The sequence below is a fragment of the Chiloscyllium punctatum genome, chromosome 19, assembly GCF_047496795.1.
Source record: "Chiloscyllium punctatum isolate Juve2018m chromosome 19, sChiPun1.3, whole genome shotgun sequence".
Lineage (NCBI taxonomy): Eukaryota > Metazoa > Chordata > Chondrichthyes > Orectolobiformes > Hemiscylliidae > Chiloscyllium > Chiloscyllium punctatum.
The window spans coordinates 36,582,649-36,654,737 of NC_092757.1; the positions used below are offsets into that span (position 1 = coordinate 36,582,649).

The window sequence follows — 72,089 nt, forward strand, 5'->3', positions numbered from 1 at the left end:
CAACACTGCCATCACCCCCTCCCTGACTGACCCCAACCCAACACTGCACTCTCCCCCTCCCTGACTGATCCCTATCCAACACTGCACTCTCCCCCCCCTGACTGATCCCTACACAACACTGCAATCTCCCTCTCCCGACTGATCCCTACCCCAACACTGCACTAACCACCTTCCTCACTGATCCCTATCCCGAAACCCGGAACTCACCCCCTCCTTCACTGATCCCTACCCCAACACTGCACTCACCCCCTCCCTGACTGAACCCTAAACAACAATGCAATCACCCCCTCCCTGACTGATCCCTTCCGAACACTGCACTCACCCCCTCCCTGACTGATACCCTACCCAACACTGGAATCTCCCCCTCTCTGACAGATCCCTACCAACACTGCAATCTCCCCCTCCCAGACTAATCCCTACCCCCCAACACTGCAATCTTCCCCTCCCAGACTGATCCCTACCCCCCAACACTGCACTCACCCCCTCCCTGACGGATCCCCACCAAACACTGCAATCTCCCCCTTCCCTGACTGATCCCAACACCACACAGCAATCCCCCCTCCCTGACAGATCCCTCCCCAACACTGCAATCACCCGCTCCCTCACTGATCCCTACCCAACACTGCACTCACCCCCTCCCTGACTGATCCCTAAACAACAATGTAATCACCCATATCACTGAACGATCCCTACCCCCCAACACTGTACACAACCCCTCCCTGTCTGATCCCCTACCCAACACTGCAATCTCCCCCTCCCTGACCGATCCCCTACCCAACACAGCAATCTCCCCCTCCCTGACTGATCCCCAACCCAACACTGGAATCTCCCCCACCCTGACTGATCCCTACCCAACACTGCAATCTCCGCATTCCTGAAGGACCCCTACCCAACACAGCACGCACCCCCTCCCTGACTGATCCCTTCCCAACACTGCACTCATGCCCTCCCTGACTGATCCCTACCCAACACTGCACTCACCCCCTCCCTGACTGATCCCTACCCAACACTGCAATCTCCCCCTCCCAACTGATCCCTACCCCAACACTGCACTCACCCCCTCACTGACTGATCCCTACCCCCCAATACTGCACTCACCCCGTCCCTGACTGATCCCTAAACAGCAATGCAAACACCCCCATCCCTGATTGATCCCCTACCCAACACTGCAATCTCCCCCACCCTGACTGATCCCTACACAACACTGCACTCACCACCACCCTGACTGATCCCTAGCCAATACTGCAATCTCCCCCTCCCTGACTGATCCCTCTCAACACTGCAATGTCACGCCCTCTCTGACAGAGCCCTACCCAACACTGCAATCATCCCCTCCCTGACTGAGCACTTCCTAACACTGCACTCACGCCCTCCCTGACAGATCCCAACACCACACAGCAACCTCCCCCTCCAGACTGATCCCTACCCCAACACAGCACTCACCCCCTCCCTGACTGATCCCTAACCAACACTGTAATCTCCCCATCCTTGACTGATCCCTACCCAACACTGTAATCTCCCCATCCTTGACTGATCCCTACCCAACACTGCAATCTCCCCCTCCCTGACTGATCCCTACCCAAAACTGCAATCTCCCCCTCCCTGACTGATCCCAACCCAACACTGCAATCTCCCCCTCCCTGACTGATCACTACCCAACACTGCACTCATCCCCTCCCTGACTTTCCCTACCCAACACTGCAATCTCCCCCTCACTGACTGATCACTACCCAACACTGCACTCATCCCCTCCCTGACTTTCCCTACCCAACACTGCAATCTCCCCCTCACTGACTGATCTCTACCCGAACACTGCACTCACCCCCTCCCTGACTGATCCCTACCCAACACTGCAATGTTCCCCCTTCTTTAGTGATACCTACACAACTCTGCACTCACCACTCCCCCCCGGAAGGTTACATCGCATAGAATCCAGGGGGCGTTGGTAAACTGGATTCACAATTGGCTTGATGGTAGGAAGCAGTGGATAATAGTCAGACTGGAGTCCTGTGACTGGTGGTGTGCCTCAGCGATCATAGAATCCCTCCTCTGTGGAAACAGACCCTTCAGCCCAACACCACTGGCCCTCTGAAGATTATTCCACCCAAACCCATTCCCGTACCCGGTTACTCTACGTTTACCCCTGTCTAACACAACCTACTTACACATCCATGAACACTATAGGCAATTGAGCCTGGCCAATTTACCTGATATGCACATCTTTGGATTGTGGGAGGAAACCCACACAGACGTGGGGAGAACATACAAACTCAGTTGGTGTGGCATGGTGGCTCAGTGGTTGGCACTGCTGCATCACAGCGCCAGGGACCCGGGTTCGATCCCAGTCTCAGTCTGTGTGGAGTTTACACATTCTCCCTGTGTCTGCGTGGGTTTCCTCTGGGTGCTTCGGTTTCCTCCCACAATCCAAAAATGTGCAGGTCAGATGAATTGGCCACGCTAAATTGTCCATAGTGCTAGGTGCATTCATCCAAGGTAAGTATTGGGTAGGGAGAATGGCTCTGGGTGGGTTACTCTTCGGCAGGTCGGTGTGGACTTGTTGGGCCAAATGGCCTGTTTCCATACTGTAGGAAATCTAACCCTAACAGGATCTAACCCACACAGACCATCCTGAGAGGTTGGAATTGAACCCAGATCCACGGTGCTGTGAGGCAGGAGTGCTAACCACTGAGCTGGTCAGTGCTAGGCTCATCACTGTTTGTTATCTAGATCAATGATTTGGACGAGGATGTTTAAGGCATGTTTAGAAAGTTTGCAGATTACACTAAAATAAGTGAGGAAGGTTCTCAGCAATTGCAACAGGGCCTTGATCAGCTGGGGAATTGGGCTGAGAAATGGCAAGTGGAGTTTAATATAGACAAGGGCGAGATCTTGCATTTTGGAAAGTCAAATCAAGACAGGGGTTTCATGGTGAATGGTAGGGCCTGAAGGAGTGTAGTGGAACAGAGGGACCTTGGATTCCAGGTGCACGGTTCTGAGAGTGGAGTCACAGGGAGACAGGGCAGTGAAGGCGGCTTTTGGCACAATAAGCCCTTCATCAGTCAGGGCATGGAATATCAAAGTTGGGAAGTTCTGTTGAGGATGTGCAGGATGTTGGTGAGGCCGCACTTGGAATATTATATTCAGTTTTGCCCACCTTGCTATACAAAGGATGTTATTAAACTGGAAAGAGTGCAGAAGGAATTTAAAAGGATATTGCCAGAACTCAACTAGATGGTTATAGAGAGAGGTTGGACAAGCTAGGACATTTTATTTAGTGTGTAGGAGACTGAGGGGTGTCCTTATAGAGGTGTATAAGATCATGGGAGGCATGGATAGGGTGAATGCACTCAGTCTTTATCCAAGGCTTGGGAAATCGAGGACGAAAGGGCATCAGTTTAAAGTGAAAGGGGAAAGATTAAAAGGGAACCTGGGGGACAACGCTTTTACCCAGAGTATATAGACATACACATACAGAATGAACTAACAGCGCAAGTGGTCAAGGAGTATACATTTAATAACATGGGCACTTGGACAAATACATGGAGAGGAACTTATTGGAAGGATATGGGTCAAGTGCAGGGAAATGGGGTTAGTGTGGACCAGTTTGGGCCAAAGAGCCTGTCTCCATGCTGTAGAACTCTATGACTCTATGAATGTACCCAGTTGTCCCATAATACAGAAGAAGCCAAAGCAACACAAACATGAGCCGGTACAAATGTGAAACAGTCCTGCAGAATTTCACAGGAAGCCAGCCTGGCCTTGCAGTGAAGGATTCCTTGTACAGGAGCTGTGGTGCGATGCCCAAAGAGAACTGGAGAAGGAAGCTGGAAAGCTAACTCCACTGCTGATAGACTGGAGCACCCCAGGCTGGGATAAGGCAGCTGGGATCCGGTCACCCCAGGGAAACCTACAGGCTGTGACAGACCGAGGTCTCCTACACAATGAGCAAGACAGAAGGTTACAGGAAAATCTCACCCCCATGGGACTACTCCAGTTACAATTGGGAAGAGCCCAATCCAGTGAAAGAAGGGTCTCTGGGGATGGGGAGGCAGCCTCAGGTTACGTTGACAATCTGGAAGGACAGTGTAGGGAGCTCCAAGCAGCTGCATGGGTCCTGTACACCTACAACATGGAGCAACACACATCAGGCCCTAGTAGGAGGTGCCAGGAGCAAATACAATCCCTAGGGAACCAGGGCTCCTCCCAGATGGGATAGTGTGTGGCTCTGGGGTTCTACTTCCCCAGGGAGATAATGACAGGCTCCACACCGACGCATCCACACCTGCCCATGGATGGGGACTCCCACTGCCTGTCTCCCAGGTAACTGCACATTTTTCCCACAGACGCACCCAGATTTCAGGAATCCTCTGGTTACACAGTGTCAGACAGCTGATGGTCTTACTCCATACACAACAGCCATTCCAGCCACCCAGCTGGTGGGCAGCACCAAAAAGGCCACTCTGTTTGATCCTGTCTCAAACCCAGACTGACAGTCTGTCATACACGGAGTGGATGCTGACAAACAAATTAAATTAATCACCATGTGACTTTGTCCACCAGGCCGTTCAGCCCTCCGAGGGACAACAGTGAGGGAGGGGCATCCATGATGAAATGAAGGCAGCGGTCCTCACTGCTCGAGAAAAGTCCCATTCCGGATTAGTGACAAACAGCGGAAATATTTGTTCCAGGAGAACACCCACACTAACATGTCTCACTGTCAGTTACAGCAGCTCATCAAGGGCTGGGTTAATGACAGCTGCAAGGACATTTTCGGTGGGGCACTGGGCTTGGTGCGAGGGATTCCAATCATCTCAAGTTAGGATGGGGATCTTTGAAGTCGAAAGTATTGGAATTATATTAAAAAAAGGTATTTGGATGGGTTATCATGATTCCCTCCCACATGCTGTGGAGATAGAGGGAACATTGACAGGGACCACACTTACGTCAATGTGAAGGAACACGTCATTCCCACTGCCTGTCATTAACGAAGTCGGCTCCTCTCACATCGGCTGTGGTCCTAACTGCACTCACCTTGATATATCTCGGGATACCGGTGGTTAGGATTGTAGGCTGCAACAGATGGGTACGATCATGGTGAATAATGCCTGGACACATCCCCAGGGGCTGGAAGGTAGATGGAACTCCCCGGGTGATCACCTTAGTTTCATTCATTTGCAGTGTTTGAGTGTTCCTGGCTGGGCCCAGTATTGATTGCCTGTCCGTAGCTGCTCGGGAGCTGGTTTTGGTGGTGAGCTGCCTCCTTGAACTGTTGCAGGTGGTGGACCCACAATGTCCTTAGGAAGGGAATTCCTGGAGTTTGAGCCAGCAGGTCTCATTCACTTGCATTTATTCTGCTCACCTGATGTTGGCTCTGCATCACAATTGTGGGATATAGGTAAATTAATGTTACTTCTGCAATTCCATTTTACAAAGTAAAATGAGCTCACGCCAGTGTGTAATTGTTTTAGCCAAGAGCGGAGTCAACAAGAATAGAAACGATGTGGAGGAAATATATAATTGTTTTTGTATTAGCTAAAATTGTATGTCAGAATGAGATGTGCCAGTAAAACAATGGTAGACATTACGGGCAAATAGATAAGATGTTGTGAGGGGATGAAGTTAAGCTAGATACGCCTGTACAAACAGTAGGTATAAACATCTGCTTCCCACTTTTACAAAAAACACAGGAACAAACCCCAATTAAAAGGGTCATAGGGATCAGAACGGCCTCGGGAAAGGCACAGATGAAGGGGGTAGATAATGATGAAGAAAGAATATGCCTAACAATGACCTACAGCAGGATGAGGTCAAACAGCCTTGTGAGGCCAGAAATAAGCATTTTGTCACAGACAAGGCCGGATAAGGCAAGAGATAAACAGGGGTAATGGGGACTGGTCTTAGGGAAGTGGAAGATGTAAACAGGGGAGGAGCAATGTAAAACAAAAGACATCAAATCATATAAATATTATGTATGAATTGAACTTGGTGAGTGTATGTCCTCTACCTTATAGGCACTGGACATCTCACCCACTTGCAAGTGTAAAATAAAGGACACTGCTGATTCAGATTTTGTCTCGGACTGCAATTATTGAGGTGTGTGAGCTTTGTTTCTCACACAATTCTGTATGGATTCTCAGAACGGAATGCGTTTTGTTGAAACAGTTAGGAGAGCCACAGTCCCTCAGTGGTTAGCACTGTTACCTCACAGTGTCAGAGACCTGGGTTTGATTCCACTCTTGAGCGACTGTCTGCGTGGAGTTCGTACATTCTCCCTACATCTGCATGGGTTTTCTCCCAGTGTTCAATGGTGGGCATTTTTGACAGATTGCCCGTAGTGTCGAGGGATATTCAGGTGAGCTGGAACAGCCATGGGAAATGTGGGGTTTCAGGGATATCATCAGAGGATGGATCTGAGTTGGATTCTCTTCAGAGGGTCATTGTGGACTCGATGGGCTGAAGGGCCTGTTTCTGCTCTGTAGGGATTCTATGATATCACTTATCAGCCATATGACAATCGGTTTGACCAATGTATAAAATGGCTTTCACTCAAACAGCAGGCTACTCTGACAACAAACATAACCAGCTTTTAAAATTAGGTTTGTAATTCATTGTATAAGCTTCTTTCTATTCAAAAGACTGGGTGGGGGAGGGGGAATGGGTGAAATGTTGCGGCCTCCTTGCTAAAACACAGATAGACAGCCGAGAGATGCTGGGTATATTGGACAAGTTATACTCCCAAATCACAAAAGCCAGACAGCAGCCAGATGGTTATCCCATCAGCATAATGTAAAAGGCAACAGTTCTCCTGGTGAAGGGCTTTTGCCCGAAACGTTGATTTCGCTGCTCGTTGGATGCTGCCTGAACTGCTGTGCTCTTCCAGCACCACTAATCCAGTATTTGATTTTCAGCATCTGCAGTCATTGTTTTTACCTTGTTCTCCTGGGCAGACTTGTCCCTAACAACGACTCCACCAAACAAAAAAGGCTCAGACAGGAAGGCACCGGGTCCTGCTACACAAAGAAACTAACAGGAACAAGCCATCCAAATGATTAGCCACGCTTCAAACTATCAACTGATTCTCCGAATTGGCCAGAGGTATAGAAAGTTCAGGGAAACCATCCAGAAATGAACAAAACCAGGGATTACCTGCAGGCTGATCTCTTGAAATTTCTGGAGGCTTTCTGAGGTGACCAACATGGCAACGGACAGAGACCAGCTCACCATTCAGAGAGAGGGAGAGAGACAAGCTGAAGCAAACCCCAGGAGCATGGGAGAGAGGGAGTGTGAAAAACCATTGAGAGAGAGAGAGAGCTGGAACCAACTAGAATACTGAGTGTCACCCTTCAGTCTGTCCATGCTTTAATGCCTTTGTCTCAGTCTGACTTCCCCTTCTCTCTCCCTGTCTGTCTCTGTCTCTTTCTCTCAATCTGCCTCTCACACCCTCCCTCTCACTGTCGGTCTCTGCCCCATCTTTCTCTCATCCCCCTTCTCCATCCCCACTCTCTCTACCTCTCTTTTTCTCACCCTCCCTTTCTTTTTTTCTTTATTTCAGACCAGAAAGTGCTCACCCAATTTTGAACCCCCTAAAAATATCTTGCTCCTCGTTTTCACTCTCCTCCCAAATTTATCCCCTTCCTCAAATATTTTTCCTCCTGTGAGAAACAAAGCCCACTCACTTCAATAATTTCAGTCCGAGACAAGATCTGAATCAATAGTGTCATTTATTTTACACTTGCAAGTGGGTGTGTTGTCCCGTGTCTAAGAGGCAAAAGACATACACACACTAAATTCAATTCATACATAACATTTATATGATTTGATGTCTATTGTTTTACACTGCTCCCTCCCCTGCTTACATCGTCCACTTCCCTAAGACCGGCCCCCATTACCCCTGTTTACCTCTTGCCTTATCCGGCCTTGTCTGTGATAAAATGCTTATTTCTGGTCTCACAAGGCTGTTTGACCTTACCCTGTTATAGGTCATTGTTAGGCATATCCCTTCTTCATCATTATCTACCCCCTTCATCTGTGTCTTTCCCGAGGCCGTTCTGATCCCTATGACCCTTTTAATTGGGGTTTGTTCCTGTGTTTTTGTAAAAGTGGGAAGCACATGTTTATATCTACTGTTTGTACAGGCGTATCTAGCTTAACTTCATCCCCTCACAACATCTTATCTACTTGCCCATAATGTCTACCTTCTGACATAGAGTTTTAGCTAATATAAAAACAATTATATATTTCCTCCACATCGTTTCCATTCTTGTTGACTCAGCTCTTGGCTAAAACAATTACCCACTGGTGTGAGTTCACCTCCTTTGTAAAATGGAATTGCAGAAGTAACACTAATCCTACTGATATCCCACAATTCCCCCTCTTTCTTTTAATTACCATTTGTTATCTTCTGCAAATATTTTATTTTTAAGCATCGCTCCCGAAATTCGCAAGCATCATCCCAGAGATTTCATCCATCTTGGTCTCACTCATCTGCTCATTATTTAGTCGATAAAGTCCTTCAGCCTGATTCCCTTTTAGGGGCATCTGTTTCATTAAGGCTGTTTCAATCAACCTTTGGGTGAGTCCTCGTATACAGGGTATGATCATTTTTATTAATTGTTACCCACCAAAAGAGAGCTGACTCAAAGCCTGCTGCAATCTGGTTACGAGCCTTAAATTCATCCGGTACTCCCCTAGGGACTCCTACCGAATCAAGATAAATCCTGTCATCGAAAGAAGTGTCTAACAGTAATCTCTTACCCCTTCCCTTTTTCCCTCCTTTGTTTTCCTTCTCAAATGCCAGGGTAAATGGAATTGCCAATTGTACAATTGCACATATCCCTCTCCAATCCGGAGGTAGGGTGGGTCTCAATATTTTGCCTCCACAGTACCACCACAGATCCGCTCGGGGAACCTTTAATGCTGAGTAGTTCCCTCCCTTCTCCGTTTCGGAGACATTCTTAATCTCTGTACATAGTTTCAGCTCCCCCAAATCTTTCGACTAACTTGTACCTCGTCTACACACACGATGTGTGATTTCCAACTGCGGCAGAAAACAGGGGGGGAACTTTTACATCTTTCTTCTCCAAGGGAGGGAACATCAGAGATAGGGAGGTACAATTCCTATCATTCCACGCAGTCTCATCCTGATACAGGGCTATCATACATATCATGCCCTTCCTGTCTCGCTTCCACCCGAGCGGAAAGGGAACCACCTGGGCCACTGGTCGACCGGAGGCACATGCATAGCAATTGCTTTTGTTCAGACTTTTTACAGTATACTTTACCCATTCAACCCAGGCATTTGCATCCCCGTACCCAGTTTCTATTTCAATGGTCTGTTTCAAGTCCTTTACCTCTATAAATTTTACTACTTTAGGATCAGCGGGAGGGATGAAAGATTGTATCTTATTACCCAGTAGTTCTACCCGTTTTCCCTGTCCTACGCTAATTCAAAAACAATAGCCCAAGAAATCCTTCCCATTTGCTTTCATTTCTATCCCAAACATTTCATTTCATTGTATCTCATGGGTGCCCCCCCCCCACCCAGGATTGTTTCGTGCCATGTGGTTTTCCTTATTGTTAGGTATATTGGGTTACACTTTTTATCAGGGCAATCGTGAGCTGGTCGGAAGGGGGTCTGGTGTACTGTGACGAGACCATTATACCAAGTACCATCCCCAAGGCCATCCCCATAGGACTTAAGATGTATCTCAGAGCTGCGATACTGTCTCTGATTATCTACGTCCCCACAATTTACTAAGCTACATACATCAGCGTCTATTACTTGTGGGTTATCAGATTCAGGAACCGTTAATAATACATATGAAAATGATATTTGATGAAATGCCAATACTAAGAGAGCTAGCATCATAACTCTAAGCATTCCCAGTATTCTAAACATCATGCTGAAGCACAAAAAGACTTAATATACAATCTTACAGAAATAATCCCGCGCTCGCGTCGCCACTGTATAATCAGTTACTCAAAGTCTCTTTAGCCTGAGTTTCAGCGAATCTTGCGTTGATTCGGCTGTCCAGACTTCTTCCTCAACTGGAGATTCCACTGACCCTTTGATCCGAGTGTAATGAGTCCAGCCTTTCTCCGCCGTCCTTATTGCCGTTTTGGTAGTCAAAAGAGCCTGGTACGGCCCTTCCCAGTCCGGCTGCAATTTAGTCTCTGTCCATGATTTTACTAAGATCCAATCGCCCGGCCGGATGGGATGAACGGTGAATTCAAGGGGTGGAGTCTGTGCCAATAAACCCTGTTTCCTTAGGAAAGACAAAGAGGAGGACAAACCCAGTATATACTTCTTTAAAAACAAATCTTTAGTTTCGGGAATTGGCAATTCTCCATTCGTTCCCAAGTAAGGTAATCCAAATAAGATTTCATAGGGGGATAGTCCCAAATCTTTCCCTGGGGCTGTTCGTACTCGCAAGAGAGCTATAGGTAAACATTTGATCCAAGGGAGTCTGGTTCCTATTATCAGTTTAGAGAGCTGTCGTTTGAGTGTTTGGTTCATTCTCTCAACCCTTCCCGATAATGGCGGGTGCCATTGAGTATGGAACTCCCAGGAAATTCCCAACCCTTTCATTACCCCCTGTAACACTTTAGAAGTAAAGTGTGTTCCTTGATCGGAATCAATATGGTTCACGAGCCCATATCGGGGAATTATGTGCTCCAATATTGTTTTAGACACCCCACTCGCAGTGGCGGTAGCTAGGGGGTATGCCTCAACCCAACCAGATAAATGATCTACTATGACCAGCATATATTTTAGTCTGCCTACCCTGGGGAGTTCAGTACAATCTACTTGTATACTCTGGAAAGGTCTCAATCCTGGGTCTCTTCCTCCCGGGGTCTGTTTTCTCAAGACTTTCTTATTTACCTTTTTGCATATGATACATCCCTCACATATTTGTTTAGCAATTGTATATATTCCTTTACATCCATATTCCCTAAGAACTAAATCACACATTGCTTGTACTCCCCAATGGCTTGGTGTAGGACAGCCATAATCTCTTGCATCATCATTTTGTTTAACATTTCCCTTCCATCAGGTAACCTCCAAGGCCCGTCTGCTGTTTTTACAGCCCCTAAATCTCTCAATTCTTTTTCTCCACTTTCAGTAAATATAGGAGCTTCCCGAGGACCTGGAACAGTAGGTATTAGGGAATGAATCACCAATTCTTGTGGGTTCAGGGCTGCTTCCTTAGCCACCTCATCGGCTAATCTATTTCCCCTAACCTCTAGTTCATTTCCTTTCTGATGACCATTTACATGCACTACTGCTATTTCTCGGGGAAGTAATAGGGACTCCAAGACCCGTTTAATCAATTCTTCATGTACTAATCCCTTCCCCCACCTCTGGGTTAATACTCCCAAAACCACTCCCTTATCCACGGTAGCAAAGAGGGAAGGTAAGGCTAACACGGGGGCATGGATCAGATCTCTTTTGCCTCATCATCCCAACTTAGACATTTTGGTTCCCCCTCTAATAGTTTGAGATATAATTTCTTAGTCTTCAGTGCATAGGAATCAATCCACAATCTGCAATAACCCGTTAGACCCAAACATTTGCGTAACTCCCTTTTAGTGCTGGGCAGCGGCATTCCCACTATTCCCTCTATCCGTTCCAGGCTTATCTTTCGCTTTCCCTCACTAACTAAATGTCCCAAGTATTTCACTTCTCCCTCCACATATTGTAGTTTGTTTTTAGATACCCGCAGTCCCTGCTGGCCCAGGAAATTCAATAATTTGTTAGTGGCTTCTACTACTCTTTCTCTTCTTTTTCCTGTTACTAAGAGGTCGTCTACATACTGCAACAGGGTAGTCCCCTTGGGGCTGCTAAATTTCTCCGATACTTGTTCTAACATCTGTCCAAATAAATTTGGGGATTCCGTAAACCCCTGGGGAAGCACAGTACACTGGTATTGCTGTTGCTGTCCTGTCTTAGGGTCTTCCCACTCAAAGGCAAACAAATTCCTACCTTCCTCTGCCAAGGGACAAGCCCAAAAGGCATCCTTTAAATCTATCACACTAAACCATTTGTGGTCATGAGGGATCTCACTTAATAACGTAGAGGGGTTTGGCACCACTGGGTGCCTGATCTGTACTGTTCGATTTAATGTTCTCAAATCCTGCATCAATCGATAATTTCCATCGGATTTCCGCACTGGTAGAATTGGGGTATTATAAGGAGACATACATGGCTCCAACAATCCATCTCTAATCAATCCTTCAATTACTGGCTGCAGTCGTCGATTACCTTCAATGGAAATGGGATATTGTCGCTCACAGACAACATCCCCTTTCCTTTTTAAATTTATTTCAAGGGGGGGGGATCTGTAGTTTTCCACAATTCCCTTCCCTAGCCCATACAATAGGGTCTATCTCTCTCTCCACATCCTCTGCCAACATTGCCTTTTGTACAACTAATTCTTTTTCCTGAATTCCAATCCCCAGTCCTAAGAGGATAATTAAATCTCTCCTTAATAAGTTACTTCCTATATCAGGGATATACAACAGTTCCCCTGTGACCCTATCCTTAGGACCTTCTATCATCATAGGTTCAAATACTGGAACAGTAAATCCTTCCCCTTTTTAACCCCGAAACAGTAATTGACCGTGTTGACATTCCTACTTTCTTTGGTTTAAAATTCAGTGATGACCGTGCTGCCCCCGTATCTACTAGGAAGACTACCTCTTCCTTATAGGGTCCCACCTTCAGGTTTATCAAGGGTTCCTGGTGGGCCCCCGAGGGCAGGAACCCCTGACACCCCTATTCTTCATCAAAATTCATAAGCGGAATTGCCCTCTCTTCCCTTTTCAGAGCCGGACATTCCCGCTTAAAATGCCCTATCTTTCCGCAATAATAGCATCCTGCCTGTGGAGACCTCCAGCTCTGCCCCTGTCGCTCGAACCCTCTATCAAATACTCCCCCTTGTCCTCTCTCTCTCTCTCTCCCTTTCCCCCTTCCTCTCTGTCCTACATGCTGCCACCCACCGCTCCAGTTGCTCAATATTGGTTCCACTCTTTTCTTTAACTACCTCATCAACCGCAGCTACCATCATTTTCACCTTCTGTTTCTGTCTCTCATCCTCTCTCTTTACAAACACTTTCTGTGCCTCTCTTAACAATTCATCGAATGGCTTTTCACTCCACCCTTCTATTTGCTGTATCTTTCTCTGTATGTCTGGCCATTCCTTTGTCACAAAAATGTACTTTCAAAAGACCCTGTGCCACTGGGTTCTCAGGGTTCATTCCAGAATATTTCCACATTGAGTCTCTTAATCTCTGCAAAAAAAAGCTGAAGGAGTCTCATCTTTCTCCTGTCTAACTTCAAAGACTTTAGTCAAATTCTGTGACTTCGGAACTGCCTCTTTTATTCCTTTTAGAATCAGGTCTTTCAATTCCCTCATTTCTTCTCTATGCTCTGGATTTTGATTTTCCCACTGGGGGTCTCTGAGGGGAAACTTCACCTCTCCCTCTCCAGCATCCCCATCTCCAATCGGATGTTCCCTGTCCCATATTTTAATGGCTGCTCCCCATATAAGTCCCCTTTCTTCCCCAGTAAATAGTATATTCAAAATAGACATTAACTCAGCCCAGGTATACAGACTGGGCCCCAAAAATTGATCAGTTTGTTCAGACAACCCTACCAGATCCTCAACCAGGACCTTCATTTCTTTTTTAAATATTCTGACCTCCCCACTGCTGAGGGGGGCACTTACAAACCCAATCTTTGTCCCCTATTGTTACCTCCCGAAGGGGATAAGTCATTACGTTCTTCCCCTCTTTCTTTTTTTTTTAATGAAATATTGCAATATTTCTAGCTCCCCATAACTTCAAACACCAATTCATCAATTCATGCTTGACTAACTTTAAAGCCTGTTCCAAATTTGTAAATATATTTATATATTTACGTTCATTTATTCAGTATTTAATATTCAAAATGTAAAATGCATACAGTTCTCAATTTTGAAATCCACTGTAATCACCCAGTTTTAGTCCCTTAATTTAAATCCAAAATTAGTTTTCTTAAGTAGTGCTGACCAATCATTGCTCAATTACAATACTATAGGTCGTGAAATAATCAGAGCTGCCTTAAAATTATTTGTCTCTTCAAGTTTAAAGAAAAAACTTCTAATGCATGAACAATGGGCGAATCCAAGGTCACAAATATTAACCATAGGATCTTGTTTTTACTACAATCTAATGTTGAACTGAAACTTCAACTGTCCTCCATAAATCGCTTTTATGTAAAGATAAAAGAGATTAGTTAGATACTGATCGTAAGGCAGTCATGACCTGTAAGAAGAACAGGAGGTATCATTCTTTTTTTTCATAATCTCTATAGAATCCTTAACCTTAAAAGAAATCATGTTAAGTTTCCACAATAAAAATCAGATTCAAAACAGTCCCGGAACTCAAGCTCCAGGGAATAAAACGCAAACATTCAATCACCAACAAACAAATGTGCATTCAAACCAAATCACAAAGGGTTAAACTTTCTACCAGCTGTACAGCTCTTTTCATTCTCTCTCTCTCTCTCTCTCTCACTCATTGACAAATAAATTCAGATATTTACAAACCCAGTCTTTGTCCGACCTGTACTTTGGCCAAAAGAGGCGGGACGAAGAATGGATTCCTTAGTCCATATGAAGCAACAATATTTAATCATCTTTTTCCCCTGTACAAGTATTATTTTGCCAATTCCACAACATCCTCCCCAAAGGATTTTCTGGAGGTATGTTGTAAGGGACCCCGCCTCCAATTCCATTGCTTTTTCCTTCTTTTGTTTTTCCCGGAGGTTTTTCCTTACCCACGGCACAACCCATACTGAGTTCCTTCGTTAGTCCCTTATTAACTACTAAAACTCAATCCCGGCCACCAAGGCAATACTTAAAAGTCAGGTTTCTTACCTTGGTCTGTGCACAGAGTTGCCTGGCCCCTTTGTGCCGTATTGTCTATCGAGCTCCTATCACTGTCTGATTCAGATGTCTCTCTTGTGGGATTCGTACCAGTCGCCCAAGGGAGCAGACCAAACCAGGACACGAGACCGCTCCTCAATGGGGAACGGGACGCGTCTTCCCAGTGTCCAAGGCCAGCCACTCCCCCCGGTGATGGAAGAAAATCCCGGACGAGCCCCCAATTGTGAGAAACAAAGCCCACTCACTTCAATAATTTCAGTCCGAGACAAGATCTGAATCAATAGTGTCATTTATTTTACACTTGCAAGTGGGTGTGTTGTCCCGTGTCTAAGAGGCAAAAGACATACACACACTAAATTCAATTCATACATAACATTTATATGATTTGATGTCTATTGTTTTACACTGCTCCCTCCCCTGCTTACATCGTCCACTTCCCTAAGACCAGCCCCCATTACCCCTGTTTACCTCTTGCCTTATCCGGCCTTGTCTGTGATAAAATGCTTATTTCTGGTCTCACAAGGCTGTTTGACCTTACCCTGTTATAGGTCATTGTTAGGCATATCCCTTCTTCATCATTATCTACCCCCTTCATCTGTGTCTTTCCCGAGGCCGTTCTGATCCCTATGACCCTTTTAATTGGGGTTTGTTCCTGTGTTTTTGTAAAAGTGGGAAGCACATGTTTATATCTACTGTTTGTACAGGCGTATCTAGCTTAACTTCATCCCCTCACAACATCTTATCTACTTGCCCATAATGTCTACCTTCTGACATAGAGTTTTAGCTAATATAAAAACAATTATATATTTCCTCCACATCGTTTCCATTCTTGTTGACTCAGCTCTTGGCTAAAACAATTACCCACTGGTGTGAGTTCACCTCCTTTGTAAAATGGAATTGCAGAAGTAACACTAATCCTACTGATATCCCACACTCCCAAATACCTACCTCACGAATATGCCCCTCCCTCAATAATCTTGCTGCCCCCAACATTGCTGTGAGTCCCACTCCCTGGGGCAGAGGGTGTTGAGTGGAAAAGTGTGGAGCTGGAAAAGCCCAGCAGGTCAGGCCTGAACCATCGACTCTCCTGCCTGACCTGCTGTGCTTCTCCAGCTCCTCACTTTGTAACTCTGACTCTCCAGCATCTGCAGTCCTCACTTTCTCACACCGGTAAATGAGTCTGGGTTGACTGACTGGCCTGGGACTATGTTATTGTACAGCAAGATCCCAGTCCCAGAATTACAGAAGGTTTGTATCACAGATGGAAGTCCTTTCTGCCCCTCATCCCCCCCTGCCTATTAAATGATCCTGGTCCGGTTCAGGATCCTCAGGATTGGCCCCTGAATGGCCTCATTGACCAACCTTCGTGTGGAGACCTCTTCTCCACCCTGTCTCAGATTTTGCATCACATGCTATCCCTCCCTCCAACTCTCTCTCTGACATCAGCCCCTCCTTTTTCCACCAACCCCAAAACCCCGCCCCAAAACCCATCAAACCCTCCCCCTGTCTCTGGCTGTCCCACTCCCTCCATGTCTCCCACTGTCCCCCTTCCCATGCAGACTCACAGCCCCTGGGCGGGAGGACATAGTCAAAAGGCGAGTTAGTCTCTGCACTGACTGCTGTAATGCACAGCAAGATCCCACTCTAAAACCATCGCCAAGTACACACACTGTCCTTCTCCTTCCATATATGTCCTTCTCACTCTCTCTCTCTCTCTCCCCCTGTCCTTTTCTCACTCCACCTCCTTGACTCTTACTGCCCATTTCTCTCTCTCCACTTTCTCCATCTCCACTCTCTCCATGCTTCTTTCTCTTTTTGTCACTCTCCCTTTCTCTTTCTCTCTATTTCAGACTGACTCAGAAACGTACTTCATGTTCCTTCCACTCACCCCCTCCCCACAGTGGGGGTAAATCCTGGGAGAGACCAGCCACTGAGGCAAGCTCTTCCCAATGCCCCTTCCCCCAGTCACTGGGACAGAGCAGAGGGGTCCAGGGAGAAAGAGGGAGAGAAACTATAGGAGAGAAAGAGAGATAGATGGACAGACAGTGAGAGGGAGGGAGAGAACAAGAGAAAGACAGACAGGCAGAGGGGGGTAGAGGAAGTGAGAAGAACTGAGAGAGAGCAGGACAGAGACAGACAGAGAGAGAGAGTGAAACTCCAGGAAGAGAAATACAATGTCAGACAGATACAAGGTGAAAATGGGGAGAGAAAGACAGGGAGAGAAGTTCAGACAGACAGCAAGACAGAAATCCCAGGGAAAGATATAGGACAGAGAGAGAGAGAGGAGTTGCAACAGAAGAGAGATAGAGCTGAGAGAGTGGGGTGGTGGTGGGAGCTGTGATGTGGCTAGAATGATGTACAGACAGGAATAGCAAGATCCCACAGAGCTGAGAGACAGATGCAGAGAGAGATGAGCAAGGTGTTAGCAAGGTGTGAAAGACTGAATGATTAAGCATTCCTGAAAAACCTGGTGAGGTGACAAAGGGGGAAGGGAATCTACTGGGAAATGTAAACAGGACAGAGATGTGAAGGATGTTGAGAGATAGGGATTGAAGGAAAGATGTGGGAGAGAGAACTGGGAACGCAGAAATAGACATGAGAGCTGCAGAGAGAGAGGGAAGCCGTGAAATCTGTGGGATCAGATCCCTCTCTAGCATTTTGCTCCTTTGTCTCTCCCCGTTCCCAGAGACAGCCTGAATCCCACAATTCGTGTGTGTGTGTGTGTGTGTGTGTGTGCGCGCACGCGCGCTTTTGTCTGACGATTCCTCATGGCAGAATAATTTGATTCTCCGTCTCTGTATTGTCCTAGTTTCAGTTCCCAAATCAAATGTTGAATTACCCACAATCCTATTGAATGCCAGAGCAGGCTTGAGGGGCTGAATGGTCTCCTCCTGTTCCTATTTCGGATGGTCTTATGTTCTTAACGCTATCTCCCAGCTCTTGGCCCCCACACTGGAGGTTATGACTCCACAAGGCCCTGATCTGAAGAGTGCTGCACTCTTCCGTGAGTCTCGGAGGGAACGGGCCTGATTTGGATTGGAGTTGCAGCCTCTCAGTGAGAAGTGAAATCTCCTCGAGATTCTCCTCAGTCTCTCACTGTAAGGTGGAGCAGGCCAGTCTCGGGGAAGCAAACAGCAGGCCAGATGTGCTCTGTCCTCCAGCTCCATTTCCGAAGGCCACATGGGAGGGGCTTGTTTCCTTCATCAGCTTCCTGTGCTCTCCCTTCTGGGTTAGGGTGGGGGCCGAATGGCCTTGCTTCTGTCTCCTATTGAGGTGCAGGCTGGCTATGATTGGATTATACAGGACATGCCCCTGGAGTGAGGTCAGTTAGCTCAGTTGGCTGGTCAGTTAGCTTACCACACCAGCACGAGTTACTCTGAAGGAGTCTCCTTCCCAACCTCTCCCCTCAGCTGGGCCATGGTGACCCTCTGATTAAATCCCCACCAGACACCGCTCTCTAATGTGGAACTGTCCCATGCTCTGGTAAGACTACGGTTACATTACTTTGGTTTGTACCTGAAGCACTGTGTGCAGGACTATTCACTGCATTGCCAGAGGGATGTTTGTGTGTGGGGAAGGTTTACTGGATGAATTCCCACTGGAATGAACAGCACTCTCTTTACCCCAGTTAAGCCTCCCTGACAGATTTTGTCTTTGGAGACACAAGGACCAATTCACCTGAAACAGCAGCTGGGCACACAATAAGACTGGCTAGTTTACACACACTCCCTCAAACACCGACACACACAGACACACGCTCCCTCAAACACACACAGACACACTCTCTCTCTCACACACACATAAACAAAGGACCCACACATAGACACACACTCCCTCAAACACACACACACACAGATACACGCTCCCTCAAATACATACACAGACGCATTCTCTCTCACACACACATACAGACACTCTCTCTCTCACACACGCACAGACACAATCTCGCTCTCACACATACACACAGACATACTCTTCCACACACAGATACACTCTCTCATACACACACACACACAGGCACTCTCTCACACACAGACACCCACTGTCTCTCATACGCACATACACAGGCACACACTCTCTCGGACACTCTCTCTCTCTCTCACACACACAGACAACACACACACAGACACGAGCTGAAAAATGTGTTGCTGGAAAAGCGCAGCAGGTCAGGCAGCATCCAAGGAGCAGGAGAATCGACGTTTCAGGCATAAGCCCTTCTTCAGGAATCACACACAGACACACACACACACACAGACATACTCACTCTCTCTCGCACACAGACACACACACATACACATTCTCACACAGACACACACCTCCTCAAACACACACAGACACACACTCTCACATAAACACACACTTTCTCTCTCACTCACACACACACACATACAGACACACAGAGGTACACATGCATCCACTCTCTGATACACACACAAACATGGACAGTCTCTCTCTGTGTCTGTTTCTCTCTCTCACACACACACACACACACACACACACACACACACACACACACACAGGGCTGTAAACACATGGTTGAGCTAATGATGAAGAAATGATTTCTCCGAGGACTGAACCCTGATCTCACATGATGACTGCTCCAGGGAGACAGACAGCAGCTACAGATGACTTGGATCTTCCTGTGCCCCACCTCTTGCATCGACAGCGTTCATCTGTTTGGGTGCCTGCTTTTCTAAAGCATCTCCAAGCAACAAGTGATTGATGAAAGTTTTCCCCCAAACCATGTTTCAGACACATCCTGACGTTATTTTTCACTGATTGTTAAAATGATCTGAATCTTCTGAAATGGGGAGTGGCTTCCATTTCAAATTAGGACACCAGAGTGCCTCAGGGACCCTGAGGAAATGATCTGCACTCTGTACCACCACATAGTGCTCCCGCAGGACCTCAGAAAGTGCTCCCGCAGGACCTCAGAAAGTGCTCCCGCAGGACCTCAGAAAGTGCTCCCGCAGGACCTCAGAAAGTGCTCCCGCAGGACCTCAGAAAGTGCTCCCGCAGGACCTCAGAAAGTGCTCCCGCAGGACCTCAGAAAGTGCTCCCGCAGGACCTCAGAAAGTGCTCCCGCAGGACCTCAGAAAGTGCTCCCGCAGGACCTCAGAAAGTGCTCCCGCAGGACCTCAGAAAGTGCTCCCGCAGGACCTCAGAAAGTGCTCCCGCAGGACCTCAGAAAGTGCTCCCGCAGGACCTCAGAAAGTGCTCCCGCAGGACCTCAGAAAGTGCTCCCGCAGGACCTCAGAAAGTGCTCCCGCAGGACCTCAGAAAGTGCTCCCGCAGGACCTCAGAAAGTGCTCCCGCAGGACCTCAGAAAGTGCTCCCGCAGGACCTCAGAAAGTGCTCCCGCAGGACCTCAGAAAGTGCTCCCTCAATAGTACCGATAATTGTCCCTCAGTATCTCAGATAGATCTCCCTCAATACCTGAGAAAGTGTTCCCTCAATACCGCAGATAATTCTCCCTTAATACCTCAGACACTGCTCCCTTATTAGCTCAGAAAGCTCTCGCTCAGTACCTCAGTTCTTCCACAATACCTCAGACAGTTCTCCGTCAGTACCTCAGATAGTGTTGTCACATTACGTCGGAACGTGCTCCATCAATACCTTAGACAGTGCTTACTCAATACCTCAGAAAGTGCTCCCCAATACCACAGATAGTGCACCTTCAGTACCTCAAAAATGGTCCCTCAATACCTCAGATAGCACTCCCCAAATACCTCAGAATGTGCTCCCTCAGTAACTCAGAAAGTGCTCCCTCACCACCTCAGGTTGTGCTTGCCCAATACCTCAGAAAGAGCTCCTTCAGTAGCTTAGATAGTGCTCCCCCAATATCTCAAAGTGATTTCACAGTACCTCAGAAAATGCTCCCTCAATGCCTCAGATAGTGCTCTCTGAATACCTCAGAAATTGCTCTCTCAATACATCAGATAGTGCTTCCGCAGTACCTCAGATAGTGCTTCCTCAATACCTCAGAAATGTCTCCCTCAATTGCTCAGAAGGTGCTTCCTCAGTATCTCAGATAGTGCACCATCAATACTTCAGAAGGTGCTACCTTAATACCTCAGATAGTGCTCCCTCAATATCTCAGATAGTCCGTCCCTAAGTACCTCAGAAAGTGCTCCCTCTATACCTCAGACAGTGCACCTTCAATACCTCAGATGTGCTACCACAATTCCTCAGAAATAGCTCTGTCAGTACCACAGAAACTGCTCCCTCAATACCTCACATATTGCATCCTCAATACCTCAGGAAGTGCTGCCTCAATACCTCAGATAAAGTGTCCTCAGTATCTCAGATATTGCTTCCTCAAAACCGCAGATAGATCTCCCTCCATACCTCAGAAGGTGTTCCCACAATACTCAGATAGTGCACCTTCACTACCTCAGAAAATGCTCCCTCAGTAACCCAGAAAGTACTCCCTCAAGACCACAGATGGTGCATCTTTAGTACCTCAAAAAATGCTCCCTCAATATCACAGATAGTGCACCCTTAGTAGCTCAGAAAGTGCTCCCTCACTATCTCAGATAGATAAACCTCAATACCCCAGATATTGCTTCCTAAGTACCTCAGAAGGTGCTAGCTCAGTACCTCAGAAAGTGCTCCCTCAATACCTCAGATAATGAGGTATTGAGGAAGCACTGAGGTACTGAGGGAGCACTTTCTGAGGTACTGAGGGAGCACTGTCTGAGGTACTGAGGGAGCACTGTCTGAGGTACTGAGGGAGCACTGTCTGAGGTACTGAGGGAGCACTGTCTGAGGTACTGAGGGAGCACTGTCTGAGGTACTGAGGGAGCACTGTCTGAGGTACTGAGGGAGCACTGTCTGAGGTACTGAGGGAGCACTGTCTGAGGTACTGAGGGAGCACTGTCTGAGGTACTGAGGGAGCACTGTCTGAGGTACTGAGGGAGCACTTTCTGAGGTACTGAGGGAGCACTTTCTGAGGTACTGAGGGAGCACTTTCTGAGGTACTGAGGGAGCACTTTCTGAGGTACTGAGGGAGCACTTTCTGAGGTACTGAGGGAGCACTTTCTGAGGTACTGAGGGAGCACTTTCTGAGGTACTGAGGGAGCACTTTCTGAGGTACTGAGGGAGCACTTTCTGAGGTACTGAGGGAGCACTTTCTGAGGTACTGAGGGAGCACTTTCTGAGGTACTGAGGGAGCACTTTCTGAGGTACTGAGGAAGCACTTTCTGAGGTACTGAGGAAGCACTTTCTGAGGTACTGAGGAAGCACTTTCTGAGGTACTGAGGAAGCACTTTCTGAGGTACTGAGGAAGCACTTTCTGAAGTACTGAGGAAGCACTTTCTGAGGTACTGAGGAAGCACTTTCTGAGGTACTGAGGAAGCACTTTCTGAGGTACTGAGGAAGCACTTTCTGAGGTACTGAGGAAGCACTTTCTGAGGTACTGAGGAAGCACTTTCTGAGGTACTGAGGAAGCACTTTCTGAGGTACTGAGGAAGCACTTTCTGAGGTACTGAGGAAGCACTTTCTGAGGTACTGAGGAAGCACTTTCTGAGGTACTGAGGAAGCACTTTCTGAGGTACTGAGGAAGCACTTTCTGAGGTACTGAGGAAGCACTGAGGTACTGAAGCAGCACAATTAGAGGTATTGAGGCAGCACTTTCTGAGCTATTGAGGGAACACTGAGGTACTGAGGGATCACTTTATGAGGTACTTTGGAAGCACTATCTGCGGTATTGAGGGTGCACTATCTGAGGATTTGAGAGAGTCTTTTCTGAGGTATTGAGGATGCATTATCTGAGGTATTATGGGAGCACGTTCAGAGGTAGTGAGGGTGCACGTTCTGAGGTACTGATGTACTGAGGGAGCATTTTCTGAAGTATTGGGGATTGTACTATCTGATGTACTGAGGGAGCACTTTGAGGTATTGAGGGAGCACTATCAGAGGTAATGAGGGAACACTTTCTAAGGTCTGAGTGAGCAATATCAGAGATACTAAGGGAGCACTTTGAGGTTCTGAGGAAGCATTTTTGAGGTATTGAGGGAGCATGTGCTTGAGTATTGAGGGAGCAATATCTGAAGAATTGAGGGAGCTTTATCTGAGGTACTGAGCGAGCACTTTTTGAGGTACTGAGGAAGCAGTTGCTGAGGTACTGAGGGTGCACTATCTGAGGTATTGAGGGAGCATTTTCTGAGGTATTGAGGGAGCACTTTTCAGCGGTACTGAGAGAGCACTTTCTGAGGATCTGAGGAAGCACTTTCTGAGGTATTGAGGGTGCACTGTCTGAGGATTTGTGGGAGCCTTTTCTGAAGTATTGGCGGTGCATTATCTGAGGTATTGTGGGAGCGCTTTCGGAGGCAGTGAGGGAGCACGTTCTGAGGTACTGATGGTGCACTGAAGTATTGAGGGAGCATTTTCCGAAGTATTGGGGAACGGACTATTGGATGTACTGAGGGAGCACTTTCTGAGGTATTGGTGGAGCTCTTTCTGAGGTACTGAGGAAGCACTTTCTGAGGTCTGAGTGAGCAATATCAGAGGTACTAAGGGAGCACTTTCTGAGGTTCAAAAGAAGCATTTTTGAGGTATTGAGGGAGCACGTTCTGGGGCATTGAGGGAGCAATATCTGAGGTATTGAGGGAGCACTTTCTGAGGTACTGAGGAAGCATTTGCTGAGATATTGAGGGTGCACTGAGGTATTAAGGGAGAACTTTCGGAGGTAGTGAGGGAGCACATTCTGAGGTACTGAGGGAGCTCTCAGGTACTGAGGGAGCACTTTGAGGTATTGGGGACGGACTGAGGTATTGAGGGAGCCCTTTCTGAGGTACTGAGGGAGCATTATCTGAGGTATTGAGGGAACACTGTCTGAAGTACTGAGGGTGCACTGAGGTATTGAGGGAGCACTTTCTGAGGTACTGAGGGAGAATTTTCTGAGGTATTGAGGCTGCATTATCTGAGGTATTGTAGGAGCACTTTCGGAGGTAGTGAGGGAGCACGTTCTGAGGTACTGAGGCTGCACTATCTGAGGCATTGAGGGAGCACTTTATGTGGTTCTGAGGAAGCACTTTCCGAGGTACTGAGGGAGCTCCTTCTGAGGTATTGAGGGTGCACTTTCTGATGTACTGAGGAAGCACTATCTGAGGTACTGAAGAAACACTATATGAAGTAATGAAGGAGCTCTTTCTGAGGTACTGAGGGAGCATTATCTGAGGTATTGAGGGAGCACTTTCTAAGATATTGAGGGACCACTCTGAGGTACTGAGGCAGCACAAATTTGAGGTATTGATGGAGCACTATCTGAGGTACTGCGGATCACTTTCTGAGGTATTGAGCAAGCACTACCTTAGGTATTGAGGGAGCACTATCTGAGGATTTGAGGGAGCCTTTACTGAGGTATTGAGTGTGCACTATCTAAGATATTGAGGGAACACTTTATGAGGTACTCAGGGTGCACTGAGGTATGAAGGAAGCTCCTTCTGAGGTATTGAGGGAGCACTTTCTGATGTATTGAGGAAGCACTGAGGTATTGAGGGAGCACTTTCTGAGGTATTGAGGGAGAATTTTTGGAGGTATTGAGGGTGCATTTTATGTGGTTCTGAGGGAGCACTTTCTGAGGTATTGAGGGTGCACTTTCTGATGTATTGAGGAAGCACTGAGGTACTGAGGGAGCACTTTGTGAGGTATTGAGGAAGCACTATCTGAGGTACTGAGGGAGCACAATTAGAGGTGTTGAGGAAGATCTATCTGAGGTACTGAGGGAGCATTATCTGAGGTACTGAAGAAGCACTATTTGAGGTATTGAGGGTGCACTTTCTGAGGTATTGAGGGAGCACGTTCCGAAGTACTGAGGCAGCACAAATTTGAGGTATTGAGGGAGCACATTCTGAGATATTGAGGGAGCACGATCTGAGGTATTGATGGAGCTCGGAGGTACTGTTGAAGCACTTTCTAAGGTATTGCAGAGCACTATCTGAGGTATTGAGCAAGCACTGAGGTATTGACGGAGCAATTTCTGAGGTTCTGTGGGAGCACTTTATGAGGTACTTTGGAAGGACTATCTGAGGAATTGAGGGTGCACTGAGGTAGTGAGGGAGCCTTTTCTGAGGTATTGAGGGCGCAATATCTGAGGTACTGAGGGAGCACTTCCTGAGGTATTGAGGAAGCAATTTTCTGAAGTACTGAGGCAGCACTTTGAGGTATTGAGTGAGCACTTTAAGACCATAAGACCATAAGACATAGGAGTGGAAGTAAGGCCATTCGGCCCATCGGGTCCACTCCGCCATTCAATCATGGCTGATGGGTATTTCAACTCCACTTACCCGCATTCTCCCCATAGCCCTTAATTCCCCGAGACAACAAGAATCTATCAATCTCTGCCTTGAAGACATTTAGCGTCCCACTGCACTATGCGGCAATGAATCCCACAGGCCCACCACTCTCTGGCTGAAGAAATGTCTCCGCATTTCTGTCATGAATTTACCCCCTCTAATTCTAAGGCTGAGTCCACGGGTCCTAGTCTCCTCACCTAACGGAAACAATTTCCTAGCATCCACCCTTTCCAAGCCATGTATTATTTTGTACGTCTCTATTAAGTCTCCCCTAAATCTTCTAAACTCCAATGAATACAATCCCAGGATCCTCAGCTGTTCCTCATATGCTAGACCTGTCATTCCAGGGATCATCCGTGTGAATCTCTGCTGGACACTTTCCAGTGCCAGTATGTCCTTCCTGAGGTGTGGGGACCAAAACTGGACACAGTACTCCAAATGGGCCCTAACCAGAGCTTTATAAAGTCTCAGTAGCACAACGGTGCTTTTATATTCCAACCCTCTTGAGATAAATTACAACATTGCATTCGCTTTCTTAATCACAGATTCAACCTGCATGTTGACCTTTAGAGAATCCTCAACTAACACTCGCAGATCCCTTTGTACTTTGGCTTTACGAATGTTCTCACCATTTAGAAAGTAGTCTGTGCTTTTATTATTTTTGCCAAAGTGCAAGACCTCGTATTTGTTCACGTTGAATTCCATCAGCCATTTCCTGCACCACTCTCCCAAACTGTCTAGATCCTTCTGCAGCCTCCCCACTTCCTCAGTACTACCTGCCTGTCCACCTAACTTCGTATCATCGGCAAACTTTGCTAGAATTTCCCCAGTCCCTTCATCCAGATCATTAATATATAATGCGAACAGCTGTGGCCCCAACACTGAACCCTGTGGGATATCGCTCGTCACCGGCTGCCATTCTGAAAAAGAACCTTTTATCCCAACTCTCTGCCTTCTGTCAGACAGCCAATCCTCAATCCATCCCAGTAGCTCCCCTCGAACACCATGGGCCCTCACCTTGCTCAGCAGCCTCCCGTGTGGCACCTTATTAAAGGCCTTTTGGAGGTCTAGATAGACCACATCCACTGGGTTTCCCTGGTCTAACCTACTTGTCACCTCTTCAAAGAATACCAACAGGTTTGTCAGGCATGACCTCCCCTTACTAAATCCATGTTGACTTGTTCTGATCAGACTCTGTTCTTCTAAGAATTTAGAAATCTCATCCTTAATGATGGATTCTAGAATTTTACCAACAATCGAGGTTAGGCTAATTGGCCTATAATTTTCCATCTTTTGTCTTGATACTTTCTTGAACAAGGGGGTTACAACAGCGATCTTCCAATCATCCGGGACTTTCCCTGACTCCAGTGACTCTTGGAAGATCTCAACCAATGCCTCAGCCACCTCTCTCAGAACTCTAGGATGTATCCCATCGGGGCCAGGAGATTTATCAATTTTAAGACTTTTTAGCTTTTCTAGCACTATCTCTTTTGTAATGGCAATCATACTCAACTCAGCCCCCTGACTCCCTCTAATTGTTGGGATATTACTCATGGCTTCCACTGTGAAAACTGACGCAAAGTACTTGTTAAGTTCTCCTGCTATTTCCCTTATCTCCCATCACTAGGCTTCCAGCATCAGTTTGAAGTGGCCCAATGTCTACTTTTGCCTGTCGTTTGTTTCTTATGTATTGAAAGAAACTTTACTATCATTTGTAATATTACTGGCTGGCCTACCTTCATATTTGATCCACTCCTTCCTTATTACTCTCTTTGTTATCCTCTGTTTGTTTTTTGTAGCCTTCCCAATCTTCTGATTTCCCACTGCTCTTGGCCACTTTATAGGATCTCTCTTTTTCTTTAATACATTTCCTGACTTCCTTTGTCAGCCATGGCTGTCTAATCCCTCCCTTGATAATCTTTCTTTTCTTGGGGATGAACCTCTGTACAGTGTCCTCAATTATACCCACAAACGCCTGCCAATTTTGCTCTACTGTCTTCCCCGCTAGCCTCTGCTTCCAGTCTATTTTTGTCAGTTCCTCACTCATGCCCTCATAATTACCTTTATTTAACTATAACACCATTACATCCGATTTTGCCTTCTCTCTTTCAGACTCCAGACTGAACTCTACCATATTATGATCGCTGCTTCCTAAGGGTTCCCTTACTTTAAGATCTTTTATAAAGTCTGGTTCATTGCAAAGCACGAGGTCCAGAATAGCCTGCTCCCTTGTGGGCACCATGAAAAGCTGTTCCAAAAAGCCATCCTGTAAGCATTCCATGAATTCCCTTTCTTTGGATCCACTGGCAACATTATTTACCCAGTCCACTTGCATATTGAAGTCTCCCATGATCACCATGACCTTGCCTTTCTGACATGCCTTCTCTATTTCCTGGTACATGTTGCGTCCCTGGTCCTGACCACTGTTAGGAGGTCTGCACACAACTCCAATTCTGGTTTTTTTGCGTTTGTGGTTCCTCAATTCCACCCACACAGACTCCACATCATCCGACCCTATGTCATTCAGTGCCATAGATTTAATTTTGTTCTTAACTAACAAGGCAACCCCACCCCCTCTGCCGACCTCCCTGTCTTTTCAATAAGTTGAAAATCGTTGGAGGTTTAACTGACAGTCCTGACCCCCCCTGTAGCCAAGTCTCTGTGATACCTACCACATCATAATCATTCACTATGATCTGTGCCATTAGGTCATCTGCTTTGTTATGAATGCTACGAGCATTCAGGTAAAGTGCCTTAATGCTAACTTTCTTATCATTAGAGATATTGGAAGTCATATGATGTCCTCAGTTATCCTTGCTTTTTTCTGCATTCCCAGTCTGCCTAAATTTTAAATCCGCCTGGACACATGCTATCTTGCTGCTTATCTTTCTATTTAACGCCATACTCCCTGTCGCTTTCACTTTCCCTTCCCCCCAACTCAGAAGTTTAAAGTCCTACTGACCATCCTGTTTATCCTCTTCGCTAGAACATTTGTACCTGATCGGTTCAGGTGGAGACCGTCCCAACGGTACAGATCCCCCCTGTTCCAAAACTGATGCCAATGCCCCATGAAGTGGAATCCCTCTTTCCCACACCAATCCCTTAGCCACATGTTTACTTGCCTAATTTTCTTGTCCCTATGCCAATTGGCACATGGCTCGGGCAGTAATCTGGAGATTATGACCCTTGAGGACCTGTGCTTCAATTTCCTGCCTAGTGCTTCGTAATCCCCAAACAGATTAGATTAGATTACTTACAGTGTGGAAACAGGCCCTTCAGCCCAACAACTCCACACCGACCCGCCGAAGCGCAATCCACCCATACCCCTACATTTACCCCTTACCTAACACTACGAGCAATTTAGCATGGCCAATTCACCTGACCTGCACGTTTTTGGACTGTGGGAGGAAACCGGAGCACCCGGAGGAAACCCACGCAGACACGGGGAGAACGTGCAAACTCCACACAGTCAGTCGCCTGAGGCGGGAATTGAACCCGGGTCTCTGGCGCTGTGAGGCAGCAGTGCTAACCACTGTGCCACCGTGCCACCCAGATCCTCCACCCTAGCTTTGCCTATGTTGTTAGTACCAACGTGGACCACAACAACTGGATCCTCCCCCTCCCACTCCAATATCCTTTCAAGCCGGTCGGAGATGTCCCGCACCCTGGCACCGGGCAGGCAACACACCATGCAAGACTCCCGATCCGGCATGCAAAGGATACTGTCTGTCCCCCTAATTATAGAATCCCCAATAACCACTACTTGTCTATTAACTCACCCCTCTTGAATGGCCTTCTGCACCATGGTGCCTTGGTCAGTTGGCTCATCCTGTCCAGAGCCCTTTTCTTCACCCGAACAGGGAGCAAGAATCTCGTACCTGTTGGACAAGGTCAAGGGCTGAGGCTCCTCCACTCCTGAACTCAGGTTCCCCCTACCTGCCTCACTTACAGTCACAATCTGATGAGCCTGATCACTAGCTGAATGTGAATTACTTAATCTCCCAGGTGTGACTGCCTCCTGAAACAAAGCGTCCAGGTAACTCTCCTCCTCCCGGATGTGCCGCAGTGTTTGAAGCTCAGATTCCAGATCATCAACTCTGATCCTGGGTTCTTCCAGCAACCAACACTTGCTGCAGATGTGGTCACTGCCATTCACAATGGGATCAGCCAGCTTCCACATCATACAGCTACAGCACATCACCTGCCCAGCCATCTCTGCTTAATTAATTAATTACTTAGTTACTTTGCACAAGTTTGAGTTAGAATACTTTCTGATACCTCTCTGCTATAGTCTTTCCCTAAAAAAGAATTAAATATATACACACAAAAACAAAGTAAATTTTTAACCAGTCACTGGTAAAGAAATAGAAAATCCTTACCTTAAAAAAGTGTAGAATCTCGGGTTTAGCCGCCTTTCTGATTTATACACTCACTGCTTTCCTTCCCGGCTGCCCCTCTAGTAGACGTCACTTCCCCTGCTGCTCCCACTCTGTGAAGAGAGAGAAAAAAAAACTCCACTGCCCACTACAGGTAAGTAATTTTAAAACAAACTGTTTTACCTTAGCTGTAGTCTTCCAGGTTCGTTTTTACTCAGCCGCTGCTCCCACTGAGAGGGAGCATTATATAAGATATTGAGGCAGCACAAATTTGAGGTATTGAGGGAGCACTATCTGAGATTGAGGGAGCACTATCTGAGGTATTGATGGAGCACTTTCTGAGGTACTGAGGAGTACATTCTGAGGTATTGAGGGAGCACTATCTGAGGTATTGATGGAGCACTTTATGAAGTACTGTGGAAGCACTTTCTAAGGTACTGAGGAGTACATTCTGAGGTATTGAGCAAGCACGATCTGAGGTATTGAGGGAGCACTATCTGAGGATTCAAGGGAGCCTTTTCTGAGGTATTGAGGGTGCATTATCTGAGGTATTGTGGGAACACTTTCGGAGGTAGTGAGGGAGCATGTTCTGAGGTACTGAGGGAGCACTTCCTGAGGTATTGAGGGAGCTCTTTCTGAGGTATTGAGTAAACACTATCTGAGGTATTGAGGGAGCACTTTCTAACATATTGAGGGAACATTATCTTATGTACTGAGGGAGCATTATCTGAGGTGCTGAGGAAGCACTTTCTGTGGTACTGAGGAAGAAACCTTCTGAGGTATTGAGGGTGTACTATATGTAGTATTGAGAAAGCACTGAGGTATTGAGGGAGCACCTTCCGAGGTATTGAGGATGCACTGAGGAATTGAGGGAGCTCTTTCTGAGGTACTGAGGGAGAATTTTCTGAGGTATTGAGCAAACACGATCTGAGGTATTGAGGGAGCACTTTCTGAGGTACTTTGGAAGCACTGAGGTATTGAGGGTGCACTGAGGATTTGAGGGAGCCTTTTCTGAGGTATTGAGGGTGCATTAACTGAGATATTGTGGGAGCACTTTCGGAGGTAGTGAGGGAGCACGTTCTGAGGTACTGAGGGTGCACTGAGCTATTGAGGGAGAATTTTCTGAGGTATTGAGGGCGCACTTTCTGAGGTACTGAGGCAGCACAAATTTGAGGTATAGAGGATGCACTATCTGAGGTATTGAGGAAGCACTATCTGAGGCATTCAGGGAACACTTTGAGGTATTGAGTGTGCACTATCTGATATATATAGGGAACACTTTCTGAGGTACTGAGGGTGCACTGAGGTACTGAGGGAGCACTTCCTGAGGTATTGAGGGAGCTCTTTCTGAGGTAGTGAAGAAGCTCTTTCTGAGGTACTGAGGGATCACTATCTGAGGTATTGAGGGAGCACTTTGAGGTGTTGAGGAAGCAATTTTCTGAAACACTGAAGGAGCACTTTCTGAGGTATTGAGTGAGCACTTTCTGACATATTGGGGGAGCATTATACGAGGTACTGAGGGAGCATTTTCTGTGGTATTGAGGGAGCACGTTCTAAGGTACTGAGGGAGCAATATCTGAGGTACTAAGGGAGCACTTTCTGAGGTACTGAGAGAGCACTTTATGAGGTGCTGAGGAAGCACTTTCTGAGGCATTGAGGAAGATCTATCTGAGGTATTGAGGGAGCACTATCTGAGGTATTTGGGCAGTACTATCTGAGATACTGAGGGTGCACTCTCTGTGGTATTGAGGAAGCACTTTCTGAGGTATTGAGGGAGCTCCTTCTGAGGTATTGAGCATGCATCTGAGGTACTGAGGGAGCACTTTCTGACATATACAGAGTGCACTTTCTAAGGTATTAAGTGAGCACTATCTGAGGTACTTAGGGAGCATGATCTGAGTTATTGAGGGAAGACTTTCTGAGGTACTGAGGGTGTACTGAGGTAATGATGGAGCATTTTCTGAGGTACTGAAGGTGCGCGAGCTGAGGTATTCAGGGAGCACTACCTGAGGTACTGAGGGAGCACTTTCTGACATATAGAGGGTGCACTTTCTGAGGACTGAGGGAGCATTATCTGAGGTCCTGAGAGAGCACTTTGAGGTGTTGAGGGTGCACTGAGGTATTGAGGCAGCCCTGTCTGAGGTATTGAGGCAGCCCTGTCTGAGGTATTGAGGCAGCCCTGTCTGAGGTATTGAGGCAGCCCTGTCTGAGGTATTGAGGCAGCCCTGTCTGAGGTCCTGAGGCAGCCCTGTCTGAGGTCCTGAGGCAGCCCTGTCTGAGGTCCTGAGGCAGCCCTGTCTGAGGTCCTGAGGCAGCCCTGTCTGAGGTCCTGAGGCAGCCCTGTCTGAGGTCCTGAGGCAGCCCTGTCTGAGGTCCTGAGGCAGCCCTGTCTGAGGTCCTGAGGCAGCCCTGTCTGAGGTCCTGAGGGAGCCCTGTCTGAGGTCCTGAGGGAGCCCTGTCTGAGGTCCTGAGGGAGCCCTGTCTGAGGTCCTGAGGGAGCCCTGTCTGAGGTCCTGAGGGAGCCCTGTCTGAGGTCCTGAGGGAGCCCTGTCTGAGGTCCTGAGGGAGCCCTGTCTGAGGTCCTGAGGGAGCCCTGTCTGAGGTCCTGAGGGAGCCCTGTCTGAGGTCCTGAGGGAGCCCTGTCTGAGGTCCTGAGGGAGCCCTGTCTGAGGTCCTGAGGGAGCCCTGTCTGAGGTCCTGAGGGAGCCCTGTCTGAGGTCCTGAGGGAGCCCTGTCTGAGGTCCTGAGGGAGCCCTGTCTGAGGTCCTGAGGGAGCCCTGTCTGAGGTCCTGAGGGAGCCCTGTCTGAGGTCCTGAGGGAGCCCTGTCTGAGGTCCTGAGGGAGCCCTGTCTGAGGTCCTGAGGGAGCCCTGTCTGAGGTCCTGAGGGAGCCCTGTCTGAGGTCCTGAGGGAGCCCTGTCTGAGGTCCTGAGGGAGCCCTGTCTGAGGTCCTGAGGGAGCCCTGTCTGAGGTCCTGAGGGAGCCCTGTCTGAGGTCCTGAGGGAGCCCTGTCTGAGGTCCTGAGGGAGCCCTGTCTGAGGTCCTGAGGGAGCCCTGTCTGAGGTCCTGAGGGAGCCCTGTCTGAGGTCCTGAGGGAGCCCTGTCTGAGGTCCTGAGGGAGCCCTGTCTGAGGTCCTGAGGGAGCCCTGTCTGAGGTCCTGAGGGAGCCCTGTCTGAGGTCCTGAGGGAGCCCTGTCTGAGGTCCTGAGGGAGCCCTGTCTGAGGTCCTGAGGGAGCCCTGTCTGAGGTCCTGAGGGAGCCCTGTCTGAGGTCCTGAGGGAGCCCTGTCTGAGGTCCTGAGGGAGCCCTGTCTGAGGTCCTGAGGGAGCCCTGTCTGAGGTCCTGAGGGAGCCCTGTCTGAGGTCCTGAGGGAGCCCTGTCTGAGGTCCTGAGGGAGCCCTGTCTGAGGTCCTGAGGGAGCCCTGTCTGAGGTCCTGAGGGAGCCCTGTCTGAGGTCCTGAGGGAGCCCTGTCTGAGGTCCTGAGGGAGCCCTGTCTGAGGTCCTGAGGGAGCCCTGTCTGAGGTCCTGAGGGAGCCCTGTCTGAGGTCCTGAGGGAGCCCTGTCTGAGGTCCTGAGGGAGCCCTGTCTGAGGTCCTGAGGGAGCCCTGTCTGAGGTCCTGAGGGAGCCCTGTCTGAGGTCCTGAGGGAGCCCTGTCTGAGGTCCTGAGGGAGCCCTGTCTGAGGTCCTGAGGGAGCCCTGTCTGAGGTCCTGAGGGAGCCCTGTCTGAGGTCCTGAGGGAGCCCTGTCTGAGGTCCTGAGGGAGCCCTGTCTGAGGTCCTGAGGGAGCCCTGTCTGAGGTCCTGAGGGAGCCCTGTCTGAGGTCCTGAGGGAGCCCTGTCTGAGGTCCTGAGGGAGCCCTGTCTGAGGTCCTGAGGGAGCCCTGTCTGAGGTCCTGAGGGAGCCCTGTCTGAGGTCCTGAGGGAGCCCTGTCTGAGGTCCTGAGGGAGCACTTGTTACAGAGAGTGGTCAGGGTGTGACAAAGCCAGGACGAATTGCTCCAGCCGGAGATGTGTGCAGAAGTAGGGAGGGACATATGTATTTTTATTTATTCATTCATGGGATATGGGTGTCACTGATTGGACCAGCATTCTTTGTCCCCACTGATAATCGCCCAGAGAGTAGCTCAGATACAGCCATATTGCTGTTGGTCTGTCGTCACATGTAAGCCAGAGCAGGTTAGAGTGCCAGCTGTCCTTCCCTAAATGATGTAAGTGAACCAGATGAGTTCATCTGACTGATCAACAATGCTTTTATGGTGACCCCACCAATGTCTTGTACAGCCAAACCTGACATCCCAACTCCTACTCTCAATGCTCTGCCCTATGAAGGTAACCATCCCAAACACTTTCTTCACCAACCTGTCTACCTGTGACACTACATTCTAAGAACTGTGTACCTGCATCCCTGGGTCTCTGATTGACAACACCACCCAAGGCCAGAACGTTAACTGTACAAGTCCCACCCTGGTTTGTTTCACCAAAATGGAACACTTCACCTTTATCTAATTAACTTCATCTGCTATTCTTCAGCCCACTATCCCAGCAGTACTGTCCATCCTGTTGTATCACAGTTAGCCTTCTTCACTCTCCACTTTACCACCAATTCCAGTGTCACTCAAAAAACTTACTTACCAGGAAGCCAATATTCCCTTCCAAACCATTTATCCAAATGGCAAACATGCATCCGGTTAGAAAAACAACATGTCTGCCACCACCCTCTGTCTCCTACCATCAAGCCAATTTTGTAAATTAACTAGCTCCTCCTGAATGCCATATCCTTTTGCATTGATCTGAGCTTATTACTCAGTTTAACACATGGAAGGTAGAACACAGAACAGTACAGCACAAGACACTTCGGCCATAATGTCATGCCAACCTTTTATCCGACTGTAACATCAAGCTAACTATGTACCCTTCATTTTACGATCATCCATGTGCCTATCCAAGAGTCTACTAAACGTACCTAATGTATCTAATTTTACTACCACTGCTGGCAGTGCATTCCACCCACCCGCCACTCTGTGTAAAAATCCTACCTCTGAATCACCTTAAAATTATTCCCCCTCATAATAGCCATTTATGCCATGCAAAAAAGAAGTCTCGCATTATTTACTGTCTACGCCTCACTCCATCTTGTTCACCTCGACCATGTCACCCCTCACCCTTCTTCACTCCAATGAGAAAAGCCTTAGCTCCCTCAACTTTTCTTCATAAGACATGCCCTCCAGTCCAGGCAGTATCCTGGTAAATCTCCTCTTTACCCTCTCTAAAGCTTCCACATCCGTCCTGTAATGAGGGAACCTGAACTGAACACAATATTCCAAGTGGGGTCTAACCAGGGCTCCAAAGAGCTGCAGCATAACATAGAACATAGAACATAGAAGAATACAGCGCAGTGCAGGCCCTTCAGCCCTCGATGTTGCGCCGATCAAAGCCCACCTAACCTACACTAACCCACTATCCTCCATATACCTATCCAATGCCCGCTTAAATACCCATAAAGAGGGAGAGTCCACTACTGCTACTGGCAGGGCATTCCATGAACTTACGACTCGCTGAGTGAAGAACCTACCCCTAACATCAGTCCTATATCTACCCCCCCTTAATTTAAAGCTATGCCCCCTTGTAATAGCTGACTCCATACGTGGAAAAAGGTTCTCACTGTCAACCCTATCTAACCCCCTAATCATCTTGTACACCTCTATCAAATCACCCCTAAACCTTCTTTTCTCCAATGAAAACAACCCCAAGTGCCTCAGCCTTTCCTCATAGGATTTTCCTACCATACCAGGCAACATCCTGGTAAACTTCCTCTGCACCCGTTCCAGTGCCTCCACATCCTTCCTATAGTATGGCGACCAAAACTGCACACAATATTCCAGATGCGGCCGCACCAGAGTCTTATACAACTGCAGCATGACCTCAGGACTCCGGAACTCAATTCCTCTACCAATAAAAGCCAGTACGCCATATGCCTTCTTCACTGCACTATTTACCTGGGTGGCAACTTTCAGAGATCTGTGTACATGGACACCAAGATCCCTCTGCTCTTCCACACTACCAAGTAGTCTACCATTAGCCCAGTAATCCATCTTTTTATTACTCTTACCAAAGTGAATCACTTCACACTTACCTACATTGAACTCCATTTGCCACCTTTCTGCCCAGCTCTGCAGCTTCTCTATATCCCGCTGTAACCTGCCACATCCTTCCTCACTGTCTACAACTCCTCCGACTTTCGTATCATCCGCAAACTTGCTCACCCAACCTTCTAACCCTTCCTCCAGGTCATTTATAAAGATGACAAACAGCAATGGTCCCAAAACAGATCCTTGCGGAACACCGCTAGTGACGGCACTCCAAGATGAACCTTTGCCATCAACTACTACCCTCTGTCTTCTTCCAGAGAGCCAATTCCTAATCCAAACCTCCAACTCACCCTCTATGCCATATCTCTGTATTTTCTGCAGTAGCCTACCATGGGGGACCTTATCAAACGCCTTACTAAAATCCATATATACCACATCTACCGCTTTCCCCTCATCTACCTCCTTAGTCACCTTCTCAAAGAATTCAATAAGGTTTGTGAGGCACGACCTGCCCTTCACAAAACCATGCTGACTATCCTTGATCACATCATTCTTATCCAGATGTGCACAAATCCTATCCCTTACAATTCTCTCTAAGACTTTGCCCACAACAGAAGTGAGACTCACTGGCCTATAGTTACTAGGATTATCCCTACTCCCCTTCTTGAACAAGGGAACCACGTTTGCTAGCCTCCAGTCCTCCGGCACTACTCCTGTTGACAAAGAGGACACAAAAATCAAGGCCAATGGCTCTGCAATCTCCTCCCTTGCTTCCCAGAGAATCCTAGGATAAATGCCATCAGGCCCAGGGGACTTATCTATTTTCACCCTTGCCAGAATTTCCAACACCTCTTCTCTACATATCTCAAAGCCATCCATTCTACTTATTCGTGCCTCAGTATTCATATCGACAACAATGTCCTGTTCCTGAGTGAATACTGACGAAAAGTATTCATTCAGCGCCTCCCCAATCTCTTCAGCCTCCACACGCAACTTCCCATTACTATCCTTGATTGGACCTATTCCTTCCCTAGTCATTCTTTTATTCCTAACCTCATGGCTTTAAAACTCAATCCCCCAGCTGATGAGAGGCAACACAACAGATTCCTTCTTAACAACTCTGTCAGCTTGGGTGGCAACTTTGAGGGATCTGTGGGCATGGAACCCAAGATCCCTCTGTCCCTCCACATTTCCAAGTCTCCCGCATTTAACCCTGTAATATAAAATCAAGTTCAACTTTCCGAAATAAATCACTTCACACTTTTCCAGGTTGAACTCCATATGCCACTTCTCAGCCCAGCTCTGCATCCTGTCAATGTCCTGTTGCAACCTACAACAGCCCTCCACACTATCCACCACTCCACCAAACTTTGTGACAATGGCAAAATTACTAACCCACTCTTCCACTCACATATCCAAGGCATTTATAAAAATCACAAACAGCAAAGTTCCGGAACCAATCCCTGCAGAACACCACTGGTCAGTGAGCTCCAGGCTGAATGCTTTCCATCTTTCATCATCTTCTGTCTTCTGTGAGCCACGAATTCTGAATCCGGACAGAAAGGTTTCCCTGTATCCCATGTCTCTGTAATTTCTGAATGAGCCATAAATGTGTTGTGTCACATTCTCTAAGGATTCAATAAGATTTGTAAGGCATGACCTGCCCCTTACAAAGCCATGCTGACTATCTCTAATCAAACTATGAATCCCAAATCCTATCTCTTAGAGTCCTCCCCAATAATCTGCACACCGCAGACATAAGACTGACAGGCCTGGAATTCCAAAGATTGTCTCTATTCCCTTTCCTGAACAAGGGAATAACATTTTCCTGCCTCCAATCATCTGGTACGACTCCAGTTGACAGTGAGGGTGCAAAGGTCATCACCAAAGGTTCAACAATCTCTTCCCTCGCTTCCTGTAGTAAGTTTGGAAATATCCCTTCGGGTGCGGCAGATTTATCGATTCTTATGTTTTACAAAATTCTCAGCACATCCTCCTTCTTAACATCAACTTGTAAACATGATTCAGTCCTTTTCATGCTGTCTTCACAAATACTGAGGCATAGTATTTATTAAGGGCCTCCCCTACCTCCTCCGACTCCAGACACGAGTTCCCTCCACTATCCCTAATCAGCCCTACCCTCACTCTGGCCATGCTCTTGTTCCACATGTAAGTGGAGAATGCCTTACAGTTTTCCTTAATCCTTCCCAACAATGTTTTTTTCATGCCCCGTTCAAGCTGTCCGAAGTCCATTCTTCAGTTCCTTCCTGGTACCTTCAAAGAATCCCTACAGTGTGGAAACAGGCCATTTGGCCCAACAACTCCTTACCAACCCTCCAAAGAGTATCCCAACCAGACCCATTCCCCCACCATATTACTCTACATATTCCCTGATTAAAATGCCAAACCTACACATCCTTGAACACTCTGGGTAATTTAGCATGGCTGAGTCACCTAACCTGCACATCTTAGGGATGTCGGTGGAAAGCAGAGCACCAGGAGGAAACACACACAGACGATGGGAGAACATGCAAACTCCACATACAGTCACCGGGGGCTGGAATTAAAATCAAGTCCCTGGCGCTATGCGGCAGCAGTGTTAACCACGGAGACACCGTGCTGCCCCATGTAACCCTCTTGAGTTCTATTTGATTCTTGCTTCCTCAACCTTAAGTCAGCTTCCTTCTTCCTCTTGACTGGACGTTCTAAATCCCTTGGAAACTTGTCAAATGCTTTGCTGAAGTCCATGTGGACAACATTGATTGCTCTGCCTTCATCTATTTCTTGGCAACTTCCTCATTCCTGATGAAGGGCTCCGGCCTGAAATGCCGATTTTCCTGCTCCACGGATGCTGTGCTTTTCCAGCAACACCCTCTCAACTCTGATCTCCAGTATCTGCAGACCTCACTGTCTCCACCTCCTCGAAGAATCCATCTGCTTTGTGAAACACTGTTATCCACTCACAAAGTCATGCCTGACTAACTCTAGTCAGCCCTTGCCCTTCCAAATATACGTAGCTCCTTTCACTCAGAAGCTCCTCCAACAACTTACCCATCACTGGGCTGTAATTTCCTGGCTTTTCCCTGCAGCCCTAAAGTGATGGAACAGCATTAGTCTCCCTCCAGTCTTCCGGTACCTCACTGTGTCTGTTGATAATGTAAATATCTCTGTTAGGGACACTGCAATCTCTTCCCTAGCTTCCCACAATGTTCCAGGATCGACCTAATGAGCTACTGAAGATCGATCGACCTTTATTTGTTTTAAGACTCCAGCACTTTCTCTTCTCTGAGGATTCTTTCCAAGACATCACTATTTATTTCCCAACTTCCCGCGCTTCCACCTCTTTCTCCACAGTAAATACTGACAAGACTGTTTTGTCTAATATCTCACCCATTTCCTCTAGTTCCACACATAGGTGACTTCATTGATCTTTAACGGGCCCTATTCTCGACCAGGTTACTCATTAGCTCTTCTTGAAACTTGTGCAAAGGCTTTTGAAGATTCAAATTATCCATATCCTCCGTACCACCACACATCTCCTACACCCTTATCTACTCTGTCAATTATATTCACACCAACAAGTAAAATCTAACAGGGTCAAAAACAAATTATCTTGTATAAAGTGTGTTTCTAAGGGTCTAGTTATTGCATATTGACACATCCTTTCTAACACATTTCAGCATGTTCCTGACTTAGATTAGATTACTTACAGTGTAGAAACAGGCCCTTCGGGCCACACCGACGCATTCTCCTACATTTACCCCTGCAACTAACACTAGGTGGAATTTAGCATGACCAATTCACCTAACCTGCACATTTTTGGATTGTGGAAGGAAACCGCAGCACCCAGAGGAAACCCACGCAGAAACGGGGAGAATGTGCAAACTCCACACCGTCAGTCGCCTGAGACGGGAATTGAACCCAGGTCTCTGGCGCTGTGAGGCAGTAGTGCTAACCACTGTGCCACCGTGCCACCCATACTATCAGGCAAACAGTAATTGGTTTCAGACTGGCAACAAAAAGGGTTGTGGGAATTCTTGTTTATCAATATGAAAAAGGTAGCTCACAGAGTTAGCAGGTAATAGAGAAGGCAAATCATATGCTGGTATTTATTACAAAGTGAATGGCATCTAAAAAGAGGGAGATCTAGGGTAAGGTACAAGTCAGACCACACCTAGAATATTATGAGCAGTCTGTGTGCCCTAAGGAATGACATTGTCACATTGGAGGCAGGCCAGAGAAGGGTCACTCGGCTGATCCTGCGAATGGAGGGATTTTCTAATGAGAAGAGGTGGAGAAGTTTGAGGTTGAACCCATTGACATTCAGAAAAGTTGAGAGAGAAATTGAATGAAACATTCAAGATTCTGGGGTCCTTTGACAGGTTAGATGCCGGGAAGTTAGAAAGCAGATCAGTACAGCACAGTAATAGGCCCTTCGGCCCACCATGGCTGTGCTGTCCATGGTGTTATTCCAAACTAGTCCTATCTACCTGCACATGGTCCATATCCCTCTATTCTCTGCCTGTTCATGTTTCTGTCCAAATGCCACTTCAATGCTTTGCTCATATTTCTGCTTCTCCGCCCTCCCTCAGTAACTTCCACTCTCTACGTTAAAAAAAAACATGGCTCACACATCTTGTTTAAACTTCCTCTTTCTCACCTTATACCTAGGTGCGCTACTATTTGAAATTTACACATTGGAAAAGAAATTCTGAAATTCCACATGATCTGTCCCTGCCATAATTTTATTTTCCTGTACCTGGTCACCTGTCAGCTTCGGATATTCTCACAAAGCAACCCAACTTTGTTTAATTTCCTCTTATACCTAACACTCCCTTCAAAACCCTAAACACAGGCAATGTGCTGACAAACCCCTTTTGCACCCTCTCCAAAGCCTCCCCAACCTTCCTATTGTGTGGAGATGAGAACTGCACACAGTACTCCAAATGTGGCCAAACAAACATTTTATCAATTACAACATCAGATGCAACCCACTTTATGCAACGTTGTGACCGATGAAGGCCAATGTTCCATTTGCTTTCTTTCCCATCTGAAACACTTCTGTTGCCATTTTCAGGGAGTTACTGACTTGCACCAAGATCCTTCTGCATATCAATATCGCTCAGTATCCTATGTTTCTTCTTGAACTTGACACAACCTCACACTTGTCCAGATTAAACTCAATTTGTCATTTCTCTGCACATCTTTCCTATTGATCTGTAACCTCCTGCAACCTTGGATCTCCTTGCTCATTAACCCCAACTCCACCAATTTTCATGTCATCTGTAATAATTATCTCTGTCACTTCCTTTCGTTTCAGTTGTATGTGAATGAGTAACCAGAGGGCAGAAAATCCCAGCAAGGGCTCACCCATTTAAGATGGAGATGAGGAGAAATGTCTTCCCTCAGATGGTAGTGACTCTGAGGGAATTCCTGACTGCGGGGGGCTGTCGAGGCTGGGTCATTAAGAATATTGACAACAGGCTTGGTCAGATTTTAATGAATCAGGGAAACAAGGGTTTTGTGGAAAAGGCAGGCAAAGAGAGTGGAGGATCATCAGATCAGCCATGATCTGACTGAAGGGCAGAGCATCCTCAATGGGCCAAATGGCCTAATTCCACTCCTCCATCTCATGGTCTGAACTCAAACTCAATATATCCTGCATAACATTATGGGTCTCTGCTCACAAAACTCCTTTATAATGGGATTATTAGATATTTATTATTACGCAGCATTTGACCTGCAATAGATGGTCAAATTTTGACCATCAACCACAATTTTGTGGATGGCTCCTTTTCTGGAGATTAGATTACATTACATTACATTACTTACAGTGTGGATACAGCCCCTTCAGCCCAACAAGTTTATACCAACCCGCCCAAGTGCAACCCACCCAGACCCATTCCCCTACATTTACCACTTCACCTAACACTACTGGCAATTCACCTAACCCACATATTTTTGGACTGTGGAAGGAAACCGGAGCACTTGAAAGAAACCCACGCAGACACGGGGAGAATGTGCAAACTCCACACAATCCTTGATGTGATGTTATAGAAAACCATCTTGTATACAATCCAGGATTCCATCCATTACAGTGCTGATACAGTCAGGATGGAGACCATTTTCCACAGAGTTACGGTACTGCCCTTGCTACAAGTACATTCAGTGTCCTGACTGTAACCATATTGACATTACCATCACTGGGTGGTTCCTATAAAAGAATTCCTGCTGACGGTTGCTGCTGCTTGCTTATTCTCAGCTCCACTCAAATAAGACTCAAAATTTTGATCTTCAGTTCACATGAATGTCTCATTAATGCATTCACCTCATTCTTTCTTCACAACTTGTTGGTTTTTTTGCCTAGCCTGTTCTCGATCCCAAAAACCCTTCAGTATTCACTTCCTTGTGATGGTCATTCTGTAGCCAAATCTCTGGAATGACAGTTCCATCATATCTGTTCACTCTCGCTCCATCTGCCTTATGGCGAATTCAGGGAGTCACACCTCAGTAGTGGGGATTAACCAGATAGGTACAGGTTACAGAGGTAGGGAGGCTTACAGGGGCTTGAGGATGTTAGAGATAAACAGAGTTACATCTGGTCAAGAATGTCAGTAGGACAAAAGGGGTTTGGGGATTGGAGGACTTTACAGAGATAGAGGGAGCTGGATTAGATTCTGGGGATAGAGATAGGCATGGATATCGGATAGAGGCAGGCAGACTGATAAGTACAGACGGACAGTCATAGAGATGTACAGAATGGAAGCAAACACTTCGGTCCAACCTGTCCATGCTGAACAGATACCCCAACCCAATCTCGTCCCACCTGCCAGCACCTGGCCTATATCCCTCTAAACTCCTCCAATTCATATACCCTTTCAAATGCCTCTTAAATGTTGCAATTATACTAGCCTCCACCACTTGCTCTGGCCACTCATTCCTCTTTGTGATAAAGTTGCCCCTTAGGTCTTTTTTATATCTATTCCCTCTCACCATTAACCAATGCCCTCTAGTTCTGGACTCACCAACCCCATGGAAAAGACTTCGCCAATTTACCCTATTCATGCTCCTCATAATTTTGTAAACCTCTCACAGCCCCATCCTGTTCAGCCTCTCCCTATGGCTCAAATCCTCCAACCCTGACAACATCCTTGTAGATCTTTTCTGAACCCTTTCAAGTTTTACAATATATTTCCGACAGGAAGAAGATCAGAATTGCACGCAATATTCCAACAGTGGCCTAACCAATGTCCTGTACAGCCACGACATGACCTCCCAACCTCTGTACTCAGTACTCTAACCAATCAACGAAAGCATACCAAACGCCTTCTTCACCATCCTATCTACCTGCGACTGCATTTTCAAGGAGCTATGAACCTGCTATCCAAGGTCTCTTTGTTCAGCAACACTCCCTAGGACCTTACCATTAAGTCCTGCTAAGATTTGCTTTCCCAAAATGCATCACCTCGTGGTTATCTGAATTAAACTCCATCTGCCACTTCTCAGCCCATTGGCCCATCTGGTCCAGATCCTGTTGTAATCTGAGGTAACCCTCTTCGCTGTCCACTACACCTCCAATTTTGGTGTCATCTACAAACTTACTAACTGTACTTCTGATGCTTGCATCCAAATCATTTATGTAAATGACAAAAAGTAGAGGACCCAACAGCAATCCTTGTGGCACTCCACTGATCACAGGCCTCCAATCTGAAAAACAACCCTCCACCACCACCCTCTGCCTTCTACCTTTGAGCCAGTTCTGTATCTAAATGGCTACTTCTCCCTGTATTCAATGAGATCTAACCTTGCTCATCAATCTCCCACGGGGAACCTTGTCGAACGCCTTATTGAAATCCATATAGATCACATCTACCGCTCTGCCCTCATCAATCCTCTTTGTTACTTCTTCAAAAAATTCAATCAAGTTTGTGATATATGATTTCCCACGCACAAAGCCATGTTGACTATTCCGAATCAGTCCTTGCCATTCCAAATACATGTACAACCTGTCCCTCAGAATTCCCTACAACAACTTGCCCACCACTGACGTCAAGCTCACCGGTCTATAGTTGTCTGGGAGTTTCATGGTGTTTCAGGGAGAAGAGTATTGTATATACTAACAGAGATATGGAAGGTTGTAGTGACTGAAAACGCTTAAAGACTATAAGAAGGCTTCGAGGCTCTGGAGGCGACACATATAGGAAGACAATGGAGAATGCCAGGTTGCTGGGTTGGAGACATTTACACAGATGGGGTAGGTTGCACAAACTGAAAGAGGTTCCGTTGGTCGGGAGGGTTGGTGGGGTGGCGGGGTTGAGGGTAAAGTTTAAATAGATTAAGATCGAAGAATTGGAGAAGGATAAGGAGATTGCAATTTTTTCACAGCTAAGGAAGGATTGTAGGAGCTGGAGAAGTTTGCACAGATAGGGACAGATGAAGAAATTAAAGACAAATACATTGACCTGGAGGGTGGTGTTGATAAGAGAGCTGACAGGGATAAACAGCACTGTCAGGGTTTACAGGGATGAAGGAATTTAGTATCTACTGGAAAAACTTAGGGATTAGAGTGTTAGGGATTGGAAAACCTGACTGAGACAGAGAGCAATGTGTGGATTAGAGGAGATTCCAAACAGAGGAAGGATTATTGGGATTGGAGGATATTACAGAGATCACTAATATAGCATGGGCCAGGATTGATGCCTGGGATCTTTTGTGCTGTCACAGTGAGGACCAATACAGCAGGGGTGAGCAGGACTCTCACAAAATGGTGGGAATGAAGCCTAGAATGTTGCTGTTCCTTGCCCAGCTCTGTGTCTATGTCCTGTCTTCCGGGTCTGAATACAGAAGACCACTAACCCCTCCCTGTGGTGTTTACTGTGAGTGATCTTACCGGCTGCAGGATTTACTGAAGGCTCCAGATCTCACTCTCCATCTCTCTGGCTGACTAATTGTCTTCAATGTGGTAATGGACAGGAATTAGGAATTCGGCTAAGTCAGGAACATCCTGATTACCCACAGGAGACAGAGAATCAGACAGCATGGGAAGTTAGACTGAGGCAGTGAGGATGACTCATGTCAAGTAGCAGTGAGTCCAACAGAGACCTGGAAAATCCCAGTCTCCATCCCTGGCCTGTGCTGCTGCATCTCTCTGGAGTGGAGAATTCTGTTGGCTCAGAATCTCAGACCAAATGCAGGAGTGAGAGGCGCTGATAGAGGCAGCAATTAGACCCACACAGTGAGGGATACCACATGGAGAGATATTGAGTGATATCACCAGAGTGCAGCAGATTTTCAGAATCAAACAATGGTGTCAGAAGAAGTGAGTCTGATGCAGTGGGAACTGCTACAAGTTCTCAGGAAGAAGTCAGCTGCTTTATTGGGATGGTACAGTGGTGGAACCAGTGCCCTGGTCAATCATATGACCAGGATTATGCAGAGCACTTTAAACTGACACACTTGAGGAGGGACAGGGCGCAGCTGAAAGGAAATCCCAATTCCATGGGGAAAGGTTGAAATATTGAAACATGGGAACATGGCTGAGGGGAAACAAAGAAACAGGAAGGGAGTTTAACTAAAATTGTACATCAGCAAATATGTTTGTGATAGGAAATTGTGATAAAAAGTAAATTACTGTTTCTAAGTTTGAATGCACTAAGTATTTGCAATCAGGGATATGCACGTGTGACTTGTGATTTCTATCTAATCAACATCAGGGAGACATGGTCACAGGGTGAATAAGCAGATGGGGCATTAATATTCACAGCTACACAACATTGTGGAAAGTCAGGCAGAATGGGAAGCAGGATGGGGATCTCTCATCGTTAGGGATAACAGTGGGATGATGAAGAAAATATCGTGGCCTTAGATTATCAGTCATATGGGTAATAAGGGTCAGAACAAAGAAGTGGAAGGCCAGTGTTAAGGCTCCTTTGCAGAATTACATTGTGAAAAACTACATTAACAGGGAATTATTTGAATTTGTAACAAAGGCACTGGGATAATTGAGAGGGTATTCAACTTTCCTCTCTCATCATTGCATTGGTGATGGCTCACAGACGAGACTGACTCTCTCCTACTCTTAGGGGGAGTCTATCGGTGACTGTTCAGACTGATGTGACCTTCCACAGACTCTGTTACACTTGGGTCAGAAGATGGCCATGGGAAGGGGGTGGGTGGGGCGTTGGGCTGACAGAGCGCTCCTTTTGCAGTTTTCTCCTGGATTCCCCACAGTAAATCCTAACACCTTTTTTTTTCAGATCTCCCCCATCAACTGTGATTGCACACAGACGGCCTCATTGACCTTTCAGAGGCCCTATTCTCTCCCTCACTATACTTTAGCCCCTGTTGAAACTTGTCAAAATGCCTCTGAAATTTAAAAATCCCCCCAACCAATAGCCTCCCACACCCTTATCTATTCTGCCACTAATGCTCACATCAAAATACAGAATCCAACAGATTTAAAAATATTCTGCTTCTATACAACCATTGTTTCTAAGCGTCCAGTTATCATTCATTGTCACATCCTTTATAATACAGTACAGCATGTTCCCGACTTACTGTCAGGCTAACAACCGTTTGATTTCAGGCTGACTGCACAAAGGGTTTTGGGCGGCATGTTCAACAAAACGTCATGAGCCCGTTCCTGTGCTGCATTGTTTCATGTTCTATGTAACTCTTTAAAAATTATGCATCAAGGAAGGATCTGGACTGAGAAAAGACTCGGGCCTCTCAGAGATGAAAGAGAGAGATAGGGGTTGTGGGGGAGGTGGATTGGTAAGAACAGAGAAGGGGAGGTGGGGTGGTAAGAACAGGGAAGGGAATACAGTGTGTAAGAGGGAGAATGAAGAATAAAAGCATGCAGAAGCATAGGAAAGTCTGAATGATGTTTGTGAGGGAGGCCACATGTACAAGTGGAGTACATAGCTAAGGGACATGCAGTGATGAAACCCTCATTTGAACATGACTGGAAGGAATAACAATAAACTATCACATCAGATAAAAATCCTCATTATTAAAGGTGGCACAGGTTGGACAATGGAAAAGAGATTGTCATGGAGGACAGGGATGATACAGAACAATGGATGGACATGGATTCAGATCCACAGTAAAGGGATCACACCAGGGCCTGACCAATGAACCACAGCAAAGCAAGTTCAGTATTGAATTATAGATGAATGCTCAATAATATTCACCTCTGAACCAATGTCATGGTTCAATGTAAACTCTCCAGCTGGACCTTGTAGCTGAGAAGATAGCACAGAACTGGATTCAGTTTTCATTACTTCCATTTCTCTGCAAAATGAAATGACAAAAGACACAATTCTGGATTAGTGGTGCAAAAGGCTTTTGCCTGAAACGTCGATTTCGAAGCTACTTGGATGCTGCCTGAACTGCTGTGCTCTTCCAGCACCATTAATCCAGAATCTGGTTTCCAGCATCTGCAGTCATTGTTTTTACCTCCCTGACAAAAGACACAAGTTGACACACATTCAGAATAAACAAATATATCTCTTGGATTGAGTGCTAAACATCCACCTGTTAGAGGAGTTTCCAAAATTCACCACCATCAACTCAGGACGGGAATTTACAAAATGATTTGGTGATCTCGTACCTTAATGACAAGGTTATGTTGTAGATTTGATAGATGCATCCCATTTTAAGATAATTTTCTAACCGCCAATTATGTTCTTCCAAAGATTATTTGAAAATAAAAGGTTGGAATACAGGGAAAAAAAGTTATACATGAACAGAATCAATCTTCTGTAAGAACTGAATTCAATGGCGGGTGTAGCTACCCAGTATGCCCCGCAGTGGAGAAAGCCCTCTCTCCTCACGACAGGCGAGAGCAGCAAATTGGCAGTACCGACTTTATCTCCGTTGGAAATGGAAAGAGATGAGCTTTTGCACATGGTAAGGCTGCAGGAACTGGAGAACGTTTATAAACTCTTTCAGCGACAAGCAAGCACCTTGAAAAAAAACTTGCGGTGAAATGTATCGCGGTTCCAAGTTTAACTGCCGCCATCTTGGCCGGGGATCCGGACGCATGCGCAGTTGTTCCGTGATGTCACAATACCGGGCGGGGCCTGAGGGTGACTCATGCAGATGCTGAAAATCTGAGAGTCAATCAGACAGTGCTGGAGGAGGTCAGCAGGTCTGGCAGGAGATGTGGACAGAGAAACAGAGTGAACCATTCCAGTCCTGTGTGCATCTTCTTCAGAACCCATTACCCGGGTGCTGCAGTGTCCTCGGCGATAGCTTTATACCAGCTTCACCCTCAGGTGATCTTTAAAACAAACAGCAGTCTATTTGAATCTCTGGATTTTTCTGCAGGTGACATTTTTAACCAACCTATTCAGACGTGTCATGTCTCACTTGTGAAACAAATGGGGGCTTGAGAATCCAGGCCATCTTAGTTAGAGGGAAGTTCCTCAGGGTCGAGTCTTTGGCTCAACCATCTTCAGCTGCTTTGCCAATCACTTTCCCTTCAGAAGCAGGGATGTTGGTTGACGATTGGACAATATTCAGCATCATTTTCAACTGCTCAGGTACTGATGTAACGCATATCCATATGCTCAGGTTGCAAGTTTGCTCGCTGAGCTAGTAGGCTTGTTCTCACTGAGAACAATTTTACAATCTGAACCCCAACCTAAGCTAAAAATGTTCTCAAAAATTGCATATCCACATGTAGCAAGACCTGGCCAGCATCTAAAATCTGCATAAGTGGCAAGTAACAGCTGTGTCACATCCCTGCCTGGCAAAGGCCATTTTCAACAAGAGAAAATCTGAGTATTCCTTGTTGACATTCAACAGCAATATTATTTTTGAGCAGCATTCCGTGGTGTAATATTGATGAGAAACTGAACAGGACTGACCATACAACTGTTGATACATGATCAGGGCAGAGGCAAAAAGTCTTGCAGCGCTCAACTCACCTCCTGACTCCCCACCTTACAAGACATAAGTTAGGTGTGATATGGAATCCTGGTTGCCTGGTTGAATGCTGCTTCAACAACGCAAGAAGTGGCACAGTGGCACAATGGTTAGCACTGCTGCCTCACAGCGCCAAAAACCCAGGTTCAATCCCTGCCTCAGGTGACTCTCTGTGTGGAGTTTGCACATTCTCCCCCTGTCTGCATGGGTTCCCTCCGGGTGCTCCAGTTTCTTCCCATAATCCAAAAATATGTAGGTTAGGTGAATTGGCCATGCTAAATTGCCGGTAATTTTAGGTGTAGGGGAATGGGTCTGAATGGGTTGCGCGTCGGTGTGGACGTGTTGGGCCAGAGGGCATGTTTCCACACTGTAAGTAATCTAAGTTTGTCAACATCTGGGCCACAGCAGCACTTTTGATTGTCAACAACCTTCACCATTGTCTTTCATCACCATTGATGTCCAGTAGCAGCGAAGGGTATCGTCCTTCTGTGTAGGGGGCAGTGCTATCCACCAAAATGGCGAGGTACATTCTACAATAGGTTTGCACCTTAGGATACACAATGTCTCAGGTTCCTTTTTGCATTTGATGGTGCTTTTTGTGTCTTTCGAGGTGATTGGACCATTTGTTTGGGAGGAGGTGTGGAATAGAGAATTTCAGGAAAAAAAACGTTAAGATCTGTAAAGGTCTTCAATTCAAAGGTCTTTATTTAACATCACCCTATTGACATGGGGGAGAAGTCATTCAGCTGTTCCATGTGTGGGAAGGTATTCACTTGGGGATCCAGCAATGTCTTGCTCTTTCTTCCTTGATAAGAGACTCAAGCATTTTCCCCACTACAGATGTTACGCTGACTGATCTATACTTATCCATCTTTTGTCTACCTTCCTTTTTAAACAGCGGCGCCACTGTATTCCAATCTGCTGGAACTGCCCCAGAACTGCAAATTGGGAAAATTACTGACAGTGCACCTGTTCTTTCCCCCGCTGTCTCTTTTAGCACCCTGGGATGCATTACACCAGGACCAGGAGACTTGTCTGTCCTTAGCTCCATGAGCTTGCCCAACACTAGCGTTCCGTAATAATGTTTGTTTCCAGGTCCTCACCGACTCCATCTCTTTGTCAATCACTGGCGTGTTATTAGTGTCCTCCACTGTGACGACCGATGCAAAATACCTGTTCAGTGCCTTAGCCGTTCCATCACATCCCATAACTAATTGCCCCTTCTCATCCTCTGAAGGACCAACATTTACCTTAGCCACTCTTTTTCATTTAAAGTTTTCATAGAAACTTCTGCTATCTGTCTTTAAATTCTGTGATACATCTTTTCTCTCCTGTTCTTTCTTACGGTTCTTTATCACTCACTTTGTGGCTTTCTTTTGACCTTTAAAGCTTTCCCAATCTTCCAGTTTCATGCTGTTTTTGACTATTTTGTCTGCCTTATCTTTCAATATGATCGCCTCCCATATTTCCTGAGACATCCAGGACAGATTACCCCTGTTCTGACAGTCTTTCCTTTAAACTGTAACATACTTTTGCTGAGCACATTGAAACATTTCTTTGGAAGTCCTCCGCTGCTCATCAGCTGTATACCATATTTTTTTGTTTTCAGTCTCCTTTAGCCAGGTCCTCCCCATTGTGTTGTTGTCCCCCCTGTACATGCACAGAGCCCTAGTATTGGATTTTAACTTTACACCCTCCATCTGTATTCGAAATCTAACCATACTGTGATCACTCCTTCCAAGACAATCCCGAAAGATGAGGTCATTCATTATTCCTGCCTCATTACACAGGGCCAGATCAAGGAGAGGTTTCTCCCTGTCGCTTCCATTACATAATGTTCAAGAAAACTATCACGATACACTCAACGAACTCCTCCTCAAGGCTACCCTGACCGAGCTGGTTCGACCATTCAACATGTAGATCGAAATCCCCCATGATAAGAGCTGGCCTATTTTGACAGCCATTAGTTATTTCTTTGTTTATTGCCCGTCCCAGGGTAATGTTATTATTTGGTGGCCGAGAGACTAGACCAAGCAGTGACTTTTTTTCTTACCAGGCGTGCCGATTTCCCTAAAGCAGGAAGGTTACGGGGAATCTGAAGGGCGGTGGATCAGCTGGAGCATTCACTGTTTTCAGAGTCTGTCACCAATTTTCCTGCTTTCATCACCAAAATTATCAGAGAGCTTGAGGGGTCTGCAAACACTGAGAGTAAAGGGAACCATCAGAAATTGGAAGATACCCAGGCCCTTCAATGTGACTGCCTGAGCTACATCACTATGACTCTGGTACTGGGATAATTCAAGCCCATGGCTTGACAGAATCTGGAAATTAAATACAGCACTTCAGGCTGTTCAGTCCAAATGTATACCATTAAGATACAGTGGGTATTGAATCCCTTCCATATAACCACTTCATCGAATCCTCCCTGTCAATCTATCCAAAATCTTAACTTTTGTATCTTATCGTCCATTTCGCCGGCTAATGTGAACATCTTGATTTCATCTTCCTTATCTACACCAATTATAAGCCAATAAGCTCTGTCGCATCTCACTTCAACTGCAATTGCTCCATTGCATCATAAATCACTCATGAAACTTTCTAGTAAATGAATGAGCCTATCCCTTCTCAGGACCCTCCCATCCTGCATAATGTGTGATGATGTCTGTTGTGAGTATGCTGATAACCCTCGGCCAGGAGGAGGGATAATGTGAGTTTCTGAAATAAAAAGAGAGGGTGCAGGAGGAACCCAATAGGACTGGCATGTTTTGGGAGAGAGAAATAATGTCCATGTTTAGAGACAATTTCTTACTTTATTTTGATCATTCTTTTCTCTCTGCCCTAATAGTAATGGATTTTGGAAGCTTCTTTCTCTGAGGATTGCAAGGAAGGATATACACACAAAAACATCAAACAAAAGGGAATTATTTGTCTGTCTGATTTCTCACCTAGACTGACACTGCCTTTATTAAACTTCTTTGAATATTTGAAGAAGATTCACAGACAAGAAACGCCAAACAAACATTTAATCAAAATCTGACATGATCAACCGATTAATCAGAAGCTGAAAATAATTGGCGTTTGAGTGTTGCATCCTCAGTCATTACCAATCACTGCATATAATTTCTCCATATCCTCCCTGACGATCTGTACCAAGGTCTTAGGTGATTGCTGGTGTGTCCCATACCTGGGTGAGGTGTGTTCCAGGAAGAGAAAGCTGAGAGCTGACAGGATGAACTGGGTTGGGGAGGAGATGGGGTTTGAGTGACAGACCCTGGGAGTATTTGAACCTAGCTCAGTCAGCCATTACACTCACGCCATGCGGGCTGACCGTGGGAGTATCGACCTGTTACTGTCTCTGTCTGTCTGTGACAGTGTGTGAGTTGGGGGTCACTTTTCCCTTTTTGCCTTTTCTGTCTCTCTCTCTCTCTCTTTCTCTGCTCTCTCCTCTCTCTCTCCCTCTCTCATTTTCTCTCTCACACTCTCATTCTCCTGCTCTCTCTTCTCCATCTCTTCTTCTCCCCTCCCCTCCCCTCTTTTCCCTCTCTCTCCTCCCCCCTTCTCTCTCCCATCTCTCTTCTCTCTCCCCTTCTCTTCTCTCTCTCCCCTCACTCTTCTCTCTTCCCTCTCCCCTCTCTCTCTCCCCCTACTCTCTCTTAATCTCTCTCTCTCATTAGCGTCTCATGGTGGCTCAGTGGTTACCACTGTGCCAGGGATCCTGTTCAAATCCTGCCCCAGGTGACTGTCTGTGTGGAGTGTGCACATTCTCCCCAGTGTCTGCGTGGGTTTCCTCACCCGGTCCGATGGTGTGCAGGTCAGGGTGGACTGGTCATGGGGGAGTTGCCTATAGGGTTAGGTGAACTGGTCAGACGGAGAAAGGTCTGGGTGGGTTACTCTCCTCCCCATCTTCCCACCCCTCTCTATCCCCCAGTCTCCTACTCCCCTCTCCTCTGCCACCCTGCCCTCACCCTTCCTCCCGATTCTCTCCTCACTTTCCTCCCCCACTTTCCCTGTCCTACCCATCTGCCCTTCTGTCTTTCACCAAATCTCCTCCTCACCCTCCTCCAACTGCTCTGTACTCCTGAACTCTCCTCGCCACCTCCTTCTGCTCCCACCCCTACCACTGTCGACTCCTTCTCTCTACGCCACCACCTTCTCCCCTCACCTCTTCTCTCCCCACTAATATCCACCCCACCTCTCCTCCTCCTCATCCCCACACTTGACCCACTCTCCTCCTCTCCCTCTCTGCCTCATCCTCCCCTCTCTCCTCCCACTCTCACTCATCCCCCTCTCTCTCCTCTCCTCTCCCTGTCTCTCCTCCGCCCCTCTCTCTCCTCTCCCTCTTCCACCCCTCTCCTTCCTCCCCCTCTCCTCCTCTTTCCATCTTTCCCCCTCTCCTCCCACTCTCTTTCCTACCCCTCTCTCCTCCCCCACACTCTCCTCCCCTCACTCTCTTCCCCCTCTCTCTTCCTTCTCTCTCTCTTCCCCCTCTCTCCTTTCCCTCTCTCTTCTCCCCTCACTTCTCCCGTCCCCCTCTACTCCCTCCTCTCCCCTCTCTCCTCATCCTCTCTCCTCTCCCCTCTCACTCCTCACCACTGTCTCCTCTCCCCTCAGCCCTCTCTGCTCTCTGCTCCCTCCCCTCTCCTCTCACCTCTCCCCTCTCTCCTTCCTCTCCCCGCTCCTCTCCTCTCCCCTCCCCTCTCTCATTTGCCCTCTTCCCCTCTTCTCACCCCCTCTCACTCTCCTCCTCCCTCTCTCCTCTCCCCTTCCCTCTTCCCTCTCCTCACACACCTCACTCCTCTCTTCTCTCACTCCTCACCACTGTCTCCTCTTCCCTCTCCCCTCTCTCCTCTTTCTTCTCCCCTCTTCCATCTCTCCTCTCTCCTCTCCCTTCTGTCCTCTACCCTATCTCCTCTCCCCTCTCACCTCTCCTTTCTCCCCTCTCCAGCTCACCTCTCCACTCTCTCCTCTCCCCTTTCGAACGGTTGAATGAGCTGTGTGAATTTGCAGAAAACAGGATTATATGAAACGAGTTTAACAGCCTTTCCAAAAATGTAATCCAGTGCAGTGTCAGAGATTTCAAAAATGTCATCAAGCTAAAATATCACCTCTGTTTCTCAATCCACAGGTGGATGATAATCAACTGGGAAATATGTGCAGTTTTGTGGTTAATAATTGATATTTTCCCAAAGACTGAACAATCCCACCAATCAGAAACTGGAGTTTTAGAATAGATACTACTTTATTTGACATTATTCCTCAACTACACTTCAGTCTGATGCTCCAATAATTCCTGATCAACGTCAGGAAAAGCAGCTTTCGATAAGGATTGAAATTACAACTGCGGCATGTTTACACGCTGTTAAGTACCAAGCGCTGATCAGTTGCTCCACTGGAGCCGCAGGCAGCAACCCTATAAGGTGTCATACTCGTACCTCTGGGACCTTCGACCCGCCTGTTGGACTTTTGCTCTGGTTCTGAAATTAAAGCTAAGGCAGAGAAAGAGGAACTGATATGGACCTGTGACTTTTCCAGCACCAGGTTCAGGAAATGGGACACAGAAAAATGTTGCGCAGAATAGACTTGATTGAAAACTGGGTTTCCGTGGGTCGCTGCATTGTTTATCGCTGTCACAGGGCTTCTCATTCTGACGGCTTCAATTTGTCACAGAATTCGATTCAACGACACTTCATTAACTTCCTTCCGTAAGCTCCTACAGGCAATATGAAAGATACTGCACTTATCATCAATTTCACCATGGCTACATCCAAGGACATGTTGCACAGTTTTCATGAATACTTAAGATAGAAGAATGTCATGCAAGAGTAATTTGAATTTCATTTTAAATTGTAAAGTGATAAGAATCTAAAGTAAGATAGAAAATGCCCGAAATTCATGTTTATTGCCAGAACTCTCGCCAGGAAAAGGGGAAATCTGTCTCTGAATCGCCAATGTCCACACGGCCGTTTGCTCCACAGTTGGAAACCTGTGTGAAGGAGCATGCAATCTGACAGAGCGCCTGGCAGAATTCTCCACTGTCTAATCTAAAGCTGAAACAGGAGCTATATATTCCAGCTGTGAGAGCAGTGGGATAAATGGGAGAACCTTGATATACCGTGTTGTCCATTCACAGGGTCCTCATCATGTTATTGTTTAAAACCCTCTGTCAGAAACAGCACAGACAGAGAGGAATAGGAGGGGCCATTTCACCCGCCAGCGCTACCCCGCCATTTGATATCATTAATGTCAATGTCTTTTCCCAGCCCAACCACATCAACCTGTCGCCCAAAGGGAAATAGACACTGAATAAACCGAACAACTCTGTGCAACTATGATCGGGAAATGTGTTTAGAGACAGTGGGCTTATGCAGTGGGATTTGTGAATGAGCAGCTGATTCTTGGCTGATCATGTTTCAAATGATATGATTCCTTCAAAACTCACCACCAAGAAGGTGAGGAATCTTCTCTGGTCAGGGACGAGAACTCCAGACAATGGGAACTGATGATAAGTCAGCAGAACAATCATTCATTCAGCTGAAATCTGTACTAAACTCCGATTCCGGTGGGACTCAAACCCACAAACTTTGAATCGCTATCTTACCAATGAAGTAGGAGTCCAACACCTCTTTCATTGGGCTGCAGAGCTGCGCGAGCCTCCAATTTGTCTGCACCCAACGTTACAGTGTTCAAGTCTTTCATCAAACTTCTGTTTATCCTCGCCCCACTTTCCAGTACCTGGTCCTTATCCGTGCATGTTCGAGCTCCTCAAGTGTTCGGCTAAATACTCCTGAAGTGTTTTGATGACTCTTAGCTTTACCACACGTTCAAACAGTGAGTTCCAGACAAATAACACTCTCAGGATGTAAACATTCTTCCTAAATCTTCTCTGAACATCCTCTCTCTAGCTTTTCATCTATATCCCTGGTCATTAACCCTTTCCTAAGAAGTTTATTACTGTCACATATATCTATTCTCTTTCTGCGCATATTAATCAATTTGTCTCTCAGCTTTCCCCGCTCTCAGATAAAGAGCCCCAGTTGAGCTCATCTATCTTTGCAGTGGTGTGAGTGTAGTGCTTTCAAAGCACAGCAGGTCAGGCAGCATCCGAGCAGCAGGATATTTGATGTGTCCGGCATAAGCCCTTCATCAGGAATGAGACTTTTCGGTTGAGGGAGGCGAATGGGGTTGGTAGTCAGGTATCTTGGAAAGCGATAGATAGATGAAGGTGATGGAGAATGTGATAGTTCAGATGGGGGATTGATGGCAGGGTCCAGAGAGCACCTCGTGCTCCCGCGAGGAGGTTGAGCAATTCATCAACTTCACCAACACATTCCACCCTGACCTTAAATTTAACTGGACTATCTCGGACACCTCGCTCCCCTTCCTGGACCTCTCCATCTCCATTAGTGATGACCGACTTGACACTGACATTTTTTACAAACCCACTGACTCCCACAGCTACCTGGATTACACCTCTTCCCACCCTATCTCTTGCAAAAATGCCATCCCGTATTCCCAATTTCTCCGCCTCCGCCGTATCTGCTCTCAGGAGGACCAGTTTCACCATAGGACACACCAGATGGCTTCCTTCTTTAGAGACCGCAATTTCCCTTCCCACGTGGTTAAAGATGCCCTCCAACGCATCTCGTCCACATCCTGCACCTCCGCCCTCAGACCCCACCCCTCCAACCGCAACAAGGACAGAACGCCCCTGGTGCTCACCTTCCACCCTACAAACCTTCGCATCAACCAAATCATCCACCGACATTTCCGCCACCTCCAAAAAGACCCCACCACCAGGGATATATTTCCCTCCCCACCCCTTTCCGCCTTCCGCAAAGACCGTTCCCTCCGTGACTACCTGGTCAGGTCCACACCCCCCTACGACCCACCCTCCCATTCTGGCACTTTCCCCTGCCACCGCAGGAACTGTAAAACCTGTGCCCACACCTCCTCCCTCACCTCTATCCAAGGCCCTAAAGGAGCCTTCCACTTTCCATCAAAGTTTCACCTGCACATCCACCAATATCATTTATTGTATCTGTTGCTCCCGATGTGGTCTCTTCTACATTGGGGAGAGTGGGCGCCTCCTAGCAGAGCGCTTTAGGGAACATCTCCGAGACACCCGCACCAATCAACCAAAGCGCCCCGTGGCCCAACATTTCAACTCCCCCTCCCACTCTGCCGAGGACATGGAGGTCCTGGGCCTCCTTCACCGCCGCTCCCTCACCACCAGACGCCTGGAGGAAGAACGCCTCATCTTCCGCCTCGGAACACTTCAACCCCAGGGCATCAATGTGGACTTCAACAGCTTCCTCATTTCCCCTTCCCCCACCTCATCCTAGTTTCAAACTTCCAGCTCAGTTACTGTCTACTTGACTTGTCCGACCTGCCTATCTTCTTTTCCACCTATCCACTCCACCCTCTCCTCCTTGACCTATCACCTTCATCTCCTCCCCCACTCACCCATTGTACTCTATGCTACTCTCTCCCCACTCCCACCCTCCTCTAGCTTATCTCTCCATGCTTCAGGCTCACTGCCTTTATTCCTGATGAAGGGCTATTGCCCGAAACGTTGTTTTCGCTGCTCGTTGGATGCTGCCTGAACTGCTGTGCTCTTCCAGCACCACTAATCCAGTATCCGGAGAGCATTGTCTAGTTGGAGGTTTTGGACTGCAATAATGTAGGTGGAGGTGAAATGAGAAAGCTGTTGAAATACACCTTTATCCCGTGTGGTTGTTGGGTCCTAAGGTGGACTATGAGACGTTGTTCCTCCAGGCATCCTCCAGGTAATGGAATGTCGGTGGCTTGTGCCCGAAACATCGATTCTCTTGATCCTCAGATGCTGTCTGACGTTCTGTGCTTTTCCAACACAACACTCTCGACTCTGAGCTCCAATACCTGCAGCCCTCACTTTCGCTTATCTTCACAGGGAGAATGGTCGAGCTCAGGCACCACGTTGGTAAATATCCTCTGACCACCCTCCAGTGCAAAGATACGTTTCCTGAATGCTGGCGATCAGAACAGAATAAAGTTATCAAAAGAAAAGCAGAAATATCGGAACAAAATCAGCAGCTCGAGTGCATCTGGGGAGAGATTTTCGAGCCAAACGATCCGCCTTTGGAACGAATGGGATGTGTAGGTGGGTTAGGAACGTGAAAGAAGGTGGACAGGGTCTAAAATGATTGAACTCGATGTTGGGTACTGAAAATTGCACGGTGTCTCAGTAGGAAATGACGTGCCGCTCTTCCAACTCACGTGCTCTGCGGGAGCTCTGCAGCAGGCCAAACTGAAATGGAGGCATGGAAACAAAATGGGATGTTGCAGTAACAGGAACCTCGAAGCTCAGGCTCTTTTTTTGCTGGCAGACAGAATGTAGGCGTACACACGTTTGGAAAGCGATAGATAGATGGAGGTGATAGGGAATGTGATAGTTCAGATGGGGGATTGATGGGAGGGTCCAGAGAGCATAAACCTAACCCTAATCCTATAGCACAGGCCTCCCTAACCCTATCGCAGGCCTCCCTAACCCTAACCCTAACCCTACTGCAGGTAACCTAACACTAACCCTAACCCTATCGCAACACTAACCCTAACCCTAACCCCTAACCCTAACCAGAGCATGATAACTACGCTCTTCAACAGAATGGCCATCGGTGATGTGTACATCGGCACATATTCAGGACCAGGGAGCAGAAAAGACTTAACAACGTTTCACACTGTAATTAAATGGAATTGTAGTCCTTTTCAGCTCTTCATTTCCAGATACCGGTCTGGAAATTCGCAAACAGGTTTACTCGGGAAAGCAACAAGCAAGAAAGCACAACCTACGCCAACCCGGGAAACTACCACACAGAACCAGGCTGTTTCTGCCCGGTTTCGGGCTGGGGATCTTTCGCGTGTGAGGCGAATGTGATAACCACTATTCCCCAGAAACCCGCCCCGCTGCCAGCTCTTTCTGCTGCCCAGACTCGTTCAGCATTGGAATTTGCAGCCGTTTCACGTTTCACCATTCTGTTCAGGACAGCTGGTTGTTGACCAGTTTAATTGGCATCTAAACTCTGCGGCTCAGGCCGCTCGGCCATAGCCCAGACGTAGCAGACATGCATTTTCATCCATTTTCAATGGCGCTCTTCGAAAGCAACCGAAGCAAAGTCACAGGGAAATGGTTCCACGATCCCTGCCTTCTGGCATTGCTGCTGGGACACGCCGAGCTACAATATCAATTTTACAACAGATCATGATAGCCCTACAATCCAAACAAAAATCAAAGGGAAGCTGATTCTACCTTCTGAGATTTGTTTGAGTGACAAATGTAATGTATCTCTGAGAAAGTACATTCGGTTATGATTCGATAAAGAAACCATGAGCTGTACGACAGTACTGGAATTTAGATTCTTCTTTTGCTAAATGATTTCGCCCATTGCTCAAAACAGAACAACTTTCGTGTTTACACGTAACAGGAAAAAACATCGGACTACAGGGAAAATGCCCAAAGCTGGGCAGGCCGTGTGCCGGATCATACTGTGCAGCGTAGTTACACTTACCGCGACTGTTTTGCAGAAAAAGAGTCCCAAAGAATGTTCTCCACCTGAAAAGCTGAGTTACCATTAGAATCCGACATTGCGAGTCAGTCCGAACCCCGGTGCCGGGACGAGTTGCCAGTTTCCTTCTCTTGCACCTTAACCGTGCAATTTGCTGCAGAGCTGTCCACACCTGGACATGAGCCACATGGCTGCCAGCTGAGTTGGAAACCTGTGTGGGAATCGATGAGAAGCGACTCAGTAAAGTTCACTAAATTCCATGGTGCTTATTAGAGATGCACAAAACAAAGTTTCTGAACATCATGACAGAAGTCAAATGGCAGTCCTCCCCACCCCCATCCCCACGAGATGTCAAAGAGGTGCTAACTGTACGCGACTGCTCTTTGTTCTCAATGTGAAAATGCCCTCCCGCCTGATTCACCTTCATGTCTCTCGCTGCTGACTGAATCAACAAGAAGGAGTTTCAGGATTAGTGGTGCTGGAAGAGTACAGCAGTTCAGGCAGCATTAAAGTAGCTTCGAAATCGACGTTTCGGGCAAATGCCCTTCATCAGGAATAAAGCCATTGAGCCTGAAGGGTGGAGAGATAAGCTAGAGGAGGGTGGGGGTGGGGAGAAAGTAGTTTCGAGTACAATGGGTGAGTGGGGGAGGGGATGAAGGTGATAGGTCAGGGAGGAGAGGGTGGAGCGGATAGGTGGAAAAGGAGATAGGCAGGTAGGACAAGTCCGGACAAGTCATGGGGACAGTTACTGAGCTGGAAGTTTAGAACTAGGGTGAGGTAGAGGAAGGGGAAATGAGGAAACTGTTGAAGTCCACATTGATACCCTGGGGTTGAAGTGTTCCGAGGCGGAAGATGAGGTGTCTGGTGGTGAGGAAGCAGCGGTGAAGGAGGCCCAGGACCTCCATGTCCTCGGCAGAGTGGGGGGGGGGGGGGGGGGGGGAGGGGAGTTGAAATGTTGGGCCACGGGCCGGTGTGGTTGATTGGTGCGGGTGTCCCGGAGATGTTTCCTAAAGCACTCTGCTAGGAGGTGCCCAGTCTCCCCAATGTAGAGGAGACCACATCGGGAGCAACGGATACAATAAATGATATTGGTGGATGTGCAGGTGAAACTTTGATGGATGTGGAAGGCTCCTTTAGGGCCTTGGATAGAGGTGAGGGAGGAGGTATGGGCACAGGTTTTACAGTTCCTGCGGTGGCAGGGGAAACTGCCAGGATTGGAGGGTGGGTTGTTTGGGGTCGTGGACCTGACCAGGTAGTCACGGAGGGAACGGTCTTTGCGGAAGGCGGAAAGGGGCGGGGAGGGAAATATATCCCTGGTGGTGGGGTCTGTTTGGAGGTGGCGGAAATGTCGGCGGATGTTTTGGTTTATGCGAAGGTTTGTAGGGTGGAAGGTGAGCACCAGGGGCATTCTGTCCTTGTTACAGTTGGAGGGGTGGGGTCTGTGGGCGGAGGTGCGGGATGTAGACGAGATGCGTTGGAGGGCATCTTTAACCACGTGGGAAGGGAAATTGCGGTCTCTAAAGAAGGAGGCCATCTGGTGTGTTCTGTGGTGGAACTGGTCCTCCTGGGAGCAGATCCGACGGAGGCGGGGGAATTGGGAATACGGGATGGCATTTTTGCAAGAGGTAGGGTAGGAAGAGGTGTAATCAAGGTAGCTGTGGGAGTCGGTGGGTTTGTAAAAAATGTCAGTGTCAAGTCAGTCGTCATTAATGGAGATGGAGTGGTCCAGTAAGGGAAGGGAGGTGTCAGAGATGGTCCAGGTGAATTTAAGGTCAGGGTGGAATGTGTTGGTGAAGTTGATGAATTGCTCAACCTCCTCGCGGGAGCAGGAGGTGGCGCCAATGCAGTCATCAATGTAGCGGAGGAAGAGGTGGGGAGTTGTGCCGGTGTAATTACGGAAGATGAACTGCTCTACGTAGCCAACAAAGAGACAGGCATAGCTGGGGCCCATACGTGTGCCATGGCTACCCCTTTGGTCTGGAGGAAGTGGGAGGATTCAAAGGAGAAATTGTTCAGGTGAGGACCAGTTCGGCCAAACGAATGAGAGTGTCAGTGGAAGGGTACTGTTGGGGACGTCTGGAGAGGGGAAAACGGAGGGCTTGGAGGCCCTGGTCATGGCGAATGGAGGTGTAGAGGGATTGGATATCCATGGTGAAGATAAGGCCAGGGATTCAGCAGAGCTCAGCAGTGCCTCGCTGTGTTATTTCCCCCCACCCCGTTTGCCTTTTTCTGCTCCTCTGTGATGTCAAGAAAACAAAATGGATACAATGTCATTCGGTAGCCTTTCTGTCGTTTCCTCAGTTTTAGTTCCAACATGGCTTAGATTTCGGGGGCACACGTTAATATTAGTGACTCTATGACAGGACAAGTCCAGAGCTTCATCTGAGACTGCAAATTCATCCATTGCTGTTGCTGATGGAGTGAGCCACTGACATGATGACTACTCCAAAACACAATTCAGATTTTCGGATGCTGATTGTCGCACGTTGAAAAATGGCAGACAGCTTCCAAATGAGGCCCCTCCAGACACTGCTTTGGCGTACAATTGACAGAGAGGCGACGTTAGGAATCTGTGGTGCACTGTGACGCCAGCACATCAGGTTTCTCCTTGGCTTTGAAACGGGCCACCAGCACCAGGAAATCAAATACGCTACTGCTTTTAGCGGAATGATCAGAGCACGGTAACCACACTCTTCAACAGAATGGCCATCGGTGATGTGTACATCGGCGCATCTTCAGAACCAGGGAGGAGAAAACAACGTTTCACACTGTAATTAGTGGAATTGTAGTCCTTTTTATCTCTGCAACAGATACCTGTCTGGAAATTCACAAACAGGTTTACTCGTTTCCAACTCGTGCCAGCTGAGTTGGAAACCTGTGTGGAAATCGATGAGAAGCGACTCAGTAAAGTTCACTAAACTCCATGGTCCTTATTAGAGATGCACAAAACAAAGTTTCTGAACATCATGATAGAAGTCAAATGGCAGTCCTCCCCACCCCCACCCCCACAAGATGTCAAAGAGGTGCTAACTGTACGCGACTGCTCTTTGTTCTCAATGTGAAAAAGCTCTCCCGCCTGAGTCACCTTCACGTCTCTTGCTGCTGACTGAAGGAGTTTCAGCCGAGCTCAGCAGTGTCTCGCTGGCACACAATTGTGGGATGGAGGCAGATGCTCATTTAAATAACAACATTTATCTATTATGACCAATTGCAGGCATATTAAGTGTGAAAATCCAAACTGCGATGGAAATGAAACCTATAGTCTGCCAGGAACAACTAGAGAAATTAAAGTGTCAGGTTGATCCAAAGTACAATTTAATTACTGATTAATATTGTATTTGGAATAATGGTTATTGGTGGAGAACCAGCAATTCCTGTGATGCTATGTCGGCATTTCCTTCTGGATACATGCGGGAATAATGTCAAATACGCTATTCCAGGCCATTGTTAGCACATTACGGAATCTGCTGGGCTCTGCCTCCCAAGTGTGTGTTTTTCCGAGAAGTTAGATTGTATTTTTTTTAACAAGACTTTTGCAATAATACTATTGTGAATTGTGGTAGAGCCCTGTTGTTTGGACTGAGAGCTGGAGCCGTGCTGCTGTGAATGACGGCACCATTAATGTTGGCATGCTGCTGATGTGGCCTGATCAAGAGGCTGTTGCTGGGTCACTATTCCAAGAAAGAAATTGCCCAATCTAAAGAGGTAATGGTGTAATTGGAACGATAATAGATTTGCAAACCTTTCTGTGTCACCATTACTGTTTGCAATTGCTGAGCCAATATCCATTGATGAGGAAAATTCAATCCTGTATGTCGATCCAGTATGCAAAGCTCTTTACTGGAGAAATTGGACAGTTAGTTGCCGTTCTATATTTGCCCTAAGCTCTTTATCTGAGACTTTTATAGACAATGCAACACGTGTAAAGTATTGAAGAAATGGTTTTGTCCTTCATCTCCATGTTCCAGCCTGACTGTCAGTGACTTGAAATCCTGACATTCCTATTCAAGTTTACAAAAATGTTTTTATTCTGAATGTAAATGTTTGCTTAAATTAACTTAATACCACTTGATGAAGGTGAGGACTGCAGATGCTGGAGACCAGAGTTGAAAAATGTGATGCTGGAAAAACACAGCAGGCTAGGCAGCATCCGAGGAGCAGGAGAATCGATGTTTCGGGCATAAGCCCTTCTTCAGGAATGAGGCTGGTGTGCCAGGCAGGTTGAAATAAAAGGTAGGGGAGGCGATTGGGGAAGGGGTGCTGGGAATATGATAGGTGGAAGGAGGTGAGGGTGAGGGTGATCGGCCAGAGAGGGGGTGGGGGCAGAGAGGTCGGAAAGAAGATTGCAGGTCAAGAGGGCTATGCTGAATCTGGGGGTTGGAACTGAGATAAGGTGCGGGGAGGGGAAATGAGGAAGCTGGAGAAATCTACATTCATCCCGTGTGGTTGGAGGGTTCCTGGGCGGAAGATGAGGAGCTCTTCCTCCAGGTGTCATGTGGTCAGGGTCTGGTGATGGAGGAGGTCAAGAACCTGCATGTCCTTGGCGGAGTGGGAGGGGGCGTTAAAGTGTTCAGCCACAGAACGTTTGGGTTGATTGGTGCAGATATCCCAGATGTGGTCCCTGAAACATTCCGCAACTAGGCCTGTCTCCCCAATGTAGAGGAGACCACATTGGGTGCAACGGATACAGTAAATAATGTGTGTTGAGGTGCAGGTGAATTTGCGACGGATATGGAAGGATCCATTGGGGCCTTGGAGGGAGTTGAGGGGGGAGGTGTGGGTGCAAGTTTTGGACTTCTTGCAGTTGCAGGGGAAGGTGCCGGGAGTGGAAGGTGGGTTGGTGAGGGGTGTGGACCTGACGAGGGAGTCGCGGAGGAAGTGGTCTCTCCGGAACACTGATAGGGGTAGGGAGGGAAGTATATCCCTGGTGGTGGGGTCTGTTTGGAGGTGGCAGAAATGACGGAGGATGACACGATGTATCCGGAAGTTGGTGGGGTGGAAGGTGAGGACCAGTGGGGTTCTGTTGTGGTGGCGATTGGAGGGGCGGGGTTCAAGGGTGGAGGTGCGGGAAGTGGAGGAGATGAGGTGGAGAGCATCGTCGACCACGTTGGAGGGGAAATTGCAGTCTTTGAAGAAGGAGGCCATTTGGGCTGTTCGGTAGTGGAATTGATCCTCCTGGGAGCAGATGCGGTGGAGGCGAAGGAATTGGGAATATGGGATGGTGTTTTTGCAGGGGGCAGGGCGGGAGGAGGTGTAATCGAGGTAGCTGTGGGAGTCGATCTGTTTATAGTCAATTTCTGTGTTGAGTCAGTCACCCGAGATAGAAATGGAGAAGTTGAGGAACGGGAGGGAGGAGTCTGAGACAGTCCAGGTAAATGTGAGGTCAGGGTGAAGAGCGCCTCATCTTCCACCTAGGAACCCTCCAACCACACGGGATGAATGTAGATTTCTCCAGCTTTCTCATTTCCCCTCCCCCTTTCTGGCCTATCACCCTCATCCTCACCTCCTTCCACTATCGTATTCCCAGCGCCCCTCCCCCAAATCCCCTCTCCCCCAGCTTTTCTCTCAGCCCGCCTGGCACACCAACCTCATTCCTGAAGACGGGCTTATGCCCGAAACATCGATTCTTCTGCTCCTCGGATGCTGCCTGGCAATTAATAGCACTTGATGATCATTTGCAGCTCTGAAAACGTCAACTGCTGAAAGTGCAAGGGAGCTGGTGATTCAGGTTCTCCAGAAACTGAGGAGGTCATTGAAAAATAAGCTGAACACAATGTGTGACTGTCTACTAAATGCTAGCAGGTCTGACTGCATCTGTGGAGAGAAAGTAGAGTTAATGTTTTTAGTTGAATGACCCATGTTCAGAACTTCAGATCTCTCTGAAGAAGGGTCACGACTCAATGTGAACTCTGCTTCTCCGCAGATAGTGCAAAATATGTTGAGTTTCTTCAGCAAACTCTGTATTTCTTTCAGATTGTCAACTTCCACAGTTTGTTCTTTTACATTAAAGAAATTATTGACTGGCATATAATCTTTGCTCTATCGTTAGTGTTGTAAAAAGACATTTTAGGTGGAAGCTTGCAGTTAATGCGGCAGACCTGATGCTGGGACTGAAACCTGGAGGCTTTGGCCTATGCCAAGGATGGTATGTTGCCAGTCGTGACCAGTGAAGAGATTCTTGCCAGGGTTACTCATCGGTTGATGGTGCGGCTTAGTTTCAAGAGCTGCTTGTCCAGTAAGAGGGAGGACAGATTAGCTCATTAGTGAGCCTACTAATCATATTGATCATCGCTGAGACTGCAAAGGTGGGTGCAATCAGAGAAATGACGGAGGCAGACCTGAGAGCTCATGGAGAGTCAAGATGTCAAAGAGAACTGGTCTATATCAGCATGGCTTAGCAATAGGAAGGTGCCAGACTCCCTCCCTGTCATTTTACCAATTCTCCCACTTCCCAGTTATTTGCCAGTGAATAATTTACCATGCGTTAACACACAGTCTTTAATTCAATATTTGTTGTCCTTCAATGTTCAGGTCGTCAGTTGTTCACTTCTCAGCAATGAGGGTAGAAATGTTTAACTCTTTGCTTGCCAATGCTATTGTATGGCCCACCTCCCCTAACCCCATTCCTCAAAAAAGAACAGACCCTGGTGTCCTTCAAACCTGTGTGAAAGTTGAAAAATATCAACATATACTGCAGTTATATCATTATAAAATGACTTTTTAAACAAAAAGTAATGTTAAAGGAATTTCGGGCGAGCAAGCAGTTTCTGTAAGACTTCAGTAGGAACTTCCTCTTGAAAACCTCTCCCAGTGCTATAACAAACACCACCATTCCAGATCATCGAGTCTCCCAATATTTGCATTATTCCTGGTGATTTAGAGTGATTCCCCTTTTTTAAAAAAATGCTGTATCAACTCAATAGAGCCTTTGATCTTTGTATTTTCAAATGCTTGCAAGTCATTTATTGGTGTAAGTCCTTTGTTTAATTTGTGCTTCATGAGGACTTGTGGCTGGGGACATTTTAATTGTCAGAAGGATGGGAATCAAAGTTTGCCAGACCTGAGTACAACCATGAAGAAGCAAGTTTGATTTGATCGGATTTTGATGCGGTTTAATTATGTTTCGTTTTTTGCAATACAGCAGTGTGAAAAGGGAATGTTGGAGAACCATTGATTCCTTCAAAATGTTTCGTGCAATACAATGGAACGCCAGTCCAGACAACAGCAGCCACATTAAGGAGGCTGCTGGACTGCCTCCCTAAGAGTTTAATATTACAGACAGAGTTGTCTTAAACAATAGTACCAACATTGAAGCATCCAAAACGCTGAGATGGGAAATTGCTTGCTGATCAATATTGAGGTTCTATTTCTGGACAATTCAGCCATAGCGAAAAAACTGAAGAAATGGTTCCTCTTCTTCACCCCACTACATCGCTTCTCTTTGTTTCTCTTTCCACTTGTCCTCACCACCTCCCCCAACCCAAATTTCCTCCAAATACATTGCCATGGTCTCCAAAGTTTGGTGAAATTTGAAGAAGTATGGCTACAATTAAGAGTGTGACCTGCTCCTGGTCTCCTAGCCTTGGACTATCTCCATTGAATACTTTGCATTTTTTATAATCTGGCCAGCTGTCATGTGTATCCACGGAGTCAGGCATTTTCCCAGTTCATGGCTACTTGTTTGAATCAAGCTTATAAAGTGCTTTCATGGTGAATATAATAGAGGCAACATCACATCCACACCGTTTCACTGATGTCATCAATTAATAGAAGCCTAAATACTGAGGTCAATATACTTCTCTGGGTTAGACCTGTAATTACTCCTGGGTTTATTATGGCCAGATCTTTCACTAAACATAGAACTGTTAAAGGGGCATAAAAGTAAAAGGAATAAAATTCTCTTTTCAGCAGAACAGCCAATACTGACTAATATGACATGCACATTCAGTGAATTTGAGCAATGAGAAATTAATATATTATGTTCTGAATCAAACATTGAGTTACAAGTTGTGATCTTCAGGGTTAAATTAGCAATAGTTTATGAAGAACTTGAGCTTTTTTTTCCAAGTTAAGGAAGTTAAACTTAAATCCTTGCATTTGGGATGGTTTCCCTCTGTCTCAGTACAGAGGTTCTTCATTCGACCTCTTTACTCCCCAGCCACCAGCTCCTGCCCTCACAGCCAAAAATCTGGATGTTGATAAGAAGTACTGAATATTAACTTTGTGATCATGCACATATTTAGAATGTTGTAACGGTACTTTATGACCAGTTGCAGCTGTGAAAATGTTGATAGCTCACTCTGTGAAGTAAGTGGAAACCTAAGTTTGTCAGAAACTAAAGGAAACAAAGTGGCAAGTAAGTTTGGTCTGATATCAGATTAAACTTGCTGTGTATTTGGGATCCAATAAAATGAAAGGGAACTGCTGGCAGTTCTTGTAAGATTATGTCAGGATTGCCTCAGGGAGGCATCAACCCAGGCTACAGCAATTTCAGAAAACAACTGCTTGACTGGTTCTGAAATGTTTGGCTTATTTTGAGAGAGTAGACAATGTTGAATCAGCATAAAGCATCCAAAGTTTTTCAATAGTCAGTTGAATGTTGCTTGTCTTTCAGTATGAAGGTCTTGCAAAGCCCACAAACGGCTATAAGCAATGGTGACAGACTGAAGAAATGGTTTTCTCTTCTTTTTATTCTGTACTGTCTCTTCCAAGCCCCAACCCCAGGCATTGCCTCATTGTGATGTCCTGTAGACATCCTGTGGAAATCAAAGGAACCCTATACCAACATGACCATCTTACACAGCCATTCCTGATGAAGAGCTCTTGTCTGAAACATCAATTTTCCTGCTCTTCGGATGCTGCCTGACTTGCTGTGCTTTTTCAGCACTACTCTAATCTTTACACAGTCATTGACTAACTTAAGAAAACTAGTTGACCAGGCTTGAAATACTGAATCCCAAGTCTGCGATTTTTTTTGTTAAATTGCTTTGGACTTAATTCTGGATAAGTTTACTAATGTTAAATGTCTTAATTTGTGCTCTTTGATCAATTGCTATTCTGGATACATTGTCAGTGCAAACGGTGAGGAAATTGGGAATGCAGATTCTCCAGGATAAAGTGAAGTGTTTGCAAAGTAACTTTAGTTCCATGCATGACTAAGTTATCAATGGTAACAGCTCGGAGGCAATGATTTGATGTGTTTGTACCAGCTCTCAAATAGGAACTTGCCTACATGCACTCCCAAGTCTCTCTACTAAGTACTACTGCAAAATGTCTCCTTCAGAAAATTGTAGTTCCCTTTTGAAGACCTCAGTTGAAGCTATCTCCACCACTACTTTATTAAGCAGAGCATTCCAGTTCTGAACTATGTTATTTTAAGCAAAACCAATCAAATTGTTGTTTTTCCTTTGCTGATCATCTTAAATAAGTGTCCTTTTCTTCTCAAGTCTTTTTTAAATAGATGCCCTACAGTGTGGAAACAGGCTATTTGGCTCAACAAGTCCACACCAACCCTCCAAAGAGTAACCCATCCAGATGCATTCCCCTACATTTACCCCTGATTAATGCACCTAACCTACACATCCATGAACTGTGGGCAAGTTAGCATGGCCTGCACAGCCGGAGGAAAGCCATCAGACACAGGGAGAATTTGTAAACTCCACACAGACGGCCACCTGAGACTGGTATCAATCCCAGGGCCCTGGCACAGTGAGACCATCGTGATAACCACTGAGCCACCGATTGTTTATTTGTTCTTACCTGTTCTATGCAAATGTAAAATGTCTTCTTTGTCTTCTCTTCTCTTCTCCATAAAGTGCAGCCCTAGCTTCTTCAAACTTTTCACATATTTGTCCAGTTGCTCATCTCAAGTACCATTTTAATGAATTTTTTGTGCATCCTCTCAAATCCCTTCCTGAAGCGTGCTGCATAAATAGTGGACATGAGGGAAACCTGGATGTTTTATAACCATTTATCATAACTTCCATATTTTGCATACGAAGGTCCTATTTATAAAGTTCAGAATCCTAATAATTTCTTCAACCTGCACTCCCACCTTCATAATTTGCATGCAGACACAATATGTGTAAAATATATTAAATATCTGATTGGGATCATTTAAGGAAGCATTGATCATTGTATCATAAGATTTTAGCTTGGGTATAAAATGCACAAGGAACAATCCAGAATAATTCTGAATTGGAGGAGGGCCGATTTTAATGTGGCAAGAGGACACTTGCAGCAAGTACATTGAGCATAAGTTTGGGCAAAACTGCAATGAAACAATAGTCTGCCTTCCAAGAGGAGATTGGTCAGCTACAGTCTTAGTGTTTCCACAAGCAGGAAATGGTGGCAAAAACAAAACCCTAATTCCCTGAACGATGTAACAAAGGACGAGGATTATTGATAACCTCAGTGAGAACCGAACTAAATATAGGCATTCAGAGGGGAAGTGAAGAAGTAAATGAAAATGGCAACTAACATTAAACGGGAATCGAAAAGTCATCGTTAGTCATGAACAATGAAAAGGCAGCTAAAGAATGAATGAAATGTTTTCTCTGTACCTTCTCTTATCAAAACATTTCATAATTTTAGAACCATCAGCCTTCTTTTCAAGAGAGAACTGAATAGCATGACATTTCTTCTTTGATACACACAGCCAGAAACTTGTGTATCATTCTTAGAAATCTTCTCTTCACTCTCTCTCGTGCTACCATATACATTCTGCAGCATGCCAACTGGAACTGCAGGCAATACTCTTAATTATTGTTGACCAAATTTTTATAGGGACCCTACTTTCAAATGTATCCTTTTAGAGATAAAGCTTTGAGCTTTGTTTGCGTTTTTATGGCCTGCAGAACTTGTGGTGAAATTGTTAGTGACTGATGTAATTGTCTCTTTACCACAAAGACAATCCCTTTGTTCGCCTCCCCCACTTAGATGTGCATCTTTGAATAAGTGGCCTGCACGTTATTCCTGCCAAGATGTAACACCTTACATTTATCTGTGTGGAACTTCATTTGCTAATTATTCGACCATCCTGTCAATTAATTAATGTTTTCTTGCAACTTCTTGCAGTCCTCAAAGTTGACTATCTTACCACATTTCTCTTCCAATTTGATGTCATTGAATTGCCTTTTTTTGTAATAATGAGAGACAATATTTAATTTGCATTTTTACTTTATTTTGAATTTTTAGTTATGTACTTAGGGAGGTGCAGTAATCCTCATGGTAACTATAACAATTGAATGTAGAATGATGGATAGATGAAAATTAATACAAACACGGGAACAGGCTCAATTAGCTGCAATGTCAAAGTAGGAAACTTTTTTTACATGAATCATATGGTGAGGTTATCCATAGTGCAATTACTTTTTGTCCATTTCCTTTCTGTTTCCTTTTATTTCCCCATGTCTTTCTGTGCTACTGGTATCAAATTAAAAAGACACCCATCCACGATTTTAAACCAACTGCTATGAAAATAAACCAACATTTGTATAAAATGCAGCATGATCATTGAAGCACCCCTCTTGGTTGTTACATATTCACAGCCACGTACAGTAATATAGGAAGAGGCTGAATAAGCTGGGGCTGATTTCCCTGGAGGCTGAGGGGTGACTTTATAAAGGTTTATAAAATTATGAGGAGCATAGATATGGTAAACAGACAAGATCTTTTCCCTGGGGTGGGCGAGTCCAGAACTAGAGAGGATCGGTTTATGGTGAGAAGGGAAAAAGTTGAATGGACCTAAGGGGCAACTTTTCATGGAGACGGTGGTGTGTATGGAATGAACTGCCAGAGGAAGTGGTGGAGACTGGTGCAATTACAACATTTAGAAGGCATCGGGATGGGTATATGAATAGGAAGGATTTAGAGGGATATGGGCCAAGTCCTGGCAAATGGGACAAGATTAGTTTAGGATATCTGGTCAGCATGGAAGAGTGAGACCAAAGTGTCTGTTTCCGTTTTGTGCATCTCTATGACTCTCTTCCTTTGCTCTTTGGATTGTCCTTTCCATTATCTACCAAGGCTATCCAATACTCCTCTTCTTCCTCCTCATTTCCCTCTTTAGAATGTCCCTACACCTCTTGTACTCTTCAAGAGATTCACTTGATCTCAGTTATCTATGTTTAATATATGACTCCTTCTTATTCTTAACCAGAGCCTCAATATCTATATTCTTCCAGTGTTCCCTCCTTTTTCAAGCCTTACCTTCACTTTAATGGGAACATAATGCCTCTGAACTCTCGTTATCTCATTTCTGAAAGCTTCCCACTTGCTGGCCAACACTGTTGCTGTAAACAGTCTACTTCAGTCAACCCTTGAAAGTTTGTGTCCCATACTATCGACATTTGCCCTCATCCAATTAAGAACTTTATCTTGTAAACAATGCCAATCCTTTCCGTAGATACTTTACAACGAATCAAATTATTATCCCTGGCACCAAACTGTTCCACTACTGACACTTCAGTCGCTTGCCCTGCCATATGTCACAAGAGTAGGTCAGGTTTTGCTCCTTCTGTGGTAGTTACATTGACATATTAATGAGGAAACTTTTCTGGAACACTTAACAATCCAGCATCCAAGCTATTAAGACCATGACTGTTTTATACTTGTCAACCATCTGTTCATGGGTGTTAGCCGTTTCAGAATGTAGGTTGTTTTATTGTGTCTGTTCTCGGAGTTCAGTGTTTGGAGTTCTTACTGTTTCAATCTGTGCTTTAGTCTATATGGCAAAATTATTTTAAAAATTAACAATTTAAAGTAAAATATTAGGATATTGGAAGAACAGCTAAGAGCTTCAAAGTTTTACCGAGTGTTTGTGGGAAAGGACATGGAAAGCAGCAAAGTTTCCAGTACTTTGAGTGCGAGCAGCAGCGGAGGTAAGACGAACCCGAAAGACTGCAGCTAAGGTAAGGCAGTTTTTTAA

General features: G+C 46.4%; 1 long non-coding RNA gene across 2 annotated transcripts; it reads right to left on the minus strand.

Moving 5' to 3' along the window:
- Nucleotides 1-7,709: 7,709 nt before the first annotated feature.
- LOC140491271 (uncharacterized) lies at nucleotides 7,710-47,742 on the minus strand. 2 transcript variants are annotated; one of them, XR_011963259.1, is made up of 5 exons: nucleotides 47,657-47,742; nucleotides 46,883-46,982; nucleotides 29,605-29,714; nucleotides 14,919-15,254; nucleotides 7,710-10,265 (listed from the first exon to the last, which is right to left on the minus strand). It is a non-coding gene; the product is annotated as an uncharacterized lncRNA (long non-coding RNA). The 2 variants fall into 2 exon arrangements; XR_011963260.1 differs by having other exon boundaries at nucleotides 47,302-47,721.
- Nucleotides 47,743-72,089: the final 24,347 nt, after the last annotated feature.